The following is a 72,089-nucleotide window of genomic DNA, read 5'->3' as shown; positions in this document are numbered from 1 at the left end:
GAAAATAATTCCTTTCAAGGCGTTTGCATTTATTAAGAAAATTAAAAAACACTATTTTTGATTCAAATCTTGTTAATTCGTATTAATAACATAATAATTAAATTGCACTTTTTCAGTTAGCTTTGAAACACCCTAGAATTTAATAATCACGTTAAAACAAAGAATTATATTTATTTTATAGGAAATTTTAATTCTAAAAAAAATTGCAAAGTGCACTAAATATGCAGAAATATCAGAAATATAATAAAAATAAATTCACCACAAAAAATCAGCAGAAAATAGCCATATCAAATCGAGCCATGGAACCAACTGTCATGGCCGCCCTAACCCAAACAGAATTCCTTAACTCTTGCTATCTCCCTCCAATTTAATTGTCCCGATTTAAAAATCACGAATGTTCCTTAAAGGACCAAGAATCTCTCTTCTTTAGGATCGTCCCGTTCCCTTTAAACCCTCCGTAGGGACGATGATCGCATTGTCGTGAACCAAACGAGATTCCGTTTGGACGAAACAGCACGCCAAAGGGCAGCTGGTCCCACGTCAGACGTTTCAGGGCACACAAACGAAGCGTGTCTGAAACGTTTGTCCCTTTTTCTCTTTCCCTCCGCCGTCCCTCTCTTGCATACGTTCCACGACGTCCGTTCCCCGTTTCTCCGTCTCGTTCCAACCGCAGGGAACCGTGGAAGAGGAACGATCAGGGCAGAGCCACGCTTCAGCCACGCGACTCCAATCGATACGGGTGCCTCTCTTTCTTGTACCGTGCGGTTGTAAGTCGTAAGTGGGCCCCGAGGCACTGGGTGATTCTCGATAACAGTTGACTCGAGCCTTCTCGATGGCGAACCGTGATGAAATAACGTTCCTTTAATTTACGTTTACGTGCGATCGCGCGTGTGTCCCGTGTACCCACACCCAACGGACAGATGTGCATAGTTTCGAATAGTAACAGGTAGCCATTGGGAATTTTAAGCGCCTCGAATCCGGGTCGAATTTATCGGGGAAACATTTTTATTGAAGCTTGGTGGAACTCTTGGAAAGGAAATTCATAATTTACATACGCGTTGGTTAGGAAGAGTTTTAACGAGTGTGTTCATTTTATTTGAGACGGGGTGTTTTTATTGGGGTGGGGGTTGAGAATCATTTTTTAGTTGAATCTTGGTAGTTTGGATTCATGATGATGATCAGATTGCAATTTTTTTGGGGAGTTTTGAAATATCTGAGAATTTAGTAGTTAAATATTTTAGTTTTCGAAAAATTGCAAAAAGGCACTTAATATGCAAAAATATGAGAAATATAACAAAAATAATTTCGTTCGAGAGGATTGTATTTATTAAGAGAATTGAAGAACACTGTTTTTTATTCGAATCTTGGTAGTTTGGATTGATGATGATGATTAGATTGCAATTTTTGGGGGTAGTTTTGAAATACCTGAGAATTTAGTAGCTAATTACATGTTAAAACAAAGAAATTTAAATATATTTATTTTAGAGGCAATATTAATTCTCGAAAAATTGTAAAGTGTACTTAATATGCAGAAATATGAGAAATATAATGAAATTAATTTCGTTCGAGAGGATCGTATTTATTGAGAAAATTGAAAACTACTATTTTCTATTCAAATCTTGTTAATTTGGACTTGTTATTTTAGTTCTCAGATTTTAATTGTCGAAAAATTGCAAAATGCACTTATTATGCAGAAATATGAGAAATATAATGAAAATAATTCCTCTTGAGGAATTTGTATTTATTAAGAAAATTAAAAAACACTATTTTTGATTCGAATCTTGTTAGTTTGGATTAATAATGATGATTAAATTGCAATTTTTTGGGGGAGTTTTGAAATATTTGAGAATTTAGTAGATAATTATTTTAGTTCACAGATTTTAATTCTGTAAAAATTGCAAAATTTACTTAATATGCAAAAATATGAGAAATATGAGAAAAATAATCAAAATAAATCCTCTCGAGGCGTTTGTATTTATTAAGAAAATTGAAGAACACTATTTTTCATTCAAATTTTGTTAGTTTGGATTAATAATGATGATTAAATTGCATTTTTTCAGTTAGTTTTGAAATACCTTAGAATTTAATTAATTTGAATTCTCAAAAAATTGCAAAATGCACTTAATATGCAAAAATATGAGAAATATAATCAAAATAATTCCTCTCGAGGCGTTTGTATTCATTAAGAAAATTAAAAAACACTATTTTTTATTCAAATCTTGTTAATTTGGATTAATAATGATAGTTAAATTGCAATTTTTCAGTTAGTTTTGGAAATATTTTAGAATTTAGTAGCCAACCATTCAAGACATGTTTAAACAAAGAAATTTAAATATATTTAGTATTATTTATATTTTTACTTTATAGGAAATTTCAATTCTCAAAGAATTGTAAAAAATTGCAAATTTTAATTCTCAAGAAATTGTAAAAAATTGCAAATTATTACATATTCTCAAAAAATTGTAAAAAATTACAATCTTTAATTCTCATATTTTGCAAAATATGCAAAAATATAAGAAATATAATAAAAATAATTCCTCTGGAGGCGTTTGTATTTATTAAAAAAATTAAAAAACACTATTTTTTATTCAAAATTGTTAATTTGAACATTCAAATTCTAAAAAAGTCTTGAATAAACTCAACATTAATAAATTTGTCACTAAACAAATAATTTTAAAGAAAACAAGCCCCAAAAGAAAATAAAAGACACTCAAATGCTAAAAAAATCCTTAAATAAACTCAAAAATAATAAATTTCTCACTAAACAAACAATTTTTAAAAAAACAAGGCCCAAAATAAAAATGAAAGGCACTCAAATAGTAAAAAAAATCCTTATATAAGCTCAAAAATAATAAATTTCTCAGTAAACAAAATATTTTAAAGAAAACAAGGCCCAGAAGAAAATAAAAGACACTCAAATATTTAAAAAATCTTGAAATAAGCTCAAATAAGTTCAAATAAGCTCAACAATAATAAATTTCTCGCCAAACAAAATATATTTCTTCAAAAACAAGGCCCCCAAAAGAAAATGGCTACTCCCCAAGCACAACCACTCAAACAATACAAAAAAAATCCTCAAATAAACTCAATAATAATATATTTCTCATTAAACAAAAAATTTTTAAGAAAACAAGGCCCAAAAGAGAAATAAAAGCCACTCAAATACCAAACAAATAAGCTCAAATTTGCTCAAATAAGCTGAACTAATCTCAACAATAATAAATTTCTCACCAAACAAACAATTTAAAAAAAAACAAGGCCCAAAAAGAAAAATAAAAGTCCCTCGAATAAGCTCAAATAATCTCAAATAAGCTGAACAATAGTAAATTTCTCGCCAACCAAAATATGTTTCTTCAAAAACAAGGCCCCCAAAAGAAAATGGCTACTCCCCAAGCACAGCCAATAACAACCAATATTTTATTTCGCCCCCAAAAAAATGACCATCCTGGTTGATCGATCATACGAAACTCGCGGCTGATTGTCGGTGGTGTTTTTAAAATGGCGTCTCGAATGGGGATGAAAATGACGCGCGTTAAAACTATCCGTGGAACGATTTCCACGTGGCCGTGGCCGCCGTCTGGGCCCGGGTTTGATTATTATCATTAGTCACGTACCCTCTGCAGAATTTTGTCGCGCATGCGTCACACCGCTTCGCGGAACCATGGCCCCGGCAGCTTCGCGGTGGTATTTTCGCCGGAGGTGGAAAAAACACGCGTTAGATCCGTTGGCCGCGGATTAAACCGTATAGCTCCGACTGCAACGAGCAAAAAGGGCAGCTTCTTCTGCTCGTTTTGCGGTCGGCCGAATCCTGGGAGAGGAAAGGTCTCAGATTTTTAACATCCACCGAGCTCTCGAGCTGTACGGACCAATTATTTCACAGAAATAAACTGTTAGCCCCGAACGCAATAAATTTATGTTAAATAATGATAAAAATCCTGTCACGGTTCCCTCGGAAGGTGGACAAATATTCAAAAGAATAATTTTTTAACTCGTTCTATCGAGCTTCTAGCTCTTCCCGAGGGCGGTATCAACCCCCAAATATAAAAAATTGAATCTTTAACGATTTTTTTTATTTTTTGAATATTGAAAACTATCAATTATCTTGGTATTGTAACTTCGTTGCCTGGGGTTAAATAAAACAGAAATTCAACCCTTTAACATGTAAATTAATATTAAATAAAATTGTAGAAATTGAGATTTTATTTGTTTTTAAGTCTAGATGTATACAAAAAAACCAAAAAAAAGAATTGTAGAAATTATAGAAGCAAATTTTAAAATTATTGGTGAAATATAAAATGGAGAATTATTATTTTTATAGAAAGGATTAGAAGAAGAGACTATTAATAATTGAGTTCTTTGATTTGAGAGATTTTAGTTTTGGAAAATGGAGTTTTTCGGTGCACTCGATCCAGTTTCTATTGATTCGCAACGCGTCCGCGCACAATTACGCGCAATTCGTCGTAGAGTAGAGATGTAGGTGCTTTCTATTCAACTGGTAAAATGTAATTCTATTCCCGCCTTGTGCCCGTGAGTCGAGACTACCTTTTACATTGTGCAAAATTATACGATCACCCCGGCTCAGCTTACTCCCTCTGTCCGCGAAACTAATCCATTTCGTTTCTTTCGCTCATTGTCAGATTTTCTGTTGTAAACGATATCCCCTGGCGTTCTCGATCGAACGGGAAGAAGCGACGCAAGTTGCTATGTACGATTGCAACGTGTTCTTGTATATTGCGAGAGACTAGAAATTTGAATAAAATAATTTATATTTTAATTTGTTGTCAATTTAAAATTTGTATTAAAATTTGATTCTTTAATAATAAATTTATAGAAGTATTTTGAGGTAAAGGACTCTGTAAATATTGTTTGTTAACAATTTATATTGAATTAATGTAATGTTCTAATTAAAATAAAAGAACAAATTTTAAGTGAAATCGTGAAGATAATTTCGATTAAAATATGAGTAGTCAATGTCTGTGAATTTAGTGTTAATTCATGGTATTATTATAGGAGTAATTTTGTCTAATATTAATTTATGTGTAAAAGGGTTGAATTTTTGTTTTATTTAACTCAGACAACAAAGAAAAAAAAAAAAAGAGTCATGAAAAGTAGATGTGATTGCCAAATGATATTAATTTGGGGTGTTAATTGATAGTTTGTATTAGAAATTTTCTAACTAGTGTGATTTAAACTATCCAATTGTGTAATTTTATTGTTTGTTAATTGTTTTAAATATTATTCTCTTTTCTAAATCCTAAATTTTGAATTATATGGAGTAATTTTTAAGATATCTAAATGTTCTAATTTAGAAACAATATTCCATATAAATTTTAGAATAATATTCCATGTAAATTTTAGAATAATATTCCATGTAAATATTAGAATAATATTCCACATAAATATTAGAATAATATTCCAAATTTTTTAAGATATTTGAACGTTCTAAATTAGCAATAATATTCCATATAAATATTAGAATAATATTCCATATAAATATTAGAATAATATTCCACATAAAGATTAGAATAATATTGCTATTAAATATTAGAATAATATTCCATATTTTTTAAGATATCTAAATGTTCTAAATTAGCAATAATATTCCATATATGTATATGTAGCTTTTCTTGATAATTATATTATTTTTTAATAGTTTTAAATATAATTCTCTTCTTCAAATCCTAAATTATGAATTATATACAGTAATTTTCAAGGTATCTAAATGTTCTAAATTAGCAATAATATTCCATATATGTTTATGTTACTTTTCCTCAGAATTATGTTCTTTATTAATTGTTTTAAATATAATTCTCTTCTTGAAATACTAAATTTTGAATTTTTATACAGTAATTTTCAAGGTATCTAAATGTTCTAAATTAGCAATAATATTCCATATATGTTTATGTTACTTTTCCTCAAAATTATATTGTTTGTTAATTGTTTTAAATATAATTCTTTTCTTCAAATCCTACATTATGAATTATACACAATATTTTTTAGATATTTGAATGTTCTAAATTAGCAATAATATTCCATATATGTATATGCTACTTTTCCTTTATAATTATATTGTTTTTTAATTGTTTTAAATATAATTCTCTTCTGTAAATCCTACATTATGAATTATACATAATATTTTTTAAGAAACTTGAATGTTCTAAATTAGCAATAATATTCCATATATATATATATGTTACTTTTCCTCATAATTATATTGTTTATTAGCTATTCTAAATATAATTCTCTGCTTTAAATCTACCATTACGAATCATACACAGTATTTTTGAACATACTTGACTATTTAAAATGAGAAATAGTACCCCATACATGGTTTTCCTCAACTTGTTGCCGTCCCGCTCAAAGTTTCGCAGCGGCAGCGATTCGGAAAAGAATTTATGGCTTCGAAATCCGCCCCTACGCAGTATGTAACAGAAATGCGTAGGCATTGGTCGTGCACACGTGCACGAGCACGCGTCCTGACAAAGGGCCCGCACCGGCCCACCCCCTTTCATGCCCAGCTTTATCCCATCCCTTTTTTCCCTCTAGCGTGCCTAGGACCCCGTCGACTACTCGTTTGACACGGCCCAGTCGGAACCACTCGTCCCGCTATTACCGCTTTTTCAACGTTTTCTACTTCCTCCGCCCAAAGAAGCAACAGATTACTGTCGATCGTTAAAAAATTTTCCCCACGTTAAAAATCAGAAGCATTCCATAATTGCTCTACCCTCTATACAATCAACGATCAACCGAAATTCATACAGAAATTAACAAAGATTTCGTTTCCCTAAAAATGGGCATTATTTCTAGAATTTTAGAAATTTTTTTTTTGTTTTTCGTTAAGATTTTCGTTTCTATACAAATGGGGGAATATTTCTAGGATTTTATAAAACCATTCTTAAAATTATGAAAAGACTATTTTAGAAATTTTTTTGTTTTTGGTTAAAATTTCGTTTCTATACAAATGGAGAAAATTTCTAGGATTTCTAGGTATTTTAAAATTATGAAAAGACTATTTTAGAAATTTTAACCCGGACCAATTTTTTTTTTTCAAATTTCTGGGCCCAAAAAAATTTCCGGGACCTGTTGTTGCATTGTTGATTGAAACGTGATTATACAATTTTATAATTGCGTTTGGACACTTGCAAAGAGTCTATAGTAACACACGTGAGCAATAAACTAAGACAATAATAATGTCACATTGAGTAAATTATAAATAAATTAATAAATCTTGAATTTTTGTGTTTCAAACTTTGATCTATAAAATAATGATTTTAAAATATCTGGCGCTCGAGTACGAAAGGAATGAAGCCATACGCGTGTCAAAGTCCCATAATGGGCCCAATAAAGCTGCGTAATATGTTGATCGTTGCCCCCGGGGGCCGGACAACAAACAAAATAAATTTCCAAAGGGCCCCCGGTTCGACTAATTCTTGCCACCGTGAAACGTGGAACGCCACCGCAAACGGCGAGAAAAATATTCCAACGGGCCCCGTCGTGTAAAAAAGGGTCTTTCGATAAGTTATTATCATCCGGATTTACGTATCCAGAGAAACGAACTCGAGAATCCGTTCTAAGGTCTCGTTCACACCACGTATATATTACGGAATTTCGGTATTATCCGCGTGGTATCGATACAGATTCGATCGTTGGCGGTTTCGATAACATTATACATACGTTTACGTACCGACTGGCTTAAAAAATACAGGATTCGCCAGGGTGGATTTCGTGGCTGGTTACATTGTTGTGGATTTTAAGATTCGCGTAATCCTTGGAAAGTGCTCGACCGTTTCTCGCGATCTCGTTTTTCCACAGAGATTAAACATTCTCTGGAGTCTATTGGATTCGATATATTTTGTATTTTGTGTTTGTAATTCCCAGGGGAATTGTGGGGGTCTGCTTAGCCCCGATTTTAGGATCGAGAGACGCGAAATGGATCTAATTTTCGCTGTATGGGGGGGAATAGGGGAATAGTGGTCGCCATCGATCGCAATTTCATCGAAATTTGGTTATTTTGGGGTACAGAAGTTCGATATTTTGAGAATTGACGGGGATGGAATTTGTAATTTAATGGAAAATTATTTGAGAATGTCAATTTTTTAGTGAAAAGGGTGGAAGTAGGTTTGAATGAAAAATTTGAAGAATTTAAGTTGTTTAAAATTCATCACGAACGACCTAATATAATGTATAGTTTCACTAAAATAAAACGTTCGTTTGATCAGTTATATTCACTTGTAATTAAACTTGATTTGATCACAATTTCATCAAGATTCAATTAGAATTATTCTACATATATTTTCAATAAAATATAAAATTCATTTCATGCATTTTCAATGAATTATATTTACTTGGAATTAAACTTGATTTATCTGCAATTTCATCAAGATTCAACAACTATTATACAACATATATTTTCAATAAAATGGAACATTTATTCAATGAATTATATTCACTTGTAATTAAACTTGATTTGATCACAATTTCATCAAGATTCAATTAGAATTATTCTACATATATTTTCAATAAAATATAAAATTCATTTCATGCATTTTCGATGAATTATATTTACTTTGGAATTAAACTTTATTTATCTGCAATTTCATCAAGATTCAACAACTATTATACAACATATATTTTCAATAAAATGGAACATTTATTCAATGAATTATATTCACTTGTAATTAAACTTGATTTGATCACAATTTCATCAAGATTCAATTAGAATTATTCTACATATATTTTCAATAAAATATAAAATTCATTTCATGCATTTTCGATGAATTATATTTACTTTGGAATTAAACTTTATTTATTTCCAATTTCATCAAGATTCAACAACTATTATACAACATATATTTTCAATAAAATGGAACATTTATTCAATGAATTATATTTACTTGTAATTAAACTTGATTTGATCACAATTTCATCAAGATTCAATTAGAATTATTCTACATATATTTTCAATAAAATATAAAATTCATTTCATGCATTTTCAATGAATTATATTTACTTGGAATTAAACTTGATTTATCTGCAATTTCATCAAGATTCAACAACTATTATACAACATATATTTTCAATAAAATGGAACATTTATTCAATGAATTATATTCACTTGTAATTAAACTTGATTTGATCACAATTTCATCAAGATTCAATTAGAATTATTCTACATATATTTTCAATAAAATATAAAATTCATTTCATGCATTTTCGATGAATTATATTTACTTTGGAATTAAACTTTATTTATTTGCAATTTCATCAAGATTCAACAACTATTATACAACATATATTTTCAATAAAATGGAACATTTATTCAATGAATTATATTCACTTGTAATTAAACTTGATTTGATCACAATTTCATCAAGATTCAATTAGAATTATTCTACATATATTTTCAATAAAATATAAAATTCATTTCATGCATTTTCGATGAATTATATTTACTTTGGAATTAAACTTTATTTATTTGCAATTTCATCAAGATTCAACAACTATTATACAACATATATTTTCAATAAAATGGAACATTTATTCAATGAATTATATTCACTTGTAATTAAACTTGATTTGATCACAATTTCATCAAGATTCAATTAGAATTATTCTACATATATTTTCAATAAAATATAAAATTCATTTCATGCATTTTCGATGAATTATATTTACTTTGGAATTAAACTTTATTTATTTGCAATTTCATCAAGATTCAACAACTATTATACAACATATATTTTCAATAAAATGGAACATTTATTCAATGAATTATATTCACTTGTAATTAAACTTGATTTGATCACAATTTCATCAAGATTCAATTAGAATTATTCTACATATATTTTCAATAAAATATAAAATTCATTTCATGCATTTTCGATGAATTATATTTACTTTGGAATTAAACTTTATTTATTTGCAATTTCATCAAGATTCAACAACTATTATACAACATATATTTTCAATAAAATGGAACATTTATTCAATGAATTATATTCACTTGTAATTAAACTTGATTTGATCACAATTTCATCAAGATTCAATTAGAATTATTCTACATATATTTTCAATAAAATATAAAATTCATTTCATGCATTTTCGATGAATTATATTTACTTTGGAATTAAACTTTATTTATTTGCAATTTCATCAAGATTCAACAACTATTATACAACATATATTTTCAATAAAATGGAACATTTATTCAATGAATTATATTTACTTGTAATTAAACTTGATTTGATCACAATTTCATCAAGATTCAATTAAAATTATTCTACATATATTTTCAATAAAATATAAAATTCATTTCATGCATTTTCGATGAATTATATTTACTTTGGAATTAAACTTTATTTATCTGCAATTTCATCAAGATTCAACAACTATTATACAACATATATTTTCAATAAAATGGAACATTTATTCAATGAATTATATTTACTTGTAATTAAACTTGATTTGACTCAAATTTCATCAAGATTTAACTACACTTTTGCAATATATATTTTCAATAAAATAGAATTGAATTTCATTGCAATTTCATCAAGATTCAATTACAGTGATATAACATATATTTTTAATAAAATAGAAAATTCGTTCGATGAATTATATTCACTTGTAATTAAACTTGATTTGATCACAATTTCATCATGATTCAATTAGAATTATTCTACATATATTTTCAATAAAATATAAAATTCATTTCATGCATTTTCAATGAATTATATTTACTTGGAATTAAACTTGATTTATCTGCAATTTCATCAAGATTCAACAACTATTATACAACATATATTTTCAATAAAATGGAACATTTATTCAATGAATTATATTTACTTGAAATTAAACTTGATTTGACTGGAATTTCATCAAGATTCAATTACACTTATGAACATATACTTTCAATAAATTATAAAATTCATTCAATAAATTTTCCAATGAATTCCCTTCATTTCTAATCAGCCTTGCCTAAGAAATAAGAAATAAGACCCAAATAAATTAGAAATATATCCTCTGCAACTAACAATTTATTTTCAAAAACTCACACACACACGAACAGAGAACCCAGTGTCGCAAATTATTATTATACGGAGCAACCGTAAGGGATGTTGTCCATATATTTCACACTATAAACCGTATCCTGCCCCCCTATTATGCAGGGTTGGGGCTCTCAGAGACTTAGGTACACAGAATATAAACTAGATCTGGGCCAAATCCCTTCCGAACCTTTCCACCGATAGAATCGCAAACCCCCCTCACGAATTGTGAGAAAATTTATGTGCCAGTGCGTCTTTTCCCCGACCGGGGACCGTAACTTAATGCAAGAATTAGATTCGGAATTAATCAAGAGTCCTTTATTCTTCTCGAGTCCTTAAATAACAGACCTATCCTTCTGAAAATTCCGTTTCCTTCGCGCAACGCCCAGAAACACGAGACTTCCGCGTCGTAGCGATGCTCCTACTTCCGGTTGCACGTTGGGGAAACTTCCAAACTCAGAAAAAAGAAAATTTTTATTTTTCAATCATAAAAACGAGTTTCGAAGGAAAAACGAACGATCGATTGCGAGAGATCGACAGATGCTGTCGAGAAATTGTTTTCGTTCCGATTCCGCGCAAAGGGGGATCGAGAAAATCGGATCAACGAGGTAATCCTTTCTCTTGGACGAAATCTTTTTAAGCGGGGTAAACTTTGAGAGTGGCCATTCTGTGGAGAAACGCGGACGTTTCTTCGGCTTAAGTGCGGATCTGCATAATCCGCGATTGACAGAAATGCGAAACGAGATTACGTCGCGTTTAAAGATTTTTAAACGACACTGACCCAACCGATTCTTGAATTTAACGATTTTTGCTTCTTTTCCTGTGGGATACACACTTTTGTGATGATATTATTGTAAATTGGACGAGGAAAAATCTTCCACCATTGTTGTATTCATAGGTTTCTTAACATATGAAGTTAGGTCATAAGGGGTACCAACTCCTAGTTTTGATATTTATCTTTATAGGTTGCAGATCTGTCTCAACCCTTCACCAAATAAATAAATAAAATACCAAATAAATTTGAACAAAAATCCTACAATTTTAATTGTCCTGAATCAAATTACTAATCCACAAATCCACCATTGCAGATTTATACACAAAAGATTGGCAGAAACTACAAAAAAAAGCACAATATAAGTTTCTATGCAATTTTGTGCTCCTTTTTAAAGAGTCTTAACCCTTCGCCAAATAAATAACAACGATTTTAATATTCCTGAGGAATCGAGCCACCAATCAACAAATCCGCCATTGCAGGGGTACATACGCAAAAGATCGCTAGAAACCACGAAAAAAGAACAATATAAGTTTCTATGCAATTTTGTGCTCCTTTTTAAAGAGTCTTAACCCTTCGCCAACAAAACAACAACGATTATAATTTTCCCCGAGGAATCGAGCCACCGATCCACAAGTCCGCCCTCGCAAATTCCCCGCTCCCATTATGCGTCCCCACGAGTTGTCTCGCTCTCGAAATAACAGGGGACCGGGGTTAGCCAAGAGGATCAACGTCGGTCGCGTACGCTCGCGCGCCTAGTTTCCCTCGATAAACGCACGCGCTGCGGCGCAGACGCAGACGCAGTCGCTGTCGCGCGGCACCACGAACACATACGCGGGTCCAACGCAACTGGCACACGCGCTCCCCCCCTCTGGCATATGGCGTGCACGGTCCCCCTTTTCAGTTCCCGTAGGGGAGGGGAGGGGGGAAAGAAACGAGGGGGCTGCGGCGCGTGCTCAAAATCCCCACCATTTCTTGCTCCTCGCACAACACGCGTCGCCCCTGTCCCCCCCTCTTCGTTCTTTCCGTCGCTCGTAGATCCTAATTCCCCGCCGCCCCTCCGGGGCTTCGTCCCCCCCGTCGCACTCCGTGGCAAAATGCTGAAACCTAACCCATCTATCGGATGTCCGCGCTCATTCTCAACGCGGACGCCATGCGGTGCGTAGCACGGAGGTCTGATCAGAACTGTTCCGTGAAAAAGTGACCATCGTGGCCCGGGAAACCCCCTGATCAAGTGAAAACGCGCGGGAAAGTGTCGACCATCTCGATTCACGGATACGGAGGACTTTCAGTGCACACGAGGACCATTGCCTCTCGAATAACGCTCGAACCACCCCCCTTCTACCTTTCTGACCGTTTCGGGGGGGGCCAGACACCATGCGAACCGCGACGAGCTGGCTTCGATGGAGACAATACTGCTCCGATCGGTAGCGAACGCCCGTGAAAAGAGTCCCTCGAATGGAGGTAAACTCTCGAACCTCTCAACTTTCGAAACGTTTGGTGCCTTGTAGATTTAGTATCAGTGCCTTCATTCGCGACAAGTGATAATGCATGAACGCTGGATCTAGAAGTCCAGCTACAGTCCGTTAAACTATCCATAAAACGGATGTGAAATGCTCTGAGATCGGGAAAAATCGCGTATTATTTTCGTGGAGTCGTCGACCGTCGGGCAGAAGAATAGACGGTGACCTCACTGCTTTACTTAAGTCGTTGCGACCGGCAGCGAGACAATTGGATCTTGGTTCGGGTCATCAGCTTTGTCATTTGGCCGTGGACCGTTCGAGCCAAAGATCTCGACAACTGAAACTCTCAAAGTTCTCAAAAACACTCAACAAAGCAATTACAATCCAAGAATTTTGATAGATAACGTTCGAAATATTCTGACCCAGATCCAAACCGAAGAGTAAAATCGAAGAGTCGAACCGTCTGTGTAATCATCTCGGTGTCCGAGGGGAGAGCGCGTTTTATTTATAAGTCCATCAATTAGACTCGTCCTCGAGAGGCATTAGAGTCGATAAGCAACTAATCGACTTGGCTATTCTCACGACACAAAGTTCTGCGTGCAGTCGGGACGCTGGGGAACCCGGGGAACACCGAGACAGATGAGAAGGAACGCCTCAGGATGACGACTATGGGTGTCACGGTGTTCTGCAACAGAGTGCAACTGAACGGGAACGATCAGGAGCAGTTGATGCTGCTGAGGACCCTCCAGGACAACGAGAGCAACATAATCGGCAACCAGCCTCACCTGATAGTCCCCAAGAACAACGGCAACATGAACTCCACGACTGTGTTGCCCCCCTACGACCCCTCCAGACTGAAGAAACACGGGAAGAACGGTCAACCGCCGCCGGTGGCGGTCGCGAGAAGAAACGCTCGCGAGAGGAACCGCGTGAAGCAGGTAAACAACGGATTTGCAACATTGAGGCAACACATTCCGAGTCACATAGCCGCGGGGTATGGAGACAGGGGCAAGAAACTGTCCAAAGTGGAGACCCTGCGTATGGCTGTCGAGTACATCAGGGGACTTCAAAGGCTACTCGCGGAGGCTGATGGATTGGAATACGACGCCAACTTGGGTGTTGCACAGTGCATGCCATCGCCCACCAGCAGCGTCGTTTCTTCCAGCCACAACGGGTCCGGCGAGAGGCTTATCCTCGAGGACGATGTCCTTGCTGGCGATGACGACGACAACGAGCACCTGGAAGACGACGAAGACAATGGGAAACAAAAAAACACGTCCAGGTAAATATATTTAAACGATGATGTTTAGACTGATTTGTTAGACTTGGGTTCTTCCATTTGATGTGAAGGATTCCAACGGTTCTGGTGGCCTAAAATAAAAAAAAGCTAGTCAGTGATATGGTTGTCTACGATTACAACTTGTATGCATGACGATTTGATTTGATTTGCTTGAATGAACTTGCTGAGATGAGCTGTTTGTTAGACTTATGATCTTCCATTTGACGTGAAGGATTCCAACGGTTCTGGTGGCCTAAAATAAAAAAAAGCTAGTCAGTGATATGGTTGTCTACGAGTACAACTTGTATGGATGACGATTTGATTTGATTTGCTTGAATGAACTTCCTGAGATGAGCTATTGGGTAGGAATGTTTGTTAGACCTATGTTCTTCCATTTGATGTGAAGGATTCCAATGGTTCTGGTGGCCTGAAATAAAAAAAAGCTAGTCAGTGATACGGTTGTCTACGAGTACAACTTGTATGGATGACGATTTGATTTGATTTGCTTGAATGAACTTGCTGAGATGAGCTATTTGTTAGACTTGTGTTCTTCAATTTGACGTGAAGGATTCCAACGGTTCTGGTGGCCTAAAATAAAAAAAAGCTAGTCAGTGATATGGTTGTCTACGATTACAACTTGTATGCATGACGATTTGATTTAATTTGCTTGATTTAACTTGCTGAGATGAGCTGTTGGGTAGGTATGTTTGTTAAACTTATATTCTTCCATTTGATGTGAAGGATTTCAACTGTTCTGGTGGCCTAAAATAAAAAAAAGCTAGTCAGTGATATGGTTGTCCACGATTACAACTTGTATGGATGACGATTTGATTTGATTTGCTTGAATGAACTTGCTGAGATGAGCTGTTTGTTAGACTTGTGTTCTTCCATTTGACGTGGAGGATTCCAATGGTTCTGGTGCCCTAAGATAAAAAAAAGCTAGTCAGTGATATATTTGACTACGATTACAACTTGTGTGGATGATAATTTGATTTGATTTGCTTGAACTAACTTGCTGAGATGAGTTGTTGAGTAAAGAAGTTAGTTAGCCCTATGTTCTTCCATTTGACGTGAAGGATTCCAATAGTTCTAATGCCCTAAAATAAAAAAAAGCTAGTCAGTGATATGGTTGACTACGATTACAACTTGTGTGGATGACAATTTGATTTGATTTGACGACGATGTTGCAGATTGTCACCGCATCGAACCGCGGTAGCATCCCCGCGGGATTATTATTCATCCTCGGTGGGGGATGAAGAGAACCTGGAGCCTAGGACTATGTCAGGGGCGCAGAACTTTTCCAGGTTGTCCCCTAACTCGATAGCCTCTCCACCCTCGGAGTATTATGGACAGAACGAGGAGAACCTCGAGCCGCAGACACTGTCGCCGTACAGTGGCGCCGGGGATAGCGAAGAGGGTGCAGCCACCGTTTACGCAACGAGTCCGGAAACTTTCTCCGGGGCTCTCTATTATAAACAGGAGATCACCGAATCCGGTGAATTCATGGACGTTGTCAGCTGGTGGGAACAGGAGCAGGGTAGGATGGTTCATCAGCAGCACTCCCAACGCCTCACACACGTGTAATAAAAAGGTTAGATCCTTTTTCCATTTCACCTAAAACGCTGAGAAAAATTCCAATGGGAGGAGATAACTTGAATTTTTAATATTTTCAACGTTGGATTTGGGGGATCACGTCAATTCGACATGGTCAAATTGTGAATCTGACGTTACAGAATTAGGGAATTTTATTTTTTGGGCAATTTGAGTTGAATTTAGGTGATGTAATGAAATAAATGTACAAGGTCTGTTCAAAAAGTGACAGAATTTTTCTAATTTTTTTAAACAAGCTTGCATTTTGCATCTCCAATCCATTCAGGAGTTATGATTTTTTATAGTATATTATTTATTTTATTTATAGTATGAAATTTGAGGGAAACATTTATGGTCAGGTATTATACTTTTCAATTAGGAATTTTTTTCTCGAAAGTGGGTAGGATTTCGGGGGTAGGTCTATTCACCAAAAGTGATTGTAATTGACACCCCTAGCTAAGAATAATTTTTTTAGAAGAATTTGAAAATTCTTAATTTTGTCGAAAAATTTCTGCACCTACTCGAATTTTTTTCTCGAAAATGGGTAGGATTTCGGGGGTATGTCTATTGACGAAAAATGATTGCAATTTACTTCTCTAGCTAAGAATAATTTTTTTATAACGATTTGAAAATTTTTAATTTCGTCGAAAAATTTGTCCAACTTCCTGAATTTTTTTCTCGAAATTGAGTAGGAATTCGTGGATATGTCTATTCACCAAAAATGATTGTAATTGACCTTTGCAGCCGCACATATTTTTTTTAGAACGATTTGAAATTTTTGAATTTGGTCGAGAAATTTATCCATCTATTTGAATTTTTTTCTCGAAAATGCGTAGGATTTCGGAGGTATGTCTGTTCACCAAATATTATTGTAATTGACTCTGCTAGCTAGAAATAATTTTTTCAGAACGATTTGAAAGAATTTTTTTTCGCCGGAAAATTTAGGCACCTACCCCCTGTCGATTTTTCTTGAGAATTAGTTTTCGATTTTTAGTAATTTTGTTTGACGCCCCACAGAAAAGTTTTCTAATACTTTTTTATAGGTATCCATGAGGCCCACTTCAGAAAAAAATTTCATTGAAATATATTCACTATTGTAGGAGTTATGGCTGTTTGAAAATTGGACCATTTTTATGGAGTTTTTCTAACTTTACGGGGTCAATGAATAAATTTTTTAGTATTTTTACAATTTCTACATATTCTCCACTAAAATACGCGTCGTTTGCCGCTTTGAACATTAAAATCCTCCAATCCGTTCAGAAGTTATGACATTTTAAAGATTCGCATGAAATCTCAGGGCAATATTTCTAGCCTGAAGTTATATTTTCAATAAGGAATTTTTTTCTCGAAAATGGTTAGGATTTCAAGGGTATGTCTAATGACCAAAAATGATTGTAATAGACCCTCCTAGCTAAAAATAATTTTTCCAAAACGATTTGAAATTTTTCAAAAAAATAAAAAAAATAAATTAATTTTTTAATAAACCTCATATATTCTAATTAAAAAAAAAAAAAAAACTGAATTTTAACGTAACAGTAAACCCATCGAATTACACTAAAAATACCCCCAACAATTATTCGTAAACCTAATGTTAACAATAATCGTATTAAAAAGAAAAAAAATTTTCTAAAAAATGGCATCACCTTGTATGGTTTCGTGAAAAAGAATTTCCAGTGGAGTGTCTGTAAGTGGTTCGAAAGCCTACGGGGATGTCGCTCGGGAGTCGCGCACGTGACAACTACTCCGAGGAAGCGTCGCCAAGTGGAAACTCGTGTTCGCCGTTTCCTCTCGAACACGTGCTCGAGCCTCGACGCTCCCGAAAATAAACTTTACGCGTTGTAACCACTTTGCGAAGTGCGTGCCGACGTGACACTTGGGTGCATCCTCTGCACACTCACGGGACCACTACACCGTGGCAATGGAGACCATGACAAAAACGTGTTAGGCGTAGAATTTGGAAATACAGACCTGCAAATAAATAATAAATGAGTCGTTGTTAGCAAGGAGTGTCAATGGAATGTTTATGCATTCATGGGAAATTTTAATTTTCTAAAATTATATAGTGCACTTAAGTTTTGTATTCATCAGGTATTTGTAAAGCAAATCTATTCTTTTTCTTGGCCATTATTCAAATTCAAATGAAATTCAAATGAAATTCAAAGAAAATTCAAAGAAAATTCAATGAAAATTCAATGAAAATTCGAATAAAATTCAAAGAAAATTCAAAGAAAATTCAAAGAAAATTCGAAGAAAATTCAAAGAAAATTCAAAGAAAATTCGATGAAAATTCAAAGAAAATTCAAGGAAAATTCAAAGAAAATTCGAATAAAATTCAAAGAAAATTCAAAGAAAATTCAAAGAAAATTCAATGAAAATTCAAAGAAAATTCAAAGAAAATTCAAATAAAATTAAAAACTATATAGTGCACTTAACCCCTTGGTGTACAATGATGACATTGACTCAAAAGTTCATGATTTCAAGTTTCACAGAGTCGTGAGTCCACTCATTAGTCATCAAGTCTCATATTTATATCAAAATCAACACATTTTTATATTTATCAGGTATTTGTAAAACAAATCTATCCTTTTTCGTGGCCATTATTCAAATTCAAATAAAATTCAAAGAAAATTCAAAGAAAATTCAATGAAAATTCAAGGAAAATTCGAATAAATTTCAAGTAAAACTCGTAGAAAATTCAAAGAAAATTCAAAGAAAATTCAAAGAAAATTCAAAGAAAATTCGAATAAAATTCAAGGAAAATTCGAATAAAATCCAACTAAAATTCAAAGAAAATTCAAATAATGTACATTCGAAAAATTATTAGGAATTAAATCATACATCAAAGGGTTAATACATCAAAAATACTTAAAAATACTATATTATACTTGGGGGTTGAAACAACCCTCTACAGTGCTCCCAATTAATTAATCCTAAAACTATAAATTTGCACAAATATTTGCAGTCTAATAATATAAACACAATATTTAAAATACTACGCATAAAAAAATCTTGAAAATTGTGTTTCCATTTTCTTAAAGTTCCAACAAAGTAACTGGAAAACCATATCAGTTGAAACTTTCCAAGGAACGTAACTCGAGGATCTGAAAATAGCAATTACAATCTTGCATTTAATTTGTTGCGCAAATGACGCAGACTGGGTATAAAATTACTTGATCAAATTCGAATAAAATTCAAAGAAAATTCAAAGAAAATTCAAAGAAAATTCAAAGAAAATTCAAAGAAAATTCAAAGAAAATTCGAATTAAATTCAAAGAAAATTCCAAGAAAATGTATAGAAAATTCGAATAAAATTCAAAGAAAATTCAAAGAAAATTCAAGGAAAATTCGAATAAAATCCAACTAAAATTCAAAGAAAATTCAAATAAAATTCAAAGAAAACTCAAGGAAAATTCGAATAAAATTCAACTAAAATTCAACTAAAATTCAAAGAAAATTCAAGTAAAACTCGTAGAAAATTCAAAGAAAATTCAAAGAAAATTCAATGAAAATTCAAAGAAAATTCAAATAAAATTCGAATAATATTCAAAGAAAATTCAAAGAAAATTCAAGGAAAATTCGAATAAAATCCAACTAAAATTCAAAGAAAATTCGAATAAAATTCAAGGAAAATTCGTAATGCTTTTGGAATTTTTCCATTCGTATTGGGGAGTATGGGTCTAAAAATTATTTCCCCGCATTCTTAGCTTAATGATCGCTTGCTCGCCACCCATATGTTAAGAATACGAAAGCTGTCGCCTTATGGTCGGCCCGAGTCACCCAAGTCGCATGTCGATACGCGCACATGCATCAAATATTATATCTGACTGCGTAACACGTGCGTTGCGCACGTTTCTAAGGAAACGGTGGCTTCTATTTGTGGCTCGACGTCTGCTCCAGGCGAGCTTTCTTTTTGATTTCTGCACCGCCACTCAACTTCCCAACGTTTCTGGACCTTAAAAATTAATATTCGCCATTTTCACCATAATCAACACTAAACTTAGAAATTTGCCTTCGCTAAAATTTTTAGAATTTTTAGAATTCGAGGCTATTTCATAAGAATTTCATTGTATATCGTTTCAGGATATTGCCATAGTCAATTTATAATATATAATTTTTAAATTATATCTCAAACTATAAAAATAAATATTTCAACAAAAGAACTCAAAATTTATTTAATTAAATCTATAATTTTTATTTAATCAATAAAAATTAAATGAATAAATGAATATATGTCCATTAAGACTTTTTTTTTTAAATAAATTTTATATTATATAAATATTAAAAAAAAAGTTAAAATTATTTGACTATTAAAACAAGCCAAGGTATAGTTATTTCAAATACCAAGTAAATAAATAAAATAATATATATTATTTTATTAATGAGAACAAAAGAATTTAAATCGACCTAGTAATAATAATAAAACTATGACGATAAAGAACGAAATATGTCGAATATTTTTATCGAAAGTTAAAGTTCCTTTTAAGGTCCGTTTCCTCTAGATTTGGGAAAATATGGCTCTAGTCGAGGGGGGAGGGGAAATACGAGTAACACGGAAGGAAACGGATCAATTGGAAGCTTGAGAAGATTGGGAAAGGTCTGGAAAAAGAGATATTTCGAGGAGGATACCTAACATATGGCAAAACGGTGAACCACTTCCGTTTGTGGCCGCTTTTGATGTGTTGCGAGGCGCACGATGAAATAGTGCGGGCTAGCGTGAACTTGAAATTCCCCTGGCACATGTTCTTCTTCATCCAACACCACTTTCTTTGGCGCAAATACATTGAAATATTTTTAATTTATGTTATTTAATTTTCTTTGAATTTTCTTTGAATTTTCTTTGAATTTTCTTTGAATTTTCTTTGAATTTTCTCTGAATTTTCTTTGAATTTTATTCGAATTTTCTATACATTTTCTTTGAATTTTCTTTGAATTTTATTCGAATTTTCCTTGAATTTTATTTGAATTTTATTTGAATTTTATTTGAATTTTCTTTGAATTTTCTTTGAATTTGATTTGAATTTTCTTTGAATTTTATTCGAATTTTCTATACATTTTCTTTGAATTTTATTCGAATTTTCTTTGAATTTTCTTTGAATTTTAGTTGAATTTTATTCGAATTTTCCTTGAATTTTATTTGAATTTTCCTTGAATTTTATTTGAATTTTAGTTGAATTTTAGTTAAATTTTCCTTGAATTTTCTTTGAATTTTATTCGAATTTTCTTGGAATTTTCTTTGAATTTTAGTTGAATTTTATTAGAATTTGAATAAAGAATAGATTTATTTTACAAATACCTGATAAATATAAAAATGTGTTGATTTTAATATAAATATGAGACTTGACTAATTTTTTGCTAATAATTGGACACTCAGCTACCCTTTTCAGAAATATACAATGCAATGAATATTAAATGTATATTCGTTCTTTTATAAAAATCTACAATTTTTTAAAATTCGAATTGAGCAAATTGTTTACTATTTTCATTGCAAATTATGAATGAATATCAAGTGTATACATATTCGTTCTTTCATAAAAATCTACAATTTTTTTAAATTCAAATCGAGCAAATTATATACAATTTTTATTGCAAATTACGAATGGATCATTTTTACTATTTTCGCTAATAAATAACAAAAAATAATTTTCATTTATTCTCTCATAGAATATTAAATTGCAACCAATTCACAATATATTTTCAATTTTCATGGTTTGCAATGGTATTTTGAGAAATTTTGTTATACAGGGTGCCCAGTAAGAAAGTGTTTATTGCAAATTACGAATGGATCATTTTTACTATTTTTGCTAATAAATAACAAAAAATAATTTTCATTTATTCTCTCATAGAAAATTAAATTGCAATCAATTCACACTATATTTACAATTTTCATGGTTTGCAATGGTATTTTGAGAAATTTTGTTATACAGGGTGCCCAATAAGAAAGTGTTTATTGCAAATTACGAATGGATCATTTTTACTATTTTTGCTAATAAATAACAAAAAATAATTTTCATTTATTCTCTCATAGAATATTAAATTGCAACCAATTCACAATATATTTTCAATTTTCATGGTTTGCAGTGATCTTTTGAGAAATTTTGTTATACCGGGTGTCCAGTAAGAAAGTGTTTAGTAAAATGTGTAACCCAGGGAGCAGTGTGCGTCGCGAGGGTCCCCCAAGTGCCTCGAGCAAGTAATTCACGACAATTATAAAGTGAGGTCATCTACGAAATGTACGAGATGCGTCGACGCGGCTAAATTAATTTAATAAATTCCTTTCTTGGCTCTCCGAGTCGCGTTCATATCGTCCCGCCATTGTTGACTCTTTCGGGGCTTCTCTTGTAACTCTAACCCCCTTTTTAATCGCGATTGAAACGCGTCAAAATATCGATCTCTTCGAATTAACAATTTTTTTTTTTCACAACAATTTTTTATTTTCGATCGCTTCGAATTAACAATTTTTTTAATTCTAAAACAATCTTTTATTTTCGATCGCTTCGAATTAACAATTTTTTTATTTTACAACAATCTTTTATTTTCGATCGCTTCGAATCAACAATTTTTTTATTTTACAACAATTTTTATTAGCTAAAGTTTCTTTGTATTTTCGCGTGGTGAAACGAGGCAGGCTTCTTCGACTTGCTTTCAACGCGAGAGAAAAAAAAAATAATTCGAAGACTGTCATGCTGGTAACCCGCATGTTTACTATCTTATCAATAAACATTACCAGCATGGTAACGCGACTGCGTTCGACGACGGTTTGGAGCCGAGAAGATTTAAGATTGAGCCTTATTTCCTCGTGAATTTATCTGTTATTTTACAAATAAAAAAATTATTCACTCCGAATTAATTAAATTTTTTAAATTTTAACACTTTACCGACCGATAAAACAGTTGATTAATCGTCTATCGGTCGGTAAACGTCGACCGATAAAACAGTTGATTAATAGGCTATCGGTCGGTAAGCGTTGGCCGGTAAAACAGTCGATTAATACGCTATCGGTCGGTAATGTGTTAATAAAGAGGGAAATAAAGTGGGAGAGTTTCTACTTTGATTTTACTCTACTTTTGCAGAGTCATAGTCGCGTCTAACGCAAATAATTAATTCCATGCAACCTGGTCGAAGTATGGATGTAATGATCCATTTTTCGAACAAATTCTCTAAAATTTCGAATATATACAGGAATATATTGAAATAAAATTTGTGGTATTTGGAGCATCACATTTTACATGAAAAGTGTCAAATTTGCTCTTTTATTCATCTATTTAAAAGAAAAAAGAAAATTAAATTAACACTTTACCGACCGATAAAACAGTTGATTAATCGTCTATCGGTCGGTAAGCGTTGGTCGGTAAAAAAGTTGATTGATACGCTATCGGTCGGTAAGCGTTGGCCGGTAAAACAGTCGATTAATATCGGTCGGTAATGTGTTAAGACACTTTTTAACATGGATTTCAGTGCATTTTTATCGGGTTTTTGGTAAAGTGGAACAGAAGTGATATGGGAAAAGGAGTTCCAGATGCTTGCACATCGAAAGGACAGCTCTTCCGCGGTCCTTGAGCGTTTAAAAGCGTTTAAAACGATTTCCAGTCACGTCCTATTGCTGATAAACCGACGTCCTTACCGAGTGCCTCTTTCACTATCGTTTTTTTTTTTTATCTGAGAAACGACACATTTCAAGGCCCACTGCTTAATGCATGGCTGAATGTGTCTTGCGAATACACGGTCCCTTTTCTCGCGTGTTTGTTAATTGCGCTATGTTTATTTATACGCGTGGTTACAAAAAAGAAATAAAAACTAAATGTAAATATTCTGTGTATTATTACTGACAAAACGCTGTGATTTGTCGAATATGATTTAAAAAAATAATTGTTGCTTCTTGGATTTGCAAAACTGTAAAATTAATGTTAATTTTATTCCAAGAATAATTCACGATAAGATAAGATTGTTTTGGAATCGAAATCGAGCAGATTGGAGTTTACTGTGATTTGTTGAATATGATTTTTAAAAAATAATTGTTGCTTCATGTTATTTGCAAAACCGTGAAATTAATATTAATTTTATTCCAAGAATAATTCACGATAAGATAGGATAATTGTTTTTGGAATTGAAATCGAGCAGATTGGAGAAATTTACGATCGATCTAGATAGAAAGTTTCCTTTTGTGTTTTGTATTTTGTATTTTCGCGAATATCGATGGATTTTCCCACGATCTTCGTGACAGGGTTCGAGAGATTCCGTTTCCGTGGTTAATTCTCGCTGATCCAGGAAAATAAGGATCTTCTTGGAGAGGCACAATGGCCAGGTGGGGCACAATGTCCCAACGTCATATAGAGCCCCCCTTCTTTGCTGAATCTATGCTGAAAATTGTCTGGATAGTTCAGGGGAAAGTGTTTTTCACGAATAAATCACAAAGGGAGAATTTTAGGGGAGGAATAACGGTTTCTTGAAGAAAAAAAATATATCTGTTAACTTTGTCGATGTTTCGTTATTTTTTATTGAGGGGCAAAATATAGGGGTAGGCTTTGGAAGACTTTGATTTGGCTAAGATTTTGATTTGGGAATTGTTTTTTTGAGGGGTGAAATCAACAATGGAATTTCTGGAGAAAATTAAGAAATTTTGGGAAAGAGAGTTTTAGTGAAGGTTTTGGGGTTTTTTGAAGTGGTAATTCAATATTTTTTGGGGGGTGAAATCAACCCTTGAATGTCTCATAAAGGGTAAGAAATATTGAAAAAGAGTTTTAATGAAGGTTATGGATTTTTTAAATGTTAACTGAATGTTTTTTGAGGGGTGAAATCAACCATTGAATATCTGGAGAAAATTAAGAAATTTTGGAAGAGAGTTTTAGTGAAAATTACGTGTTTTTTAAGGGGTGAAATAAACCCTTGAATTTCTAGAGAAAATTAAGAAATTTTGGATGAGAATTTTAGTGAAAATTACGTGTTTTTTTAGGGGTGAAATCAACCCTTGAATATCAGGAGAAAATTAAGAAATATTGGAAGAGAGTTTTAGAGAAAATTACGTGTTTTTAAGGGATGAAATCAACCCCTGAATGACTCGAGCAAAAAATATTGAAAAAGAATTTTAATAAAGGCCACATTTTTATCTAGTGTTAACTGAATATTTTTTAAGGGGTGAAATCAACCCTTAAATGTCTGGAAAACACTGAGAAATATTGAAAAAGAGTTTTAATAAAGACTATGTGTTTTTAAACGTTAATTGAATGTTTTTTAGGGGGTGAAATCAACCCTTTAGTGTCTCCAGAACGCTAAGAAATATTGAAAAGAATTTTAACAAAGGCTACGTATTTTTTTAGTGTTAATTCAATGCTTTTTGAGTGATGAAATCAACCCTCGAGTGTCTCGAACAAAAAATATTGAAAAAGAATTTTAATGAAGGCTACGTCTTTTTCTAATGTAACTGAATATTTTTTAAGGGGTGAAATTAATCCTTAAATGTCTGGAAAACACTAAGAAATATTGAAAAAGAATTTTAATAAAAGCCAAATTTTATCTAGTGTTAACTGAATATTTTTTAAGGGGTGAAATCAACTCTTAAATGTCTGGAAAACACTAAGAAATATTGAAAAAGAGTTTTAATAAAGTCTATGTGTTTTTAAACGTTAATTGAATGTTTTTTAGGGGGTGAAATCAACCCTTTAGTGTCTCCAGAACGCTAAGAAATATTGAAAAGAATTTTAACAAAGGCTACGTATTTTTTTAGTGTTAATTCAATGCTTTTTGAGGGATGAAATCAACCCTCGAGTGTCTCGAACAAAAAATATTGAAAAAGAATTTTAATGAAGGCTACGTCTTTTTCTAATGTAACTGAATATTTTTTAAGGGGTGAAATTAACCCTTAAATGTCTGGAAATCACTAAGAAATATTGAAAAAGAGTTTTAATAAAGTCTATGTGTTTTTAAACGTTAATTTAATGTTTTTTAAGGGGTGAAATCAACCCTTTAGTGTCTCCAGAACGCTAAGAAATATTGAAAAGAATTTTAACAAAGGCTACGTATTTTTTTAGTGTTAATTCAATGCTTTTTGAGTGATGAAATCAACCCTCGAGTGTCTCGAACAAAAAATATTGAAAAAGAATTTTAATGAAGGCTACGTCTTTTTCTAATGTAACTGAATATTTTTTAAGGGGTGAAATTAACCCTTAAATGTCTGGAAATCACTAAGAAATATTGAAAAAGAATTTTAATAAAGGCCACATTTTTATCTAGTGTTAACTGAATATTTTTTAAGGGGTGAAATTAACCCTTAAATGTCTGGAAAACACTGAGAAATATTGAAAAAGAGTTTTAATAAAGACTATGTGTTTTTAAACGTTAATTGAATGTTTTTTAAGGGGTGAAATCAACCCTTAAATGTCTGGAAAACACTGAGAAATATTGAAAAAGAGTTTTAATAAAGGCTATGTGTTTTTAAACGTTAATTGAATGTTTTTTAAGTGGTGAAATCAACCCTTTAGTGTCTCCAGAACGCTAAGAAATATTAAAAAAAAATTTGACTAAACATTACCTGTGTTTTAATCTTACACAAAATTAAATAAAAATATTATCAAAAAATCGATAAAATGCAACTCCAAAATGCGATTAAAATTTACTATAACATAACTCCACTATATAACAACAATTTAAATATTGTATGATCCTCATAAATAACTACATAATTCACAAATGAGCCTCATATGAGATTTCAAATGCTCAATAATAATAATTAAAAAAAAAACACTAATAAAATTGTACAACCATCTAAAATTCGTCTGTTTCTCTGTTACAGGATATCGATATAGCTCGAGCACGAAAATTGATGACAGCGATCTCACGGAAACTCACGAATGAAATTTCAGTCGAGCAGCAAGGATATCATTCGTCGGAGCAGCAAGGATATCGACAAACTGTACTTATCGCCCAAAGTACTTCCTCTTAGACAGCCCCACTGCCTACGACGTCTTTCCCCGGTTTTCTCCACTCTACGATGCGTTCAGAGACCATTCTGCTTCCTGAAATCTGAAGAAGTGATGTTAAAGTTAACTGTTAAGCGAGCAATAAATTAAGAAGAAAATGTAGAATCATTAGGGGTGTGTGGGACAATAATACTAAAAACCTAACCCTCGGTTTGGGGCAGGAATTTTACTCAAAATTCGATCAAAATTAAACTAATATCCACAAACACTAAAAAAAAACACTAATTTATCAATATTTTATCGATAAATTGAATTTTTAAACGACTCACTGAAGGAAATAATTTTTTTTTAAGACTTCGAATTTGATATTATGGATTCTGCCAACCTAAAAATAAGAAAAATAGTTAAATATTTAATTAACACTTTACCGACCGATAGGCTATTAATCGACTGTTTTACCGACCAACGCTTACCGACCGATAGCCTATTAATCAACTGTTTTATCGGTCGGTAAGCGTTGGTCGGTAAAACAGTTGATTAATACGCTATCGGTCGGTAAGTGTTGGCCGGTAAAACAGTCGATTAATAGGCTATCGGTCGGTAATGTGTTAATTTGTTCATTTACCTTTTTTTATTATTATTGTATTCTCGAATTAGTATCCTGTCTCGAACTGACGTTTTCAGGGGGTTCCCCGACACCCCTAATCAATCTTCCCTGTATAAATATTCTACAAAGTGTGAGGGCCAATGCAAAGTGACGAATTTCGTACAAAAGTGCCTTAAGTAAAATTGTGTCGAGCCTCACGAAAACTAAAAAACTATTTTTTCTACTTGATATATTAAGTATCGATGAGACTCTATTTATATCTACGTCGTCCATTAAGTTACGGGTCTTGCTTTTGGAAAACTAGTTTCTGGTGCCAAGGATCACAGCCAAGACTAATTCTAAGACTCCCAAAGTGTGTAATTTAGGCGAGTTTATCGTACAAATCGGTTTTCGTTCGTTCAGTATTAGGAGTACGTAACAAGAAACGAATTACTTAAATCAAACTTGCATAATATTCAATAAATTCTACTTTTTTTCTGGTTAGTTACACCCATGTGTAAATTTTTGTTGTAAATAAAATACCTTTACAATGTCATTTTATTGCAACAAAAATATTAGTTTAATTAAATGATAATTGTAAGCAACGATGCAATCGAGCACTCCTGATTTAATCTTAAGACGAGTAAAACTCTGTAAATACAAGTGCCTTGGATAAGACTATATTAAGCATTTTTTACTTGTACTTTCTGTAACACTTTTTATGAAATATTTAAAATACATTTTATTATTTATAAGACTGCACGATTGTTCATTCAAGATCCCAGAAAAAACTCATTTCGTGTTACATTTTAACGATTACTCGCATAAAGCTGATTCGTTGGAAAGGCAGTGACACTTTCAAGAATTATTTCGTAACTATTGGCCAACGAGTGTCGATTTACGCTGACTGTGATACTGTGTGCAACGCAAAATCATCACTCTGGTTTTGTCGTTTCGTTAGTTCTCGTAAAGCTGGGACCACGTAAGGAATAAGGTAAATCAATTTTTATTTTTTTCTGAATTAATCAAGATTTTTGGAAATTTTTTAAACGTCGGATTTTTTTTGAATTTTGTGAAAATCGTGGAAGTTAATTCCAGTGAGTCGTTGTGGGGTATTATATTCACGTTTGTATAATTAAAATGGCATTAATGACCTCTTCTGTGAATTCCTCGATGCAATTTGCATTTATTTGCATCGACACTGGATGCATGGAAACTTTTTAACCATCTTTGTTTTTTATCATAATTACTTGCATATTGCACGATGCGTTAGAAAGATTTGGAATGCTGATTTTTTTGAAATTTTAATTTTCATTGGTTTAGTGTTTTATATTTATGGTGCATTTGAAATAACAATTTTATTGTTTTTGAAATATTTTTTATTACTGTTTTATTGTTTATTTAATTTCTTTATTGAAACTGGTTAGAATTTTGAATTTGTACTAAAATTGATTTAAATTTGAATTTTACTAAAATTGATTCAAATTTAAATTTTAAATACTATATATTATTGGATAAAAAATATTTTACTAAAATTGATTCAAATTTGAATTTTAAATACTATATTATAGTATAAAATTGATTCAAATTTGAATTTTACTAAAATTGATTCAAATTTAAATTTCACTAAAATTGATTTAAATTTGAATTTTACTAAAATTGATTCAAATTTAAATTTTACTAAACTTGATTTAAATTTAAATTTTACTAAAATTGATTGAAATTTAAATTTTAAATAGTATATTATAGTATAAAATTGATTTAAATTTAAATTTTACTAAAATTGATTCAAATTTAATTTTTAAATACTATATATTATTGGATAAAAAATATTTTACTAAAATTGATTCAAATTTGAATTTTAAATGCTATATTATAGTACAAAATTGAATCAAATTTGAATTTTAAATGCTATATTTGAAATTTAAATTTGAATCAATCTTCATTACTAAAATTTTATAGTTTCTTTAACCTTCTTTTAATTTTGATTTTTCGTTTCTATAAATCCAAATTCTTTTTAAATTTTAAATAATATATTGTAGTATAAAATTGAATCAAATTTGAATTTTAAATGCTATATTTGACATTTAAATTTGAATCAATCTTCTTTACTAAAATTTTATAGTTTTTTTATTCTTCTTTTCATTTTAATTTTTCGTTTCTATAAATCCAATTTCTTTTTAAATTTTAAATAATATATTATAGCACAAAATTCATTCAAATTTGAATTTTAAATGCTATAATTGAAATTTAAATTTGAATCAATCTTCTTTACTAAAATTTTTTAGTTTCTTTAATCTTCTTTTAATTTTAAATTTAATTCTTCGTTTCTACAAATTCAAATTCTTTTTAAATTTATTCCAGTTTCTGAGAAAATTAATTTGACTATTTTAACACAAAATTTTCTCAAAATTTCTTAATTTCCCTCCTTTTTTATCATTTCAATTTGTCATTGCTATATTATATTATATTTATATTGCATTAGAAATAACAATTTTCTTATTTTAAAAATTTTTTTTAGTTTCTTTCTCTGTTTTAATTTTAATTCTTCGTATCTATAAATCCAAATGATTTTTAAATTTATTTCTGTTTTTGCGAAAATTAATTTAACTATTTTAACACAAAATTTTCTCAAAATTTCTTAATTTCCCTCCTTTTTTATCATTTCAATTTTCATTGCTATATTATATTATATTTATATTGCATTAGAAATAACAATTTTATTATTTTGAAAATATTTTTTAGTTTCTTTCTCTGTTTTAATTTTAATTCTTCGTATCTATAAATCCAAATTCTTTTTAAATTTATTTCTTTCGTTGTTTTCGTCTTTTTTTTGTGACACTTTTTAATATAGTATTCATTTATCGAATATATAATATTGTTTTAAGGCTTCTATTTTTAAAAAAACTTAATTTAATTATTTTAACACAAAATTTTCACAAAATTTCTTAATTTTCCTCTGTTTTTATCTCGATTTTAAATTTATTTCTCCCTCCAGTGTTTTTTTTCTTTTTTTAAGACACTTTTAATAATGTCTTCTTTCAATATGGCGTCCATTTATTGAATAATGAATTTTTGGTCGTTGATTTCTGTTTCTAACCAGGAAATGACTATTTTTCTCTGCGTGTTTGCCTTCTGTGAATAATCGAATCGTCCAGGAAGCGTTGCTTGGGCGTCGATGTAATAAAGGGTGGTCGATTTGGCGTCCATCGATAATTTTGTAATTTCGTAAAATTGCTCCTACACTCGCTCGACCTCGACAAAGGGGTTCTCCCATTTCTCGCTCCCTCTACAGGCTCTCTTTGTTCTATTTCATTTTTTATTATCCTCGAGGGTCGATTTCCGGACACGTTCCATGCAGGGGGTGGAAGCAGGTTGCTACGTCATTTCCGGAAGTGCTCGTTTCCACCTCGACGATCAAAGAACGATCGTTGCAACCGTCTTTCTGTTGTTTTATTCGTCATTGTCTGTGTGTACTCGTGTATTAATTTTTACACCCTCATTTGTCATGAAAATAATTTAAAATTGAAGGGTATGAATCATGTTAACAACAGTTGTGGAGGAAAATCGTCCATATTAGGGGGAAAATTTCCACAATTGCAGTTATCTAAAAATACAATATATATATACATTAGAACAATTGAATATTTTGAATGTAATATAATATATTTATTCTATAATCTACATTTTTTATTTTACATTCTACATTTTTGGTTTTCCTGTGAGAAAATTGAAGAATTCTAGTCCACACTTGCAGTCACCTGAAAATAAAATATATATCTATATATATTAGATCAACTAAATATAATATATTTATTCTACTTCTACGTTTATTATTTTCCTTTGAAAAAATTGAAGAATTCTAATCCACACTTGCAGTCACCTAAAAATTAAAAATATCTATTAGATCAACTAAATATTTTAAATGTAATATAATGTATTTATTCTACATTCTACATTTTATATTTTCCTCTGAGAAAATTGAAGAATTCCAGTCCACACTTGCAGTCACCTAAAAATAAAGTATATTTATTAGATCAATCGAATATTTTAAATATAATATAATATATTTATTCTATAATCTACATTTTTTATTTTACATTCTACAATTTTGGTTTTCCTTTGAGAAAATTGAAGAATTCTAGTCCACACTTGCAGTCACCTAAAAATAAAATATATATCTATATATATTAGATCAACTAAATATAATATATTTATTCTACTTACTACATTTATTATTTTCCTTTGAAAAAATTGAAGAATTCTAATCCACACTTGCAGTCACCTAAAAATAAAAAATATCTATTAGATCAACTAAATATTTTAAATGTAATATAATATATTTATTCTACATTCTACATTTTATATTTTCCTCTGAGAAAATTGAAGAATTCCAGTCCACACTTGCAGTCACCTAAAAATAAAGTATATTTATTAGATCAATCGAATATTTTAAATATAATATAATATATTTATTCTATAATCTACATTTTTTATTTTACATTCTACAATTTTGGTTTTCCTTTGAGAAAATTGAAGAATTCTAGTCCACACTTGCAGTCACCTAAAAATAAAATATATATCTATATATATTAGATCAACTAAATATAATATATTTATTCTACTTACTACATTTATTATTTTCCTTTGAAAAAATTGAAGAATTCTAATCCACACTTGCAGTCACCTAAAAATAAAAAATATCTATTAGATCAACTAAATATTTTAAATGTAATATAATATATTTATTCTACATTCTACATTTTATATTTTCCTCTGAGAAAATTGAAGAATTTCAGTCTACACTTGCAGTCACCTAAAAATAAAGTATATTTATTAGATCAATCGAATATTTTAAATATAATATAATATATTTATTCTATAATCTACATTTTTTATTTTACATTCTACAATTTTGGTTTTCCTTTGAGAAAATGGAAGAATTCTAGTCCACACTTCCAGTCACCTAAAAATAAAATATATATCTATATATATTAGATCAACTAAATATAATATATTTATTCTACTTACTACATTTATTATTTTCCTTTGAAAAAATTGAAGAATTCTAATCCACACTTGCAGTCACCTAAAAATAAAAAATATCTATTAGATCAACTAAATATTTTAAATGTAATATAATATATTTATTCTACATTCTACATTTTATATTTTCCTCTGAGAAAATTGAAGAATTTCAGTCCACACTTGCAGTCACCTAAAAATAAAGTATATTTATTAGATCAATCGAATATTTTAAATATAATATAATATATTTATTCTATAATCTACATTTTTTATTTTACATTCTACAATTTTGGTTTTCCTTTGAGAAAATTGAAGAATTCTAGTCCACACTTGCAGTCACCTAAAAATAAAATATATATCTATATATATTAGATCAACTAAATATAATATATTTATTCTACTTACTACATTTATTATTTTCCTTTGAAAAAATTGAAGAATTCTAATCCACACTTGCAGTCACCTAAAAATAAAAAATATCTATTAGATCAACTAAATATTTTAAATGTAATATAATATATTTATTCTACATTCTACATTTTATATTTTCCTCTGAGAAAATTGAAGAATTCCAGTCCACACTTGCAGTCACCTAAAAATAAAGTATATTTATTAGATCAATCGAATATTTTAAATATAATATAATATATTTATTCTATAAACTACATTTTTTATTTTACATTCTACATTTTTGGTTTTCCTGTGAGAAAATTGAAGAATTCTAGTCCACACTTGCAGTCACCTAAAAATAAAATATATATCTATATATATTAGATCAACTAAATATAATATATTTATTCTACTTACTACATTTATTATTTTCCTTTGAAAAAATTGAAGAATTCTAATCCACACTTGCAGTCACCTAAAAATAAAAAATATCTATTAGATCAACTAAATATTTTAAATGTAATATAATATATTTATTCTACATTCTACATTTTATATTTTCCTCTGAGAAAATTGAAGAATTCCAGTCCACACTTGCAGTCACCTAAAAATAAAGTATATTTATTAGATCAATCGAATATTTTAAATATAATATAATATATTTATTCTATAAACTACATTTTTTATTTTACATTCTACATTTTTGGTTTTCCTGTGAGAAAATTGAAGAATTCTAGTCGACACTTGCAGTCACCTAAAAATAAAATATATATATATTAGATCATCTAAACATTTTAAATTTAATATAATATATTTATTCTACATTCTACATTTTGTATTTTCCCATGAAAATAAATTGAAAAATTCGATTTATAATTTTCCACAAGAAATGAACTAATTTATTTAACGAAAAAACTACAAAATGGCCAAAATGGCGTCCACAGATGGTTATTTTTCTAAACCAACTTCGATGACCTTGACCTTGTTGTAAATAACACCTTGAATAACCTCAACAATACTTTAACCATTTTTAATTTTGTATTTAACCTAACCAATACCAATATTGACGAAGGACTATACTAAGTACTGAAATAACATGCTAGAATAATTCTATTTATCATGAAATGAACGTGACAATTTTCAAAACTTCTTTTTGCAATTTTCTAACAATGCTCGATGATTGAAACTTTGCGAAGGTTAATCCAAGTTCAACTTTCGCGCAGATATTATTGATTTATGGCAATATTCGATACGAATGACAATTTACAAAGCAAATGCGTCACTCTGGGAAAGCTGAGGTCACCGTATAATTAATTTAAAGGAACGGAAACTTTTATGCAAACGAGAATATAAAAGCTGTCGATGCTTAAACTATTCATATTCGTCAATTTTGTGATCAGTGGAATGGGTACGCGAACAGTCATCCAGTGCAAGGCGTTAGTTTACTTGAAAATTACTTAAAAATCATCGAAAATTCAACTGGAAAATTTATAGAAAACTTTGAACAATTGTGAATCGTCGTTTTCTTTATTTCAATGTTAACAAAGTATATTTTGTTTTTGTAATGTAAGTATAATAGTGATCTAACAACGACAATAAATGAAAAAATCATTTGCAAATACAGGGTGTTCGGCCACCTCTAGCAAAAATTTTAATGAGCGATAGTAGAGGCCAAAATAATACAAAAATCAAGAATACCAATTTGTTGATGGAAGCTTCGTTAAAAAGTTATTAACGTTTAAAGTGCCGCCACTTACTGAATTTTTTTTCTCGAAAATGCGCAAGATTTCGGGGGTATGTCTATTCACCAAAAGTGACTGCAATTGAACCCTACAACCGAAAATAATTTTTCCACAACGATTTGCAATTTTTTAATTTTCTCGAATAATTTCACACCTTCTCTATTTTTTTTCTCGAAAGTGGGCAGGATTTCGCGGGTATGTCTAATGACAAAAACTGATTGCAATTGACCCCCGCGACCGAAAATAATTTTTCCACAACCGATTTGCAATTTTTTTTTCTCCGTTGAAAAATTTAGGCGCCTGATTGGATTTTCAGTAAGGAATTTTTTTCTCGAAAGGTGCGTACGATTTCGGAGGTATGTGTAATGACAAAAAATGATTGTAATTGATCCCCGCGACCGAAAATAATTTTTTTAAAACGATTTGAAAAATTTTTTTTCGCCGAAAAATTTCAGCACCTACTCGATTTTTTTTCTCGAAAGTAGATAGGATTTCGGAGGTATGTGTACTCACCAAAAATGATTGTAGTTGACCCCCGCAACCGAAAATAATTTTTCCAGAACGATTTGAAATTTTTGAATTTAATTGTTAATAACTTTTTAACGAGGCTTCCATCAACAAATTGGTATTCTTGATTTTCGTCTTATTTTTGCCTCTACTATCGCTCATTAAAATTTTTGCTAGAGGTGGCCGAACACCCTGTATATTTGTATTTGATTGTTAAAGTAAAAGTGTTATATTTTAATATTTTATTTTGTTTATATTTTTAGAACAGTTTCACGAGTGCAACGTTCAACAATGGAGGCGATTTTATTGTCTCAGTCGTACTGGCAAACTGCTCTTTTCTATTCACTTGTCGCCATCACTACAACATTAGTTGCCATCTACTTTTATATCGAAAATTCGCGAATTGTTCGCTTAGGAAGCAAAATTCCAGGTAAGTAAACTCAATAGAGAATTATTCAACATCAAATCGATGATTAAAATTGTAAAAATTATTTTGAAATTCATTGGAAAGTAACATGCAAATTGACTGAGTATATTTGTTATTAAATGTCGAAACAATAAGTGGGAATGCTGGTTTTTTGACATTTTAATTTTCATGGGAATAGTGTACTATATTTATATTGCATTAGAAATAACAATTTTATTATTTTAAAAATATTTTTTATTACTGTTTTATTATTTATTTCATTTCTTTACTAAAAATGGTTTAAATTTTAAATTTTACTAAAATTGATTCAAATTTAAATTTTAAATACTATATTATAAAATAAAATTGATTTTCAATCTTAAATGCTATATTTGAAATATAAATTTGAATCAATCTTTACTAAAATTGATTTAAATTTGAATTTTAAATATTATATTTAGTAGATCAATTTTAATAAATCAGTTTCAAGTGCTGTAATTTAAAATTTAAAATTGAAATTAATTTCATTTTAAAAATATTGTCTCTGAGGATATTAAATATTATACCTTGCACTGTGTTTTATTTTAAAGTAAACAGAGCATGTAAAACGTGAAATGTAAATATATCGAAGCTGTGTATATTAATATTTAACATTAATTTGTTTGTTCACCATTAATTTGGATTTGGTTTTCAGGGCCAAAAACAGTACCCTTTATAGGGAACGCGTTATTAACTGTTGGCCTGCATCCAAATGACGTTTTGAGCGAGCTGGAAAAATACGATGTGTTCGGACCTGTGGTTCGTGCCTTTCTAGGAAAGAAACTGTTCGTTTTCCTCTATCATCCTCAAGATGTCGAAATTATTCTAAGCAGCAATGTTCATATTGATAAATCTTCAGATTACAGGTGATTGTTTTGGCTGTAAATAATATTCTAAGCACTGAATTGCAATATTCCAAATTTGAGATTTTAACACATTACCGACCGATAGCCTATTAATCGACTGTTTTACCGGCCAACACTTACCGACCGATAGCGTATTAATCAACTGTTTTATCGGTCGACGTTTACCGACCGATAGCCGATTAATCAACCGCTACCGGTCGGTAAAGTGTTAAGATGCTTCTATATTGGCAAATTTTCAGATTAAAAACAATTATTTTATCTAACAATAAATAATATTTGAACCCTTGCATTTCAATATTTAAAATTGAATATTTTAAGATGCTTCTATATTAACAAATCATCAGATTACAGATAATTATTTCACCTAACAATAAATAATATTAACCAAACCCAGACCACTGAATTGCAATATTTAAAATTTAATATTTTGAGATGCTTTCAATATTGATAAATCTTCAGATTACAAATAATTATTTTACTCAGCAATAAATAATATTTGAACCCTTGCATTTCAATATTTAAAATTTAATATATTAAGATGCTTCCAATATTGATAAATCTTCACATTATAAATAATTATTTTACCCAGCAAAAAATAATATTTGACCCTTGCATTTCAATATTTAAAATTGAATATTTTTAAATGCTTCCAATATTGACAAATTTTTAAATTATAAATAATTATTTTACCCAGCAAAAAACAATACTTGAACCCCTGAATTGCAACATTCAAAATTCAATATTTCAAGTAGCTCTTTTAAAATTTTAAAAAAATTTGTATTAATTTGAAATTCGATAGTTAAATTATTTAACACGTATTTTCATTTCTCAGATTCTTCAAACCATGGTTGGGAGATGGTCTACTAATAAACAGCGGTGAAAAATGGCGAACCCACCGCAAGATCATAGCACCCACGTTCCACTTGAACGTGTTAAAATCGTTCGTTCCACTGTTTTACGAAAACAGCAGAGACCTGGTGATTCGACTACGCGACAAAGTGGGAAAGGACTTCGATTGCCACGATTATTTATCAGAAGTCACTGTCAACATCCTATTAGAAACAGCAATGGGACTAAAAGAGACTGAAAAACAAAAATGTGGTTACGACTACGCCATGGCTGTAATGAAGTAATAAAAACCACACAAATACTAAAAATTTCCCTACAAAACTATTCAAATATACCTTGATAAATCTTCCCAACACAGAATGTGCGATCTGATCCACCGTCGTCAATACCAGCTGAACCTGAGATGCGATTTCCTCTTCCAATTCTCAAACTACGCGAAGCAACAGAAGAAGCTGCTGGGTACTATTCACAGTCTGACCACGGAGGTGATCAAAAAGAAGAAAGAAGACTACAAAAAGATCAGCTTGGAGGAGGCTGCAAGTCCCCAAGAGACTCCCCTGAAGAATGATTCGAGTTCAGAGGTGAAGGATGACGATAAGACGAAGATGCGCTATGTCAGGGACGATTTGGATGACATCGATGACAACGATGTGGGGGAGAAGAAGAGGCTAGCTTTCTTGGATCTGATGCTGGAGCTTGCTAGGGCTGGTTCCAATCTCACGGACGAGGAGGTTAAGGAGGAAGTCGATACTATTATGTTCGAGGTATGGAAATGGTAAAAATGAAGTTTGTTTGTTAGATAGTTGGTTGGATAGTTTGTTAGGTTGGTAGGTTGGTAGCTTTGGTAGCTTTGGTAGCTTTGGTAGCTTAGGTAGCTTTGGTAGCTTTGGTAGCTTGGTAGTTTTGTAGCTTGGTAGTTTGGTAGCTTTTGTAGCTTTTGTAGTTTGGGTAGCTTTGGTAGTATGGTAACTTGGTAGCTTGGTAGTTTGGCAGCTTGGTAGTTTGATAGCTTGGTAGTTTGATAGCTTGGTAGTTTGGTAGCTTGGTAGTTTGGTGGCTTGGTAGTTTGGTGGCTTGGTAGTTTGATAGCTTTGGTAGCTTATGTAGCTTTGGCAGTTTGGTAGCTTGGTAGTTTCGTAGCTTTGGTAGTTTTGGTAGCTTTGGTAGCTTATGTAACTTTGGTAGTTTGGTAGCTTGGTAGCTTGGTAGTTTGACAGCTTGGTAATTTAATAGCTTGGTAGTTTGGTAGCTTGGTAGTTTAATAGCTTGGTAATTTGATAGCTTGGTAGTTTGATAGCTTGGTAGTTTGGTGGCTTGGTAGTTCGATAGCTAGGTAGTTTGGTAGCTTGGTAGTTTGATAGCTTGGTAGTTTGGTAGTTTGCAGTTAGTTAGTTTGTTAGTGACTTTTTATTAGTTTGTTAGTTAGTTAGTATGTCAGTTAGTTAGTTAGATTGTCAGTTAGTTAGTTAGTTAGTTAGTTTGTCAGTTAGATAGTTAGATTGTCAGTTAGTTTGTTAGTTTGCAGTTAGTTAGATGGTTTGTTAGTGAGTTTGTTAGTTTTGTAGTTTTGTAGTTTGGTAGATTGGTAGCTTGGTAGCTTGGTAGCTTGGTAGTTTGCAGTTAGTTAGTTAGTTTGGTAGTTTTGTAGTTTTGTAGGTTGGTAGCTTGGTAGTTTGGTAGTTTGCAGTTAGTTAGTTAGTTTGTTAGTGAGTTCGTTACTTTGGTAGTTTGGAAGTTTGGTAGCTTGGTAGTTTGGTAGTTTGGTAGTTAGTTAGTTAGTTTGTTAGTGAGTTTGTTAGTTAGTTAGTTTGTTAGATAGTTAGTTTGTTAGATAGTTAGATAGTTGGTTAAATAGATAGTTAGATTGTCAGTTAGTTAGTTAATTTGTCAGTTAGATGGTTAGATTGCCAGTTAGTTTGTTAGTTTGCAGTTAGTTAGTTTTGTAGTTTTGTAGTTTGGTAGTTTGGTGGCTTGGTAGCTTGGTAGATTGGTAGCTTGGTAGTTTTGTAGTTTGGTAGCTTGGTAGTTTGGTAGTTTGGTAGTTTGGCAGTTTGCAGTTAGTTAGTTAGTTTGTTAGTGAATTTGTTAGTTAGTTAGTTTGTTAGATAGTTAGATAGTTGGTTAAATAGATAGTTAAATTGTCAGTTAGTTAGTTAATTTGTCAGTTAGATAGTTAGATTGTCAGTTAGTTTGTTAGTTTGCAGTTAGTTAGATAGTTTGTTAGTTAGTTAGTTAGTCAGTTAGTTTGTCAGTTAGCTAGTTAGTTAGTCAGTTAGTTATTTAGTTAGTTAGTTAGTTAGTCAGTTAGTTATTTAGTTAGTTAGTTAGTTAGTCAGTTAGTTAGTCAGTTGTATTAGTCACTTTATGTTGATCTCCATTTGGGTATTCCCCTAACACGTTCACTCCCACATCAAAACCTAATTAATCTAATATTCCACAAAACTAGAATTTTGATTTCAGACCATTGTAAGCTACATAACCTAAAATTTCTTTCAATTCTGATTCTGTAACGTTGTGAAAATTCATAAATTCTACTCAAACTCATTTTTGTCTACGTCTTAACACTTTACCGACCGATAAAACAGTTGATTAATCGGCTATCGGTCGGTAAACGTCGACCGATAAAACAGTTGATTAATAGGGTATCGGTCGGTAAGCGTTGGCCGGTAAAACAGTCGGTAAAGTGTTAACTCGAGAATTAATTTTTCTAGTATCCTAATGGTAAATATGTGTCATGGCGGTCACAGAATTGAGGCGTGAGGCGCCATCTAGCGGCCACATGCACGCACCAGAACGAATAAAATGGCGTTCCCCGTAAAGGGTTGCCTCCATAATTCGAATTTTACTTTTCCTTGAGAATTTACCCCAAAAAAAATTTGTAATCATTTTTATGATTTTTAGGGACACGATACCACGGCTGCAGGTTCCAGTTTCGTTCTCTGCGCCCTTGGAATTCACCAGGACATCCAGGTGAGTGAAATAGAAATAGAAACGAGCCTCTGAAAAGAAAAATGGCTTTCCTGGGTAGTTTTAATCGTAATTGTTTACTTCCATTCGACACTGTAACACATTTTTCGACTGTACAGAATATTTCACACGTAAAAGTTATTTGAATTTTCATTTCAACGTTGCTAAATAAGCTATTATATCCTTTCGATCTTGTTCTCTTCTGACGCCATTGAATATCATTCTTGTGCCAGGAATGAACTGCATGGGGAACTCCAAGTAGGTGTTTAAAGTGGTCTCGTTCCACACTATGCCCTTTGTCTTCATTGATTCGGTGTAGTTGAACCCTGGATTAGCTAATCAATTGAGAATTTTAACAGTAAATTACAAGAAAAAAATATTTTGATACGAAATAATTAAATATTGAAATTGTGGGACTGAAGTGTATAATAATATTTCGAGTACTTACAGCCACAGGTTTTGCCCACAACTCCATAAAGATTAGGGCCCACTCTGTGTTTGCCATTTGGGTCACTGGTGTGACACATTTGGCACATCCTTATGAACAAATTTTTCCCACGTGCTACGTCCCCCATATTTACAAAAAATTTATTTTTCCCTAACCTTGAAAGTTGTGACAACTATTTTGCACCATGATTGCTATTGTTTCTGCGATATCTATCGATCTCGATGGATAGCTTCTGACTGATTCAGGCGATTTCAGATTTGAATGTAGTTTTGTATGCTTTGGAATGATACTAGGAACGAGTGTACGAGGAACTGAATGAAATTTTCAACGGGTCTAACAGGCCTTGCACGTTTCAAGACACTTTGAGGATGAAGTATCTGGAAAGAGTGATTCTTGAGACTTTGAGACTCTTTCCACCTGTGCCTGTTATCGCGAGGATGCTCAAAGAAGACGTGCAAATTGGTGAATATTATGTTTTATACGATAATAAAATTTTCTTAATAAAAAAATCTTCTGTTTTGGAGAAATTGAAATTTTCGTTTTTGAATCATTTGGCTCCTTTTTTGTGTTTGAAACTTTATTTTTGGTATATTGAATGTTAATTAAGAGGTGATTAGCTTGACAATATTGTTCTAATTAAATTTTTTTTAAAGTTATTAAAAATTATATCTTGATAGAAGATTGTACAATTCTAAATTGTTAAATTTGATGGGAAAATAGAATTATTTACTGTTTTAAAAAATATATTAGAATATGGAAACTTAATTTACTGGCACTGAAGATTACCAAAAGGTTGTGCAATTTTAAATTATCAAATTTTATAGAATGATAAAATTTAGTTTGAATTTTTAAAAATATATTGGAATATGGAAACTTCAATTCTGAATTATTTAATGGAATAATTATGGAAACTTCATTTACAGTCACTAAAAATGACTAAAAGGTTGTGCAATTTTAAATTATCAAATATTATCAAATTATAAAATATTTTATAAGATATAAAAAATTATCTTCAATTTTTTAAAATATACTAGAATATGGAAATTTCATTTCTGAATTATTTAGTCACTGAAAATTACTATAAAATTGTACAATTTTAAATTATCTTTGATAGAATAATAAAAATCTTCAATTTTTAAAAATAAACTTAATTTCTGAACTATATACAGTCACTAAAAATTACCAAAAGATTGTGTAATTTTAAATTACCAAATTTTATAAAATAATACAATTCATTTTTATTCTAAAAAATATAGTGAAATATTAAAATTTAATTGTTGTTTCATTTGTCATGTTTAAGCAATTAAATAATTAATGCACATAAAAAACCTGTGATTAAATATCATTAAACTTTATCTCTGCTATATTAAATACTAATTAAAAGAGGACCAGCTTGACAATATTATTTTATTTTTTTTTTTTTAGAATGATTAAAAATCACCAAAATGTTGTGCAATTTTAAATTATAAAATTTGATAAATTAATAAAAAACCTTCAATTTTTTAAAATATACTTAATTTCTGAATTATTTACAGTCACTAAAAATTACCAAAAGATTGTAAGAATTTTGAATTATAAAATTTGATAGAATAATAACATTTATCTTCAGTTTTTAAAAATATACCTAATTTCTATATTATTTACAGCCACTAAAAATTACCAAAAGATTGTACAAATTTAAATTATCAAATTTTATAGAATAATAAAATTATCTCCCATTCTAAAAAATATAGTGAAATAAAAAAATTTAATTTCTGAATTATTTTCCATATTAAAAGAATCAAACAACACATATAAAGAGCCAATAATTAAACATCATTAAAAGAAGACCAATTTGACAATATTGTTTAATGTTTTTTTTTACAGTGACTAAAAATTACGTGTTACCAAAGGGTTCTACAGTCCTAATTTCACCCTACAAGGTCCACCGATTAGAAGAATTCTACCCAAACGCTTACGTATTCGATCCTGACAACTTTTTACCAGAACGAATGCAAAACAGGCATTACTATTCCTACATCCCCTTCAGTGCAGGGCCCAGGTGAGCCACCAATTATTTTCAACCCATAAATAAAATGAAACATCACATTTATTCCCAATAATAAACCAAAATTTCATAAAATATTAATATTTAAAGAATTTGAAAGAATAATTAACAAATTATCTATGATTTCATCAAACAAATAAATTCTATTCTATTTTAGTTAATTTTTACTATTCAATTAAAGGCTAAATATTTTTATTATTAAATCAAAATTTCATAAATTATTGATATTTAAAGAATTTGAAAGAATAATTAACGAATTATCTATGATTTCATCGAATAAATAAATTCTATTCTATTTTAGTTAATTTTTACTATTCAATGAAAAACTAAATATTCTTATTATTAAATAAAAATTTCATAAAATATTGATATTTAAAGAATTTGAAAAAATGATTTCATCGAATAAATAAATTGTATTCTATTAAAAATCCTATTTAAAAATCCTATTTAATAATAGAGAAATTTTCATATATCCAGTGAAAATGATCAATAATTAAATATGATTTTTAATTAAATATTATAAAATAGTTAATTTTTACTATCCAATTAAAAACTAAATATTCTCATTATTAAATAACCTTTTTCCTACACCATAAATAAATAAATACAATTTGATAAACATAAAAATGTCCTGTAAGAGGGTAGTATTTCAAAAATTGTTGAGAACTATTTTTTTTGAGATTAAATTGCGATTTTATTTAGGTCCTGCGTGGGAAGGAAATACGCCATGTTGAAGTTGAAGGTTTTATTGTCGACGATCCTGCGGAACTACAGGATCCTGTCGGATCTCACGGAAAAGGACTTCCGGCTGAAGGTCGACATAATTCTCAAAAGGGTGGACGGCTTCCAAATAAAAATCGAACGTCGAAACAATAGCAGTCAAGACGTTCGCGCTTGAAATAGAATTTTTACACTAAATTTAAAAAAAAAAAAAAAAATACAAACCAATTTCTAAACACTTCCAAAACGAAATCAATTGGCCCTGAATCAGTAAAAAAAATAAAATAGTTACAATTGTCACAAATTATTCTAATAAAAGTATTATTCATAAGTAGCATTTTTCTTCATCCTATTATTTTCAATATAAAATTTTTAATTTCCCCAAAAGGGAAGAAATTAGTTTCTATTATTAATTAGAAGAGTGCCTGGAATTTATAAAACTTAAAGCTTTGAATAAATTCAGATTTGAAACGAAACCAAAATCGTACTAAAAATAACAAAACAAAAAATAGAAAAATCTAATATATATTAGAAATTCTAATAATTCCGTTTCGATAATTACAAATTGTCACGAATTATTAATTCTAATAAAAGTATTATTCATAAGTAGCATTTTTCTTCATCCTATTATTTTCAATATAAAATTTTTAATTTCCCCAAAAGGGAAGAAATTAGTTTCTATTATTAATTAGAAGACTGCCTGAATTTATAAAAGTTAAAGCTTTGAATAAATTCTGATTTAAAACGAAACCAAAATCGTACTAAAAATAACAAAACAAAAAATAGAAAAATCTAATATTGATTAGAAATTCTAATAATTTCGTTTCGATAATTAGAAATTGTCAAGAATTACTAATTCCAATAAAATTACGTAGCATTTTCTTTCACCCTATCACTCTAAATATAAAATATTTATCAAATTATTCGTGCAGAAATTATAAATTTTTTCAAAATGAATCAATTTGACCACAAGGAAAGAAATTAGTTTTTTTTTTTATAATAAATTAAGTGCTAATAAAAAAAAAAATTGTATGACGACCTGATACTAGCGGCGAGTGTATTTAAAATAATTTCTACATTGCATTTCACATCACATTTTGAGTTTGAAAATTGTCTGTCGAAAGTTGACAATCGTCAATGAGGATTGAATATTTTCGATAAAAATAACCTACGCTCGAGTACTTTAACGCGCTTTATATACAAAGGTCTTCCTCTTTCTCTCTCCATTTGCGTCAATCTGCAGAAAGGGCACCGGAAGTTTGGGCAGCAACTTTATCCGCCCTCTCGTTCCTCCACTTTGGTAAATCTACTGAAAGGAACTGTATTGCCCACGGAATAACGAACAGGACGTTCATTAGTATAAGGGCAAGCTGGCAGACCACAAAACTGTTCGTCCAGTCCTTCATCAGCCCTAAAAAAAAAACCGTTCGTCTTAACAGTCCCCATTGTTTTTTTTTAACTTTCACTTCCGTCGTGATTAATTAAAACAGAAATATTTGTGTGTAATTAAATTTTATTTAATTGAGAATTCTATCTTAATTGAAATTATCAAAGTCAAATTTTTAAATTCAAATAATAATATTAAAAAAAATATAACAACTCAATCTTTTTCATAATTCACTTTAAATTTGATCTTCTAATTAAATATAGAGCTTGTTAAATATAAAAATTTACTTAGAGAAGCATTGGTAGTCGTTTGAAAAAATTTTATGCTAAAAATTTGCAAGATATAACTATTATAAAAACTGTACCATTCAGAAAGCTGATCCAAATACACTTGAGGCAATATTTTCTGAATGAAAAGTAAAGTTTGCAAATAAATAACGAAAAATAAAAAATGAAATAGAAATAATAAAAATAAACAACAGTAATTATTTTCTTCGAATATTCTGAAACACAACTGACTCTGAATATTAACCCCTTAACGCTCATATTTTTCGGGTTAACCAACAATGATCAGTTTTCTTTATTGGATTTGTTTCTAAAAATATGGTTTTTTTTTCATTACAATGTTGTATCTAACGTATAATTTGAAGGAAAACAAATATTAGCATCCCTTAAACCGTTGGATTAAACAAATATTGTTTTTCAAAGCAGTGAAACTCGAGCATGAACGTTAAGGGGTTAATGAAAGTATTATACAGGGTGTTTAGGTAACCCTGGGAAAAATTTTGATGGGAGATTCTGGGGGCCAAAATAAGACGAAAATCAAGAATAGTAATTTTTTGATTGAGGCTTCGTTAAAAAGTTATTAACGTTTGAAGTTGAAGTGTGCAGCGCGCACGGTTCCCGTTTCACAGGCGCAACTTTAAACGTTAATAACTTTTAAACGAAGCCTTATTTTGGAAATTGGTATTCTTGATTTTCGTCTTATTTTGGCCTATAGAATCCCCCATTACAATTTTTCGTGTTTAATCGCAATACTGGGCATATTCGCGTTGGGGTTAAAAGCACCTTAGTGGGCGCCTTTGATACAGGCAACCAGACGCGCATGCGCGTCGAAACCTCGCTCGAGAAGGTTTGAATCCGTGCTAGAACACAAGATTTCTAACTACTGTAAATAATTATTCCTCGCAGATAAATTTAAAAATCATTAAATTCGATAAAATTAAATTTTCTAAATGAATGCTTCTATGCATTTCGTAATTAAATTTAACTAAAAATTAGAAGTCTCACCAACGATTGGACCAAATACTATGGAAATGACACCGCTGATAGCGCCAGAAATCCCATAAGCAGAGGCGAATTTATCAATACTGACGTCTTCAATGATCACCAAAGGTTGAGGTACCAACAGCCACGACCTAACCATCCCTATAATCGCTATCATTATAAACGTACCTGTCAAGGTGTCGTCGTAAATTAAATAACCTGCAAATTAAAACTCCAAAATAAATTAAAATAAAATAATACTCCAATAATTGAATTGTGTACCATTTTATAGTGTCTCTGATAAAACTAAAATATAAAAAAAAAAATTAAATAATGAAAAAAATCAGTTGTCTAATATTTAATTTACTGAAATAAAACTTACTCTCTGACAAAACTAAAATAATAAAAAAAAATTAAACACTAAAAAAAATTAATTATTTTATTTACTGACCAGCTTTAGCGAAACCCATGCAAATCATTGCACAGAAGAAAATGTACTTCGCCTTGATTTGCACCACCAGAGTGAAAATTGCAATTAAAATCTTGGACGCCAGTTCTGCAGCGGCTGATATAGTGATCGCCAGGGCTGCTTGGCTTTTCGTGTAGCCACTACTAGTCATCATCAGTGGCAAAAGACCAGAAAACGTGAAGTCACTCGACAGGACGAAGCTGACGCCCAGGCAAATGTTCATGAAACCGCAATTCTTTAACAGTGACATTTCCAGAAGCTCTTCGAAGATCGTTCTGTATCGTTCAAAGCACACTTTTCATTCACATAGCTCTCAAACACTTACAAAGAACCGTAACTTAAACATTCTAATCTAGAAACTTCAAAAAATCTCTCTTAATTCCATATAAAAAATTAAAAATTACTGTTTTATAAAATGTAAAATTAACACTTTACCGACCGATAGAATATTAATCGACTGTTTTACCGGCCAACGCTTACCGACCGATAGACTATTAATTAACTGTTTTATCGGTCGACGTTTACCGACCGATAGCCGATTAATCAACCGCTACCGGTCGGTAAAGTGTTAAAAATTACTGTTTTATAAAATGTAAAATTAGAATTTGGGATATTTTCACGTACTTTATTTGGCTTTTTTTAGCGTTTTCTTCGTCTTTCATGGACACTTGGACCCCCTTTTCCAATTTTTTCTCTTTCGGTTTCTCGAAATGCGCCATGTCCGTGACAGTCCCGATGCTCGTCACTAAATTCGCCAAACTCGAAGCTGACAGGGCTGACATGCGTCTCGTCAGGAGCTCACGCATCGATCCGGACTTTATTCGATTTTGGATTTTGCCCTCCAGCTCTGAAATCGAAGCCACTCTTTGTGCAGGCTCCTAGTTTCGAAAAAAGAAACAACAATTTTTCAATCGCTTCCAACAGTCCGATGAAAAGTTAATCGATTTCCAGTCTCAGCTGCAAAAGACACAAAAAGCACCAAAAAAAAACGTTTATTTACCATAAAAAATCAAAGTCATCAATTTTAAAATAACATATTTTTTATGTAAATTGTGTCAAAACTAATTCAATGATTCATAGATCATAACCTTGACTTCAGAAATTCTGAGTATTATAGTTACAACTATATTTTTAAAAAATTGTTTCCATTCAGAAAAATGAAGGTGACCTTGAAATTTTATAGTAATTGAATATTATAGTTGCAACTATATTTTTCAAAAATTGTTTCCATTCAGAAAAATGAGGATGACCTTGAAATTTTATAGCAAACATCTTTGCTGTGTTTTGTATCTTTCGTAGCTTTGGTTCGAATTATTTTTTCATCAGATTAGTGGAAGTGCCTGAAAAATCGTGAATTAGTTCGAAAAACTAACTTTCATCGTTTCGATTAGGAGTGGAACGTGCCTGCCTCTTTCATCTTTGAGGCTGGTTAGACTACTCCATCTTGTTTTCGCTGGAACGTGTGTGATCTCGCTGGAACGTCGACTGAGCACAGAAATTCCACACAATTTCCGTTCTTCTCTTTGTCGCGCCCTCTCCGCGAGGACCTCTTCCGGTTTCCGTGTGTGCCACTCGACCGGATGCATCATCGTCATTCCGACGATACAGTTCAAACTCATCGCGCCAGTCATCAAAGCTGTGCCTATCAAATAAAAAAAATAAAAATTAATTAATCAAAAAATGTCAAATTTATTAGTGACAAAAGTCTCCATTTTCTATTTTGAATATTGGTGATTCTATGTTTTGTTGCATTTTTGTATTGATTGTAATGTTAAGGAGTGTATTAAAGTATTTTTAATTGAATTATTAGCTATTTAAAATGTGTCGAAATGATTGTAATTAATAATTTGTTGATGTTCGATTTAATTGCAAATTATTTTTCAAGTGTAGATTATTTTTCAATCGTATACTATTTAATTTCAAATAATTTTTCAAGTGTATAGGTACCATTTTTTATTAGAAATAATTTTTCAAACGTATACTATTTAATTCCAGATAATTTCTGAAATAATTTGATTTGTTTTAATAAATACCTTGCAAACATTAAAATGTGTTGATTTTAATACCACAAACCTGACGAAAAATTATTAATGAAACTTGACATAATTAAAAAAACTAATTTAAAAGAAAAATTCTTTGCCAAATAAGAAACTCACCCCTAAAGCCATAAGCTTTCATCAATCTCTCGATGCATACAGGATACGCGATTCCACCTAAGCCGATAATAACTTGTGCAGCGCTCATCACCTAAAAAACAATATTTCTGAAGAATTAAGAACATCTCAACGTTATTATTTACATACTGGCGCTCTCCTCTTCACGAAATAGGCATTAAAGTTTGTGTTGCAAATGGTGACGATCAGACCCAGCCCCATGCCTTGGAGGAAATTTAAAAACGCCATTTCGTAAACATTTGTCACGAACGCCAGTGCAACGTTTGGCACTGCGAATAGAAACGCGCCAAAAACTCCCACGGGCCTCATCGCGTATCTCTTCAACAAGGTATTGGTCATCAAACCTGCGAAAAAAACAACATTCAAAATGGTCATCACCTTATATAATATCTTATATAATTTCTGTCAAATTTATAACGTGTTTTGAGTTTTCATTTTTTCTTTAAATAGAAAAATTTTAATGGGGGATTCTAGGGGACAAAATAAACCGAAAATCAAGAATACCAATTTCCAAAATAAGGCTTCGTTTAAAAGTTATTAACGTTTAAAGTTGCGCCTGTGAAACGGGAACCGTGCGCGCTGCACACTTCAACTTCAAACGTTAATAACTTTTTAACGAAGCCTGAATCAAAAAATTACTATTCTTGATTTTCGCCTTATTTTGGCCTCTAGAATCCACCTCCAGAATTTTTTCCCAAAATATTCACCTTTTATTTTTGTGTGCACAATTAAAATTCATTTTATTAAGAATTATATCTACCCACATTTCTCTGTATTTTAATTCAATTTTAACACTCCCAAATAATATAATTAGAAGATTATATATTTGTGAACTAAAATTTTGAACGAATTTGAGATACTTTAAAAGTGAAAATACACTCGTGCGCCAGCATCCCGGTATCAAACACGTGTTATCAGCGATCGTGTGCACAATACAGGTGTACACAGATGCAGGAAAACATCCACGGAGACGTGGATAACGTTCCTCAATGACACCCGTTATCGGTGTTATGCTCGTCTCTATGGATGCACGCTCCGGGAACAAATATAGGTCCCGTATCGTGACGCTCGAATATGCGACAGGCATAATTATTTTTACGCTCTAAAGATATTTTTCGTACGATTCCCTCCGTTAGTTCGCGCTCTCTATCTTCAGACACGGTTCTCATTTCCTGGCGCCTAGGCGGTTTTATCGTAAACAAACGTAGAGGCGTGTTTGTACAAAGATCAGAAACAAACGTAGTTATCGCGAGCTGATTTTAAAACAATTCACTCCACCGAATTCTCTCGCGTTACTTCTCGACGAAAACACGTAATTGATACTTGCAATATGCAAGGAATATTTTTGTTTTTTGTTTTACGTACCAGCTATGGAGAATGTCACCATGAAAACGGAATTAAATAACGTCATTGCTGTTCCAGCCTGACCAGTTGCTTCGAGAAAATCCCCGAAAATTATTGCAAACGACGCGGTTGGTCCAAACGTTGTCACCTGCGGAGATGTAATAAAATAACTGCAAATAACTATAATAAATGAGCTTCAAATTTGAATGTTTATTTTTTCACTTTTAGGGTGATAAATGAACCTTTGAGTGGAAATCTTTCTCAGACAATCTTGGATCATTTTTTACCCGTCCTCCTCTATAGTCAGGTGTTTCATTTAAAAAAAATTGAACAGAAACAGTGACCCATCGAATATAAAAATTAGAAGAGTTTAAAGGTAGAGAATTTGAGATTTTGATGCACAGAAAATTATTGTAAATAAATGTTTGGTACTAACGAAAACTAAGATCATGGCGAGGACCACCATCCACCCCCATCCACCGTCAGGAGCCAAGTCTTCGAGGGTGAGTTGGTCGTTTTCTTTTTCTTCCTCCTTGTATATCGATAACGCATTGTTTTGTTTCTTCTCATCCTCGTTGGGCACGTTCGTGGTGGTTGTCATTGTCGTTGATCCATTAGTCTTAGCTACCGTCATATTTTTGTAGAGTCTGCACGCATCGCATAGAAAGTATTTTCTATTTTTACACACTAGTACCGAATTTCTCTGAATCTCGTCAACGATCACAATTTTCTAAATCACGTTTACTTCCCATCGATTTTCACTTCATCGTCGAAATTCACTAAATTCGTTTTTTGGAGTTTCCGCGCGTCAAAACAACGGAGACATTTTTACATACTCAATTGTTACATCATTATTAGCATTATCTTTCGAGCAGAATCAGTTTTTGAATTTTAGAAATTAATTACGTTACGTGCTTGAATTTTTTGAGAATTTTTTTTTTTATATAAATATGCATTATTATAAATTATAAATTTTTGAAATTGAGTAATAAAAATAATTTTGATAAGTCGTTTTTGAATTTTAGAAATTAATTACGTTACGTGCTTGAATTTTTTGAGAATTTTTTTTTTATGGAAATATGAATTATTGTTAAGTCGTGTAAATTGTAAATTTTTGAAATTGAGTAATAAAAATAATTTTGTTGCGTCGTTTTTGAATTTTAGAAATTAATTACGTTACGTGCTTGAATTTTTTGAGAATTTGTTTTTTTTTTTTATGTAAATATGAGTTATTGTTAAGGCGTGTAAATTATAAATTTTTGAAATTGAGTAATAAAAATAATTTTGATGCGTCGTTTATGAATTTTAGAAATTAATATACGTTACGTGTTTGAATTTTTTTTTTTTTTTATGTAAATATGAATTATTGTTAAGGCGTGTAAATTATAAATTTTTGAAATTGAGTAATAAAAATAATTTTGTTGCGTCGTTTTTGAATTTTAGAAATTAATTACGTTACGTGCTTGAATTTTTTAAGAATTTTTTTTTGTTTTTTTATGTAAATATGAATTATTGTTAAGGCGTGAAAATTGTAAATTTTTGAAATTGAGTAATAAAAATAATTTTGATAAGTCGTTTTTGACGAGTGAAAAAGAGATTCGTAGGATATATTCTAGCGATCATAGATCTTGATCTTACCACCCCGTATAGTGTTTCCGTTTCGTCGAAACGGCGATTTCGATCGATTAATTTTGCAGTGTATGTGACAGTTAGCTGGATGCTTTTTGACTGAACGAGACTGGATACAAACGATTTTGGAGGCTCTCTTATCTATGTACATACATACGGAATGTCAGCGTGCTAAGTACCGATCCTTAAGGGGAATGAAATATTGCTACCGTGGCATCTGTAATTAGAAAATCGGTCGCATTGTAAACGGGATTTCGCAACTTTACGCGTAGAATCGGTTCGATTAATTAACAATGACGGAATAATATTCGCCATAGGTACTGACTCACGTTTGTTTTTATGTAAATTAATATCGTTTCTGTTTAAATACAGTTATTTTGTAAATAAAGTTATTTTTAAAATTATTATTCCTGTAGTATTCCAAATATTATATAATATATATGTATATATTAGAAGATTAGAAATATGTAAAGATTGTGGGTACAATATATTTGAAATTTTTCATTTTATAGATTTATGTAATATATGTATATTTAGGGATATCTATTAAAATGTGTATTTTTGTTTTTTGAACGTTCAAAATATAAAAAATATGCAAAATGTCATATTTAAAATTTAGAATTATTTTAGTTTATACTATAATATTTGTATTAAAATTATTATTCTTGTAGAATTCTAAATAAATATATGAAGATTGTTGAAATAAAATTTTTTTTTTTTTAAATTTATCATATTAGAGATTTATGTAATATATTATTAAGGATATCTATTAAGGATATCTATTAAAATGTGTATTTTTGTTTTTTGAACGTTCTAAATATAAAAATATAGTGTCATATTTAAGTGTGGTAATAAAATTATTTTAGTTTATACTATAATATTTGTATTAAAATTATTATTCTTTTAGAATTCTAAATAAATATATTAGAAGATTAGAAATATATAAAAATTACTGGTACAATGTTTTAAAAATTCTTCAATTTATAGATTTATGTAATATATTATAAGGAAAATATATTAAAATGTGCATTTTTGTGTTTAGACATTCAAAATACAAAAATATGCAAAATATCATATTTGAAATTTAGAATTAATTTAGTTCATATTATAATATTTAATTAAAATTATTATTCTTGTAGAATTCAAACAATTTATATATTAGAAAATTAGAAAAATGTAAAGATTGTTAGTACAATATTTTTGAAATTTTTCATATTACAAATTTATGTAATATACTATTAGGAATATCTATTAAAATGTGTATTTTTGTTTTTTGAACGTTCTAAATATAAAAATATAAAGTGTCATATTTAATTGTAGTAATAAAATTATTTTAGTTTATACTATAATATTTGTATTAAAATTATTATTGTTGCAGAATTCTAAATAAATATATTAGAAGATTAGAAATATATAAAAATTACTGGTACAATGTTTTAAAAATTCTTCAATTTATAGATTTATGTAATATATTATAAGGAAAATATATTAAAATGTGCATTTTTGTGTTTAGACATTCAAAATACAAAAATATGCAAAATATCATATTTGAAATTTAGAATTAATTTAGTTCATATTATAATATTTAATTAAAATTATTATTCTTGTAGAATTCAAACAATTTATATATTAGAAAATTAGAAAAATGTAAAGATTGTTAGTACAATATTTTTGAAATTTTTCATATTACAAATTTATGTAATATACTATTAGGAATATCTATTAAAATGTGTATTTTTGTTTTTTGAACGTTCAAAATATAAAAATATAGTGTCATATTTAAGTGTGGTAATAAAATTATTTTAGTTTATACTATAATATTTGTATTAAAATTATTATTCTTTTAGAATTCTAAATAAATATATTAGAAGATTAGAAATATATAAAAATTACTGGTACAATGTTTTAAAAATTCTTCAATTTATAGATTTATGTAATATATTATAAGGAAAATATATTAAAATGTGCATTTTTGTGTTTAGACATTCAAAATACAAAAATATGCAAAATATCATATTTGAAATTTAGAATTAATTTAGTTCATATTATAATATTTAATTAAAATTATTATTCTTGTAGAATTCAAACAATTTATATATTAGAAAATTAGAAAAATGTAAAGATTGTTAGTACAATATTTTTGAAATTTTTCATATTACAAATTTATGTAATATACTATTAGGAATATCTATTAAAATGTGTATTTTTGTTTTTTGAACGTTCTAAATATAAAAATATAAAGTGTCATATTTAATTGTAGTAATAAAATTATTTTAGTTTATACTATAATATTTGTATTAAAATTATTATTGTTGCAGAATTCTAAATAAATATGTTAGAAGATTAGAAATATGTAAAGATTGTAGATACAATATTTTTGAAATTTTTCATATTAGAGATTTATGTAATATATTATTAGAAATATCTATTAAAATGTATATTTTTGTTTTTTGAACATTCAAAATATAAAAATATGCAAAATGTCATATTTGTAAAATTTAAAGTAATTTTAGTTCATATTATAATATTTAATTAAAATTATTATTCTTGTAGAAATCTAAATAAATGTATTAGAAGATTAGAAATATATATCAAAATTACTGATACAATATTTTTAAGATTTTTCAATTTATAGATTTATGTAATATATTGAAATATAAATTTTTGTTTTTTAAACATTCGAAATACAAAAATATGCAAAGTATCATATTTAAATGCAATAATAAAGTAATTTTAGTTCGTACTATGAATATATCATGAATATTTAATTGAGATTATTATTCTTGCAGAATTCTAAATAAATATATTAGAAGATTAGAAATATAATATGTAAAGATTACTAGTACAATATTTAAAAAATTTTTCAGTTATAAATTGATGTAATATGTTATAAAGAAAATATATAAAAATGTAAATTATTGTTTTTTAATCATTCAAAATATAAAAATATACAAAGTGTCATAATTAAATGTAATAATAAAGTAATTCTAATTCTTACAATGAATATATCATGAATATTTAATTACACTTATTATTCCTATACTATTCAAAATAAATGTATTAGAAAATTAGAAATATCTAAAGATTGTTGAAACAATATTTTTAATAAATTTATCATTTTACAGATTTATGTAACATATTATAAGGGATATTAAAATGTACATTTATATATATATATATTTTTAAAATTTATCATTTTATAGTTATGTAACATATTATAAGGGATATTAAAATGTACATTTATATATACATATATTTTTTAAATTTATCATTTTATAGATACGTAACATATTATAAGAGATATTAAAACGTACATTTTTGTTTTTACGCGAAGTATAATAATTTTGTCGAGTACTGTACATATGTAAATGTTCATTGCCTTCATACTGCCCCTGAATCATGCATTACGAAACTCATTCGAGAAACCAGGTTGCAGACTATGAGGCGTACACATATCACACTTCATTATTATCAAAGAATCATCAACAATTACAAAAACAAATAATATAAATTTATATAAAATATTTTAAATACTTTAAAATATCCAATATCATTCATATCGTTCAATCTTCCCAATTATTTACTGAAAATATCAATTTTAGAATTTTTCTAAATACAGTTTTACTAATTTATTATTAATTGCCTATATTTTATCTAATTTTTTAAAATTTTCTAATCAAATAAAAATCCCAAAAGCTACTAATATGTAAAAAAAATTAAATAACGCGTCTAATTACCCTGAAATTACAAAAAATATCCCCAGCTTCGAATAAACTAAAATTTAAAATATTTAACAGAATTTGATTTAATTTTCACGAGATAAAAAAAGCCACTTTGAGCTCTCAATTTGAGATTGAAATACTTCGAAAAATTGCTACGAGTTTAAACGTTAATTCTCTTTTTGAAATTTGTTTTAATTTTATATCCGTAAAAAAGCTACTAATATATATATATATATATATATAAACAATTAAATAACGCGTCTAATTACCCTGAAATTACAAAAAATATCCCCAGCTTCGAATAAACTCAAATTTAAAATATTTAACAGAATTTGATTTAATTTTCACGAGATAAAAAAAGCCACTTTGAGCTCTCAATTTGAGATTGAAATACTTCGAAAAATTGACACGAGTTTAAACGTTAATTCCCCATTTGAAATTTGTTTTGAAATCCAATAATTTTCCATGTTTCGTACGCTGCCAATAAAACTGTATTTCTCGACGCTTTTAGCAATACAATTTACGCGTTCCGAATACGTTTATCACGTTCCAACGTGATAAAACACAATACATATAGACTCGACCACGTGATAGATCTTCTTTACGGGAAACATTAATTTCTTACTGAAATTATTAAACAATCTATATGTTTACGCACGGTTTCTCTATTTGCTCATATTAAACGATACCAATTGTTACTCAAGACTCTTCATTTCAACAACAACTTTCAGCCATTCTCGTTTAAAACCTCTCGAAGCGTTTCTCGATTTTCTTTCTTATTTATTTCTCGTTTATTCTTCGTTTTTGTTTCTTGTTTAATTCTTCGTTTTTGTTTCTTACGTATTTGAATCGTGTCACTTTATTTCACGGTGAATATTACTTTAATGAGCGTGGAAAACACTGATTGTCGACTACGTTTACGGGTGTAAAAATAAATTCGCTGTCGAACCGCAGCTAAGTTTACACCGCAAGTAATTTAAGCCATTAGCAAAAAATATTCCCCCGTGATGTGTTAATTAATCCTTGTGACATTCATTTACTATTGAAATAAACAATGAACGGGTTGGCTCTGCTCGTAACATCGACTACCCAACAACACCAGACATATTTCGCCATTTGAATCTTCGTTAATAAATTCTGTACATTCGTTTTTTGGAATAGTGTTTTTTTAGGAAATATAAATTTACCAACATTTCAAAGACAAAGTGAATAAAAATTATAGTAATGATTGTGGAAATTATTATAGACCAGACACCATTTGAATCTTTGTTAATAAATTCTGTACATTCGTATTTGGAATAGTGTTTTTTTAGGAAATATAAATTTACCAACATTTCAAAGACAAAGTGAATAAAAATTATAGTAATGATTGTGGAAATTATTATAGACCAGACACCATTTGAATCTTCGTTAATAAATTCTGTACATTCGTTTTTTGGAATAGTGTTTTTTTAGGAAATATAAATTTACCAACATTTCAAAGACAAAGTGAATAAAAATTATAGTAATGATTGTGGAAATTATTATAGACCAGACACCATTTGAATCTTTGTTAATAAATTCTGTACATTCGTATTTGGAATAGTGTTTTTTTAGGAAATATAAATTTACCAACATTTCAAAGACAAAGTGAATAAAAATTATACTAATGATTGTGGAAATTATTACAGACCAAACGCCATTTGAATCTTTGTTAATAAATTCTGTAGATTCGTTTTTTGGAATAGTGTTTTTTTAGGAAATATAAATTTACCAACATTTCAAAGACAAAGTGAATAAAAATTATACTAATGATTGTGGAAATTATTACAGACCAGACACCATTTGAATCTTTGTTAATAAATTCTGTAGATTCGTTTTTTGGAATAGTGTTTTTTTAGGAAACACAAATTTACCAACGTTCCAACGAATGATATTTCGAGAGACAAACTGAATAAAAATTATACTAATAATTGTGGAAATTATTATAGAGTCGGAGAGAGAGAGACTCTGTTTGAAATTCCCGCCAAAAATTTGATTGTTACAAACTGTATTATTGGGACACAAAAATTGCTATTAAATAATAATAGATGTTTAATTTCATCGATGTTTGCAAGATTTATTAATACTTTGACTGCCAATGTCATTTAGAAATTTTTCAGTATAGAACTAAATAAATCAATATTAATAAATTTTTAGTGAGACAAAATTTTGATTTAATTTGCAATTTTCTAAGATTAAAATTTGATAAAATATTTTCTCTATGAAAGTCAAGGTATTAAATTGTAAAGAATGAAAAGTGAATGTTTTTCCATTGTAAAACTAAATAAATCAATATTAATAAATTTTTAGTAAGACAAAATTTTAATTCAATTTGCAATTTTCTAAGATTAAAATTTGGTGAAATATTTTCTCCATGGAAGTCGAGATATTAAAATATAAAGAATGAAAAGAGAATGTTTTTCCATTGTAAAACTAAATAAATCAATATTAATAAATTTGTATTAAATTAAAAATAAATACTAGGAGAAATTTTCATTTAGTTTGCAATTATTTAAAATTAAAATTTTGTAAATTCACAGATATATCTATGACAAAATTAATTCACTACAAAACTAAATAAATAAGTATTAAGATAAATTTTAATTTAATTTGCAATTTTCAATAATTGAAATTTGGTAAAATATTTTCTCTATGGCAGTCGAAATATTAAAATATAAATAATGAAAATAGAATGTTTTTCCACTACAAAACTAAAGAAATCAATATTAATAAATTTGTACTAAAACAAAACAAAAAAGTACTCAGACAAATTTTAATTTAATTTAAATAACAATTGTTTAAAATAAAAGTTTTGTAAAATGACGTTATCTACACAAAAATTCCAGGATTTCTCCACGAAAAAACTAAAAAAAATACTAGTTTTGTACTAAGAAAAATTCTAATTCAATTTTGCAATTTTTAAAAATTGAAATTTTGTAAAATCACGTCACCCTAACGATAGGATTTTTCCATCATAAAACTAAATAAATAAATATTAATAAACCTCTACTAAAACAAATTTTAACTTAATTTAAATAGCAATTGTCGAAAATAACAATTTCTCCACCAAAAAAACTAACAAAAATACTAGTTTTGTACTAAAACAAATTCTAATTCAATTTTGCAATTTTTAAAAATTGAAATTTTGTAAAATCACGTCACCCAAACCACAATATTTTTCCATCACAAAACTAAATAAACATTAATAAACCTGTACTAAAACAAATTTTAATTCAATTTAAATAGCAATATAAATAATTTAATAAATAATTTAATTTAAATAGCAATATAAATAATTGAATTTAATAATTTAATTTAAATAGCAATATAAATAATTGAATTTAATAATTGAATTTAAATAGCAATATAAATAAAAATTTCGTAAAGCCCCGTCACTAAATCAACATTAACAAACATCTCCCAAGACTCTCAATTAATTTTTCAATCATCCAAAAGCAAAAATTTCATAAAAAAATTTAACTATTAAAAAATAGCGAATAAAAATAGAACACACTTGTACGTAAATACGGGATGCATAATGAGCGATATCACACCGAACCGATTTTACCGCGATCACGTGTCCACTGTCACACATACACGCGTCGACGAATGGCTCGCGAAGAGGGGGCGGGTGGGTTCCGTTCCCGGCACTGGGCATAATAAAACCACCTTTTTCGGGGGGCGCAATATGGGGAACCGCGTTCGAAAAAGCCGTGAGAAATCGGTCGTGTCCGCTCTCAGCGCGCGACAATGACGATTGCGGTCAAATCAGTGACGAGATATTTGTTAATCTCTCTGCGCGTCTCCATTCCGCGGTTTCTTTCTCGCTCGAGCGTTCCTTCGCGGAGCGACCAGTCGCGGCAAAAGGATGCGCGCGATGGCTGCGCCGTCATTGCGATTTATGACGCGCGCGCGATCGGTCAGTTTGCCTTTCGCGAGCCGCCTGTGACAAATAACGTTATCGCGTGTAAAATAAAAACGGAATAAAAGAAAAAAGGGAAAACTAGGTTTACGAAGGGACGTCGACCTGCGATTAAAACGCGTATCCTGACGACATATTTCAATACTGATAACCGGCGATATCGATAGCGAAACATCGACCGAACCCGGGGCTCTGTCGAGCAACAGTCGAGTGCCTTTATCGATTCGAGGCGGGCTTCCACCATTTTCCTACCCTCTCTGGATCCGATCGATAGATCGCCTTTGGGGGACTTTGGACCAATTTCGGTAAAGTTTCATCCAACAAAATTCCTTTCATTCTCGAATTTTTTTAATACAGTTTTATTGGTAACTAAAATTTTTTTTAAATATTAGTGTTTTTTCACTATGTAAAAATCACATTTTTAATTCCTTATATATCTCATTTTTTGTACCAAAGGGTTTATTCCCGGTTAATAAATGAATAATAATATGATTTTTAAACCTGTTATTCTTTTATAAAAATTTTACACTGAAAATGAAAATTTGATGAAAAATTTTAGAATGAAATTATGTAAATAAACCATCTAAATAAACGTCTAATAGAGTTTTATTGGTAACTAAGATTTTCTTTAAATATTGTATTAAATATTAGTGTTTTTGACTATGTAAAAATCACATTTTTAATTCCTTAAATATCACATATTTTGTACTGAAGGGTTTATTCCTGTTAATAAATGAATAATAATATGCTTTTTGAACATATTAATTTTTTATAAAAATTTTACACTGAAAATGAAAATTTGATGAAAAATTTTAGAATGAAATTATGTAAATAAACCATCAGTGGTCTGATTCGAATATTATAAATAATGTTTTGAGGTATTTAAATCGTAAACAAGTGTCCAATTAATAAAACAATTAATAGTGGAAAGCATGTCTGGGATAAAGTTCGTTATCGACTGTACGATTGCACTGGTTATTAATATAATTTGCATTTTGGTTCTAAGCGTGTGTATGCATGGATTTTAGAATGAATAAAATTCGCGATGAATAATGCATGCTAAAATGTGCTTCGATCGGACTGTTTACGTTTAAATTATTGAAATATGTTTGCACGAACAAAGTTCCTAATTTAAAATTCTGAACAACTTATCTCTGAATGGGACGCGAAAGTAAATAGTTGGGAAATAATACTAAATCTGGTTCCATAGGCTACTGAAATTAAATAATTTAGTGTATTAAATTTGTGAAAATATTATTTTGAAGTGTATTATATTTGTGAAATTAAATAATTTTGTGTATTTTATTTGTTTGAATTTATTTAATTTCGTATATTATATTTATGAAAATATAATTTCGTGTATTATATTTGTGAAAATATAAATTCGTGTATTACATTTGTGAAATTATAATACTTATATTTGTTTGAATTTATTTAATTTCGTATATTATATTTATGAAAATATAATTTCGTGTATTAAATTTGTGAAAATTTAATTTCGTGTATTATATTTGTGAAATTAAATAATTTCGTGTATTATATTTGTGAAATTAAATAATTTCATGTATTATATTTGTGAAATTAAATAAATTCGTGTATTATATTTGTGAAATTAAATAAATTCGTGTATTATATTTGTGAAATTAAATAAATTCGTGTATTATATTTGTGAAATTAAATAAATTCGTGTATAATATTTGTGAAAATATAATTTCGTGTATTATAATTGTGATAATATAATTTCGTGTATTATATTTGTGAAGATATAATTTCGTGTATTATATTTGTGAAATTAAATAAATTCCTGTATTATATTTGTGAAAATATAATTTCGTGTATTATAATTGTGAAAATATAATTTCGTGTATTATATTTGTGAAATTAAATAATTTCATGTATTATATTTGTGAAATTAAATAATTTCATGTATTATATTTGTGAAATTAAATAAATTCGTGTTTTATTTTTGTGAAATTAAATAAATTCGTGTATTATATTTGTGAAATTAAATAAATTCGTCTATAATATTTGTGAAAATATAATTTCGTTTATTATATTTGTGATAATATAATTTCGTGTATTATATTTGTGAAAATATAAATTTGTGAAGATATAATTTCGTGTATTATATTTATGAAATTAAATAAATTCGTGTATTATATTTGTGAAAATATAATTTCGTGTATTATAATTGTGAAAATATAATTTCGTGTATTATAATTGTGAAAATATAATTTCGTGTATTATAATTGTGGAAATATAATTTCGTGTATTATATTTGTGAAAATATAAATTTGTGATAATATTATTTCGTGTATTATAATTGTGAAATTAAATAAATTCGTGTATTATATTTGTGAAATTAAATAAATTCGTGTATTATATTTGTGAAATTAAATAAATTCGTGTATAATATTTGTGAAAATATAATTTCGTGTATTGTATTTGTGAAAATATAATTTCGTGTATTAGAATTGTGGAAATATAATTTCGTGTATTATATTTGTGAAATTAAATAAATTCGTGTATTATATTTGTGAAAATATAATTTCGTGTATTATAATTGTGAAAATATAATTTCGTGTATTAAATCTTTTGAAAATATAATTTCGTGTATTATATTTGTGAAATTAAATAAATTCGTGTATTATATTTATAAAAATATAATTTCGTGTATTATATTTTTTGAAAATATAATTTCGTGTATTATATTTATAAAAATATAATTTCGTGTATTATATTTATAAAAATATAATAAATATAACGCTATATCGAGGAACGTTACATAAAATTATGATCATTTTACATACACGTCTTATCTTATCTTCATATATAGTCACAAGTTCGCTTCTACGGTACAGAAGTTTTCAAAAAAAACACAACAATCTAAGAGCATTTTTTTGATGATGCTGTTTTAAAAATTGTACACACCTGCACCTTGCGTCAGTACATACAGGGTGTTCGGCCACCTCTAGCAAAAATTTTAATGAGCGATAGTAGAGGCCAAAATAAGACGAAAATCAAGAATACTAATTTGTTGATGGAAGCTTCGTTAAAAAGTTATTAACAATTAAATTCAAAAATTTCAAATCGTTCTGGAAAAATTATTTTCGGTTGCGGGGGTCAACTACAATCATTTTTGGTGAGTACACATACCTCCGAAATCCTATCTACTTTCGAGAAAAAAAATCGAGTAGGTGCTGAAATTTTTCGGCGAAAAAAAATTTTTCAAATCGTTTTAAAAAAATTATTTTCGGTTGCGGGGATCAATTACAATCATTTTTTGTCATTACACATACCTCCGAAATCGTACGCACTTTCGAGAAAAAAATTCCTTACTGAAAATCCAATCAGGTGCCTAAATTTTTCAACGGAGAAAAAAAATTGCAAATCGTTGTGGAAAAATTATTTTCGGTCGCGGGGGTCAATTACAATCAGTTTTTGTCATTAGACCTACCCACGAAATCCTGCCCACTTTCGAGAAAAAAAATAGAGAAGGTGTGAAATTATTCGAGAAAATTAAAAAATTGCAAATCGTTGTGGAAAAATTATTTTCGGTTGTAGGGTTCAATTACAGTCATTTTTGGTGAATAGACATACCCCCGAAATCTTGCGCATTTTCGAGAAAAAAATTCAGTAAGAGCGGCACTTTAAACGTTAATAACTTTTTAACGAAGCTTCCACCAACAAATTAGTATTCTTGATTTTCGTCTTATTTTGGCCTCTACTATCGCTCATTAAAATTTTTGCTAGAGGTGGCCGAACACCCTGTATAGAGATACGACACAATTCAATCAAGTGGTATCTGGTCTGTAAGCCGCACATAATGCGTGATATGATTTTCCCGAGAAGCACCGGACCATCCTTATCTTCATATATGTATATATATATTATAAGATATAAAAAACGAAACTTCTAATGCAGATTAATCCATATGTGACCTTGTTGGGGATTGTTTAACAATGTGTTATATTCTTATCGTTTAGCATTAATATATTCCACATTAATTACAGTGAGAAACTCGATTTTAAATACTATATAATTTGCCTCACAAGATAACAAAAAAATTTGAATTTTTTTCCCCTCAATAATGAACAATTTTCTTTTATCAATTTTTGACGTCATTTATAATACATGGATTAGCAAAATGATAGAAATAATTATAGACACTAAGTCACTATCTTTGTTACGTTTTATCGTATCTTGTTTATAATAATTTGTATTGAGAAAAGTGTTTTAAAAAATGAAACAAAATTAATAAATTGACTGATTTGGTACGCTTGATGCTAGATTCTGGTATATTGTTATAAATAGTAGATATCTACACGTAACATAATAACAAACTGGGAACGCGTTTGTTGTTTTCACGCGAATCAGAATATTTGAACCAGAGGGCAACGGGCTCTGATCTTGTGCATTACTTTCTCATGCAAGTTGATAAGCCATTGTTACTGCAATGCAAAAACCATGTTCAATATTATTCACAATATAGTTTATAACAATTCTAATTAAATTCAAATTCAAATCCCAAGCAACTTACTCAATTTATTACTGTCTTTCACTATAAATATTAAAATAATATTTTAACGGATATTTAACAATTTCAGAAAAATGTGTTCTTCAAACTCAACCATAATTCTCCATTCCTCTTCAGGGACTCTATCAGACACAGTGAGTAAAAAGAAAATAGTGCAAAATGATTTTAGAAATTTAATAAATTTTGAATCGAGTCTAAACGAAATATTTCGAGCTATCGATGATAACACACAGATCAAATTGAAATTTCGTTCGAAACACTTGTGGCCTTCTGTGGCACCGAAATGTAAATCGACGACATAAATAAAACATCGTTTCGAATTCAAATCGGGAGATAAGCAGATTTTCTACGTTTAAAAAATGCTGTGCAGAGAAACAATTGGGAATTTTGTTCTCTCAGGTTGTCACGATGTTCAGAGAGTTGCATTCTTGAAGACAGAAGGAGAGTTGGGCCTGAAATCACTCAGAATTTTTATTTGTCGACGAACGTGAGGAGAACATTCTTTTGGCGTATTAATAAACAGAGTTACTCTAATATTTTTCCATGGACGACAGAACAAAGAGGAACGAAGGACGAATCAATTTGCTTCAGAGTGACAGTGATTAGTCATAGTTGAAGGAAGAAGTGAGGAACCAGTCGATTTGGATTACCTGTTGAATCGTTAAACAGTTTAAAAGTGAATCAAGTGTAATTAGACTAAATTTCGCGTACGATTGTACTTTGGCCAGACTCTCGACGATATTTAATAAATTGTTGTTTGAACACGTTTGTATGACGAAACGAAGATGGTGAATGTTGTCCACTCCAAGAAGAGGGCGCCTGATGGCGGTTGGGGGTGGTTCGTTTGCCTAGGCAGCAGCCTAATCACGGTGAGAATTGTTCTTTTTTTAAATTAATTTCGTCTGATTGATTCGTAATTTTTAGACAAAAATAAAAAATTCTCTTTTTTTGAATTTTTTATTTCTTCCTAGATCATTTGACATCTTTTTTTTTGTGGATGTATTATTACTTCTTAGTAGCCTAATCACGGTGAGAATTTATGTTTTTTTAAATTAATTTCGTCTCATTGACTCGTAATTTTCAGATGGAAATAAAAAATTCGCTTTTTTTGTGAATTTTCTATTTCGTCCTGGATCATTTGTTATCTGTTTTATGGATTTATTATTACTTCTTAGTTAGTAGCCTAATCACGGTGACAATTTATGTTTGCAAAATTAATTTCGTCTGATTTTGATTCGTAATTTTCAGATGGAAATAAAAAATTCTCTTTTTTTGTGAATTCTCTATTTTTTTCTGGATCATTTGTTATCTATTTTATGGATTTATTATTACTTCTTAGTTAGTAGCCTAATCACTTTGAAAATTTATGCTATTAAAATTAATTTCGTCTCATTGACTCGTCATTTTCAGATAGAAATTTTCTGAATTTTCTATTTTTTTTGGGAATTTTCTATTTCTTCCTGGATCATTTGTTATCTCTTTTATGGATTTATTATCACTTCTTAGTAGCCTAATCACGATGAAAATTCGTCTAACTGGTAATTTTCAAGCGAAAATAAAAAATTCTCTTTTTTTTGTGAATTTTTTATTTTTTACTAGATCGTTTGTTATCTGTTTTATTGATTTATTATTACTTCTTAGTAGCCTAATCACGGTGAGAATTGTTGTTTTTTTAAATTAATTTCGTCTCATTGACTCGTAATTTTCAGATAGAAATTTTATGAATTTTCTATTTTTTTTTGAATTTTTTATTTCTTTCTAGATCATTTGTCATCTGTTTTATGGATATATTATTACTTCTTAGTCGCCTAATCACGGTGAAAATTCGTCTGACTCGTAATTTTCAGGCGGAAATACTAAATTCTCTTTTTTTGAATTTTTTATTCTCTTTTTTTGTGAATTTTTTATTTTTTTCTAGATCATTTGTCATCTGTTTTATAGATTTATTATTACTTCTTAGTTAGTAGCCTAATCACAGTGAGAATTTATGTTTTTAATTTTAATTTCGTCTCATTGATACATAATTTTCAAATAGATAATTTTCTGAATTTTCTATTTTTTCTTAAATATTTGTCATTTGTTTTATGGATCTTCTCTTTTATTATCACTTCTTAGTAGCCTAATTACGGTGAGAATTGTTGTTTTTTTAAATTAATTTCGTCTGATTGACTTTTAATTTTCAGATAGAAATTTTCTGAATTTTCTATTTTTTTTACCACAGCTTTCTTTGAGATCTCTGGATCCTTCGTTCGGTCTTCTCTTTCACGATCCTTTGGAGGAACTTGACGTCGACTCCACAGGAACGTCGTTGATAATGAGCATTCTTGACGCTATCGTCAATTTTTCAGGTATTGAAATTATTCATTTAACGCTAGAATTTCTAAAACTGTCAAAATTTCTAATAAAAGTGCAAAATTTACTCGACTGGATTTTTCAAAATTAAAATTAATTTTAAGTACTAGTAAATACACTCTAATTGTTGATAGTTTCAGTGTTAATAAATATAAAAATGAGCCACATTAAATTCAATGGAATTTTAAATACAATTTTTCACTGTTTACTGAAATTATTAGATCTTTTTACTCAAATAATATTTTTTTTAAATTTAGGTCTTTTAATAGGACCAATGAACTATCAAAGCAGTCAAAATGATTCCAAAATTCTACTAAAATTTCTACAAAATTCACTCTACTTGATTTTTCAAAATAATCATAATTTTTTTTTTATAAGAGAATGAATAAACATTTCTTTGGTACAAATAAATCTACCAACCACTACTAAATTTTAAATACAATTTTTTCTAATTAAAACACTCACTAAAATTATTATAAATTAGATCTCATTACCCAAATATTTTCTTTCAATTTCAGGTCTCTTGATAGGACCCCTCCTAAAAAAATACTCCTACAGACAAGTAGCCTTCTTCGGGTCTCTTCTAAGTTGCACAGGCCTGATACTCACATCCAGAGCCAACAGCATGTTCCACATAATCTGCACATACAGTATTTTAGGAGGTAAAACAAAACAATTTCATTCTCAATTGCTCTCTCCACTTAGCATAATACCTTTCTCATGCGTTTAATGTACTTTTAATTCCCTTATCGCAGGCTTAGGAACCGGATTAGCGATCGCATCGTCGTTCGTAGCGTTGAACACGTTCTTCGATAAAAAACGGGGACAAGCTGTCGGTTTTTCTATGGCTGGGACAACTCTAGCCATGATGCTGGTTCCACAAGTATGGCAGAGAATTTTTACACGTTATTATTTATATTTTTATCCCCTTGACGGCCGCTGTCACGCCTGCGTGAGTTCGTTAAACCAACCGTTATAGGCCGCTGTCACGCGAATGTGACTCGATTATTATTGGGCCAGCTGCCCAATTAAAAACTATTGGATAGTGCACTGATCCGCAACGATGGACACAGGTATAAGTTAGGGTCCCCGCTGATACTTTCTTCAGTATCAGAGATTATTTGATTCCCTGATGAAGCTAGCTGCAATGCTGGCGAAACGTCGGACTCTCTCGTCTTCTGAACGCGGCTCCAACCCGGAAGCCAATTCTAGTATTAATCACTATGGCCGCGAAAGCCTAAAAAGTATTATTCGATTATTTTGTTATAATATCGTCGTTTGAGTCACCTTACATCTACGAATTATAAAAAAAAAAATTAGAATATTTGTTTTAGAAATTTTGAGTAAATTTCAAACTTTTAGCTGATCCAACCATTATCAGCAACTGTCACGCGAATGTGATTTGATTATTTTCTTGTAATATCGTCGTTTGAGTACCACAGCTTTCATCTACGAATTATCAATAAAATTAGAATATTTGTTTTAGAAATTTTGAGTAAATTTCAAACTTTTTCGCTTGACCAACCGTTATCAGCCACTGTCACGTTCACGTGAGTTGATTATTTTCTCGTGATATCGTCGTTTGAGTATCACTTCTTTCATCTACGAATTATAAAAAAAATTAGAATATTTATTTTAGAAATTTTGAGTAAATTTCAAACTTTTTCGCTAATCCAACCGTTATCAGCCACTGTCACGTTCACGTGAGTTCATTATTTCTTCGTAATATCGTCGTTTGAGTACCACACCTTTCATCTACGAATTATAAGAAAAATTAGAATATTTGTTTTAGAAATTTTGAGTCAAACGTTTTTGCTAATCCAACCATTATCAGCCACTGTCACGCGAATGTGACTTGATTATTTTGTCATAATATCGTCGTTTGAGTACCACTTCTTTCATCTACGAATTATCAAAAAAAACAGAATATTTTTTTTTTTTTTCATTTATTTGTTTAAAGTTGCATCAATCGTTAAGGGTTATTCAAACCCAGACCTAACCCAGACCTAACCCAGACCTAAACCAGACCTAACCCAGATCTAAGCTAGATCTAAGCCAGACCTAACTTAGATCTAAGCCAAATCTAATCCAGACCTAACCCAGACCTAACCCAGATCTAAGCCAAATCTAATCCAGACCTAACCCAGATCTAAGCCAAATCTAATCCAGACCTAACCCAGACCTAACCCAGATCTAAGCCAGACCTAACCCAGACCTAACCCAGATCTAAGCCAAATCTAATCCAGACCTAACCCAGATCTGAGCCAAATCTAATCCAGACCTAACCCAGATCTAAGCCAAATCTAATCCAGACCTAACCCAGACCTAACCCAGATCTAAGCCAGACCTAACCCAGATCTAAGCCAGACCTAACCCAGACCTAACCCAAATCTAAGCCAGACCTAACCCAGACCTAACCCACACCTTTTACCTACGAATTACCAAAAAAAAATCAGAAAATTTATTTTACAAAAATTCTGTCTAAATTTCAACTTTTACAGTTCGTACACCTCCTGTTGGCTGCTTATGGGTTTCGAGGAGCAACCATGATCGTTGGTGCATGGGCCCTGCACTCCACCGTCGGTGCTTGTTTACTACGACCCCTGGAAAACAAAAAAGAAAAACAAATTAGAAAGGTAAAATCAATAAAAAAGCCTGAAACAGTTGAGAAATCTTAATTTCAGCTTACAGAGATGAACAAGATCCCAGAAGGTAGCACTCTGTTGCACGCAAACAACAATGGAACGGAAATAAATCCAAAAAACAGCACCAAAATCACCAAAATCACCACAATCGATGCAACAAACGATGATGATGACGAATCTGAAGAAAAAGAGAAAGACGAGCCATTCATCGAGAAGATTAAAAAGACTTTCGACTTGGATCTCCTCAAAGATGGCGTCTACTTAAACGTTATCATTGGTTTGAGTCTGTACTACGTCGCTGAGTCCAATTTCAAACTGATGACTCCATTTTTCCTGTCTAGCATAGGTAAGTAAGTTTTGGGGAGCTTCGAGATCGGTACTGTAGCGATTGGATGACAAATTTTTCAAAAATACTCAAATCACTCGCCAAATATCAGATTTAAAAATTCAATACTTTTGCATACGAAGCTATGAATGCAAGAAGAACTCTATTTTTACAATTTATCATCCTCGCTACAGCACACAGTGGGGCGAAACCTGAAAAAGCGCGATAAATGGTCACAAAAAGTCGATACTATAATTGTCTTACAAACACTATTTTACTACAATAATTTAACAAATTTCGTGGTATATTTTTGTGCAGTTTCTTTTTAACTATTAACACTTTACCGACCGATATTAATCGACTGTTTTACCGGCCAACGCTTACCGACCGATAGCCTATTAATCGACTGTTTTATCGGCCGACGCTTACCGACCGATAGCCTACTAATCAACTGTTTTACCGATCATCGCTTACCGACCGATAGCCGATTAATCAACCGCTACCGGTCGGTAAAGTGTTAAGTGTACAATTCTCCAATAGCTTAACTTCATGTCTAAAAAAAAAAAAGGGAACTACGCAAAGATAGATCCGCCATCGATCAGCCAAATGGTTTATCGCGTTTTTTTCGGGTTCCGTTCCACTGTGCAGCATCGTTTAGGATTTCGGTAGACACCTCGAAGGAACTTGACCGTCGATAGGATTGTCCAACGTGGAAGTTGCCTCTTGTTTGTCAATAACCGCATTCACCGACATTCTTGCCCGCCTACTACTCCCAACCATCTTCGACAGATTCGGTTTCAAGAAGAGGTCCATCTTCTGGATATTCTGCCTTCTCGTTGGAATTGGACGATCCAGTCAGTACATTCACTCTCACTCAGTAAACAATCGACCAACAAGTTTCCTAATTCTCGTCTTTTTCCAGTTATGGCTGAGCAATCGAAAGGCGTGTTTTTGATAGTGACTTTCGTCGTGATAGGATTCCTGCGTGGCGCCACGTTGGTCAACTTGAATCTCAGCGTGTCCGAATGTTGTTCCTTGAAAAAGCTTCCCAGCGCCTTTGGGATATTCATGGTGTCCAAGGGATTGTTTGTCGTGACCCTGAGTCCCCTGATCGGTGGGTTTGAAGTTCAATTTTTCGACGCGGACGCGTTCACTGTCCGATTTCACCGCGGCGTATCTAATGGCACGGTGATGGAGCCCACATATGAGTCACGGACAGTGAATGCTTTGGGCATATTTCTTTGGATTAAAATTAACTATCATTTTTCTCTTTATCAGGGTATATCAGAGACGCCAGCCAAAGTTATACCGTTTGTGTACACGTGATGACGTTCATGATAAGCGTCACTTTTGTCACATGGAGCATCGAATTTGTGTACAGTTTGCTTAGAAGGAGGGCTATCTCGGCTAAGCAAGCACGGAACGAAGTAATAGAGTGATAACGTTGTTCAGATATCGCGGAGAAGCTACACGAAGATCTGGTTTTCACGTATCGAGTCGAGAAACATTATTTATTTGTAAACGACAAATAATATTTTCCTTTATCGATGACGATTTGCGTTCAAATTTAGTCATCATTCTCTTCATTCATCGTTGATAGTAATTTGATTAATTAATGGACCTTGTGAATTGTTTCGTAATTAAAAGCTTGAAAATTGAAATTCATTTTCTGATATAAATAATTCTAAAATTAAATTGTAATGTTATATTTAGAAACACTGGGTTTTTAAATTGTTTTTTTTATGATATCTTGTGTTTAGACATATAGTCATGTATCACGTAATATATTTATTAATATTAAGATTCGAATATGAGAATATTAAACAAGTGACAGAAGTATACTATAAGCAAGTAAATAAGAAGTTTATGAGATTATGTAATGTCTCGTGTTGTTGATACTTGTAACTGAAGTCAATATATTAATAACGCATCACATTTTGACGCTGTGTTTTATATAAATTATTTTTTTTGTTTCCTATAATTTTGTTTTTACCATAAAAGTGGAATAAAATAATTGCATAAAAATCATGAGTCCCTTATTTAAATATTTCTATCCTGTTTTCTTAAATAATACTAAATAAGTCAAGATTAATTCACATTTTTATGAATATTTTACTTTAAAATGTCTGATATATGCTCAGAAATTAAGTAAAAATTAATTCAACTTTTTTATGAATATTTTACTTTCAAATATCTGATATTTTTTCAGAAATTTAATGCATCAAATGTAATTTCAAAGTTTTAAGGAATTTATAAGGAACAAAATCAAATAACCTTGATTTATGAAAGTTTAGTCTCAAACCCGGATTACTGTCACAATTGATTTCACTTAACCGAACAGAGACTAAATACGAACGAAAACTTAAAAATAGCGAAGATTGATGAACTTTTATGAAACGAACTGTTTATTAACGTCATATAAATGGAGTTTGGCTATATTACAAACAAAATGACGTTTTGTAGAAAGTTTCTATTTTGTCCAATTTTCTTAAATAATTAAAAACTAGTTCCAACACTTATATTTTGTTTTATCCATCAAATATAAAATTTGACAATATTAAATAACCTTGATTCACAAAAAAAGTTTAGTTTGAAACCCGGATTACTGTCACAATTGAATTCATTTATCCGAACAGAGACTAA

At 30.2% G+C, this 72,089-nt stretch overlaps 5 protein-coding genes across 6 annotated transcripts; 3 read left to right on the top strand and 2 right to left on the bottom strand.

Annotated features, from left to right (window-relative positions):
• Positions 1–13,936: 13,936 nt before the first annotated feature.
• On the top strand, positions 13,937–16,140 carry LOC122402244. The gene is made up of 2 exons (XM_043404869.1): positions 13,937–14,559; positions 15,747–16,140. The coding sequence occupies exons 1-2, from the start codon at positions 13,937–13,939 to the stop codon at positions 16,138–16,140; spliced, it is 1,017 nt and encodes a 338-aa protein (XP_043260804.1).
• An 18,316-nt stretch (positions 16,141–34,456) lies between these two features.
• LOC122402260 (cytochrome P450 4g15-like) lies at positions 34,457–43,949 on the top strand. Its single transcript, XM_043404898.1, has 9 exons — positions 34,457–34,629; positions 35,576–35,742; positions 36,413–36,623; positions 37,456–37,752; positions 37,831–38,236; positions 40,374–40,442; positions 41,181–41,349; positions 42,754–42,928; positions 43,637–43,949. The coding sequence occupies exons 2-9, from the start codon at positions 35,604–35,606 to the stop codon at positions 43,830–43,832; spliced, it is 1,662 nt and encodes a 553-aa protein (XP_043260833.1). The 5' UTR covers positions 34,457–34,629; positions 35,576–35,603; the 3' UTR covers positions 43,833–43,949.
• On the bottom strand, positions 40,458–41,170 carry LOC122402261 (cytochrome c-like). The gene is made up of 2 exons (XM_043404899.1): positions 40,888–41,170; positions 40,458–40,774 (listed from the first exon to the last, which is right to left on the bottom strand). The coding sequence occupies exons 1-2, from the start codon at positions 41,012–41,014 to the stop codon at positions 40,590–40,592; spliced, it is 312 nt and encodes a 103-aa protein (XP_043260834.1). The 5' UTR covers positions 41,015–41,170; the 3' UTR covers positions 40,458–40,589.
• An 812-nt stretch (positions 43,950–44,761) lies between the features above and the next one.
• On the bottom strand, positions 44,762–52,098 carry LOC122402230 (monocarboxylate transporter 9). Of its 2 annotated transcripts, none has more exons than XM_043404843.1 (10): positions 51,932–52,098; positions 50,730–50,940; positions 50,315–50,441; positions 49,079–49,293; positions 48,932–49,022; positions 48,149–48,417; positions 47,400–47,653; positions 46,758–47,050; positions 46,331–46,525; positions 44,762–45,065 (listed from the first exon to the last, which is right to left on the bottom strand). In XM_043404843.1, the coding sequence occupies exons 2-10, from the start codon at positions 50,925–50,927 to the stop codon at positions 44,887–44,889; spliced, it is 1,821 nt and encodes a 606-aa protein (XP_043260778.1). In that variant the 5' UTR covers positions 50,928–50,940; positions 51,932–52,098; the 3' UTR covers positions 44,762–44,886. The 2 variants fall into 2 exon arrangements, with proteins under 2 accessions (XP_043260778.1, XP_043260776.1); XM_043404841.1 differs by having other exon boundaries at positions 50,730–50,917; positions 51,932–52,097.
• A 12,588-nt stretch (positions 52,099–64,686) lies between these two features.
• On the top strand, positions 64,687–71,051 carry LOC122402229 (monocarboxylate transporter 12-like). Its single transcript, XM_043404840.1, has 9 exons — positions 64,687–64,993; positions 66,346–66,472; positions 66,995–67,138; positions 67,232–67,359; positions 68,978–69,112; positions 69,161–69,467; positions 70,145–70,300; positions 70,369–70,560; positions 70,725–71,051. Exons 1-9 carry the CDS (start codon positions 64,910–64,912, stop codon positions 70,883–70,885), a joined length of 1,434 nt encoding a protein of 477 aa, XP_043260775.1. The 5' UTR covers positions 64,687–64,909; the 3' UTR covers positions 70,886–71,051.
• The last annotated feature ends 1,038 nt before the right edge of the window (positions 71,052–72,089 follow it).

This window comes from Colletes gigas, unplaced genomic scaffold (genome assembly GCF_013123115.1).
Source record: "Colletes gigas isolate AHSC1104 unplaced genomic scaffold, ASM1312311v1 Colletes_gigas_Sc00034, whole genome shotgun sequence".
NCBI classification, from domain to species: domain Eukaryota; kingdom Metazoa; phylum Arthropoda; class Insecta; order Hymenoptera; family Colletidae; genus Colletes; species Colletes gigas.
Note: the sequence above shows the minus strand (reverse complement) of the source record. Positions and strands in the feature narration are given on the sequence as shown.

Coding starts and splice junctions, on each gene's coding strand:
- LOC122402244 (XM_043404869.1), top strand. CDS start 13,937: ATGACGACTATGGGTGTCACGGTGTTCTGCAACAGAGTGCAACTGAAC. Junction 14,560..15,746: donor AAACAAAAAAACACGTCCAG/GTAAATATATTT, acceptor ACGATGTTGCAG/ATTGTCACCGCATCGAACCG.
- LOC122402260 (XM_043404898.1), top strand. CDS start 35,604: ATGGAGGCGATTTTATTGTCTCAGTCGTACTGGCAAACTGCTCTTTTC. Junction 40,443..41,180: donor GAATTCACCAGGACATCCAG/GTGAGTGAAATA, acceptor GAATGATACTAG/GAACGAGTGTACGAGGAACT. Junction 42,929..43,636: donor CCCTTCAGTGCAGGGCCCAG/GTGAGCCACCAA, acceptor GATTTTATTTAG/GTCCTGCGTGGGAAGGAAAT.
- LOC122402261 (XM_043404899.1), bottom strand. CDS start 41,014: ATGGGGGACGTAGCACGTGGGAAAAATTTGTTCATAAGGATGTGCCAA. Junction 40,775..40,887: donor TGTGGGCAAAACCTGTGGCT/GTAAGTACTCGA, acceptor TCAATTGATTAG/CTAATCCAGGGTTCAACTAC.
- LOC122402230 (XM_043404841.1), bottom strand. CDS start 52,073: ATGTACATAGATAAGAGAGCCTCCAAAATCGTTTGTATCCAGTCTCGT. Junction 47,654..48,148: donor TCCTAATCGAAACGATGAAA/GTTAGTTTTTCG, acceptor TTTCGAAACTAG/GAGCCTGCACAAAGAGTGGC. Junction 47,051..47,399: donor GCTAAAAAAAGCCAAATAAA/GTACGTGAAAAT, acceptor TGAACGATACAG/AACGATCTTCGAAGAGCTTC.
- LOC122402229 (XM_043404840.1), top strand. CDS start 64,910: ATGGTGAATGTTGTCCACTCCAAGAAGAGGGCGCCTGATGGCGGTTGG. Junction 70,301..70,368: donor CGTTGGAATTGGACGATCCA/GTCAGTACATTC, acceptor GTCTTTTTCCAG/TTATGGCTGAGCAATCGAAA. Junction 70,561..70,724: donor GACCCTGAGTCCCCTGATCG/GTGGGTTTGAAG, acceptor TCTCTTTATCAG/GGTATATCAGAGACGCCAGC.